The sequence below is a fragment of the Pongo abelii genome, chromosome 3 (genome assembly GCF_028885655.2).
Source record: "Pongo abelii isolate AG06213 chromosome 3, NHGRI_mPonAbe1-v2.0_pri, whole genome shotgun sequence".
Classification (NCBI taxonomy): Eukaryota; Metazoa; Chordata; class Mammalia; order Primates; family Hominidae; genus Pongo; species Pongo abelii.
In genome coordinates, this window is record NC_071988.2 from 161,510,801 (window position 1) to 161,582,889 (window position 72,089).

Sequence of the window (72,089 nt, forward strand, 5' to 3'; positions counted from 1 at the left end):
TCATGAGCACTGCTAATGTGTATGTTTCTGTCCTTTCTCCACAACCCATAGTATTTGATGAGCATAATGCTAAATGCTTTACATCATCTCATCTAATCCTGATTACAAGCTTGATAATTACATATATTATTCCCATTTTACCAATAGGGAAACCTGGAGCTCAGAAAACTTAAGCAATTTGCCCAAGGTCAGCTGCTGGAAGATGCAGAGCTAGAGGCTGAATCCAAATTGTTTGGTTTTGAAGCCACATGATTTTAACTCTAAGAGAGCCCTGTTCACATCTTAGACATCACAGATGATTTTCCTGCAGATGGTGCTAAAGGGTCTTATTCAAACAGAATCAGTATATTATGACAATTTTTCAACAGATGAAGGTAAAGCATAAGGGCCACCTCTTCTAATTTGTCCAAAAGTCCCATGTAGACTGGCAGCAGCCCTGATGTAATATGATTCTCTCAGAGGAGATAACTAATGCTGCTAAAAGAAAAACTTCGGCTGGGTGCGGTGGCTCATGCCTGTAATCCCAGCACTTTGGGAGGCCCAGTCAGGTGGACCATCTGAGGTAAGGAATTTGTGACAAGCCTGGCCAACATGGCGAATCCCTGTCTCTACTAAAAATACAAAAAATTAGCCGGGTGTGATGGTGGGTGCCTGTAATCCCAGCTACTCGGGAGGCTGAGGCAGGAGAATTTCTTGAACCCAGGAGGCAGAGGCTGCAGTGAGCTGAAATCACACTATTGCACTCCAGCCTGGGTGACAAAGCAAAACTCTGTCTCAAAAAACAAAAAAAACAAAAAAAAAAAAGAGAAAAAATTCAGTCGAATTAAATTTAAAGGGGTTTAATTAAGCAATGAATGATTTGCTAATTGGGCAGCCCCCAGAATCACAGCAGATTCAGAGACTCCATCGCAGCCACATGGTGGAAGAAGATTTATAGACAGCAAAAGGAAAGTGAGGTATAGGAAACGGAAGTGAGGTACAGAAAGAGCTGAACTGGTTACAGCTCTGTTTGCCTTATTTGAACATGGTTTGAACAGTTGGCTACATTTGATTGGCCAAAACTCAGTGAGTGGCACAGGTGTAGGCTACGGTTGGTTTACACCTCCAATTGTTATAGTTCACGATGTACAGAAAAACCTTTAGGCTGAACTTACATATCTAAGAAGGAAGCTTTAGGCTAAACTTGATTTAACCATACATCATGAGGAATGTGCATTTTTAAAAAATGAAATGTTAAATTTAAGATAATTCAGCATTCATGAGAAGGCAAAGCCCAATCCCAGAGGGGAAGAGGAGGCAGGTACAAGGCCATAGGGGGCAGTTCAGAGAGGCCGACATATTGATCTTGGAGGTCTTAGGGTGAACCTTTTCTTTTTATTTTTCTTTTCTTTTCTTTTTTTTTTTTTGAGATGGAGTCTGGCTCTGTTGCCCAGGCTGGAGTGCAGTGATGTGATCTCAGCTCACTGCAATCTCTGCCTCCCAGGTTCAAGCAATTCTCTTGCCTCAGCCTCTCAAGTAGCTGGGATTACAGGTGCACGCCACTATGCTTGGCTAATTTTTATAGTTTTAGTAGAGACAGGGTTTCACCATGTTGGCCAAGCTGGTCTCAAACTCCTGACCTCAAGTGATCTGCCCCCTTTGGCCTCCCAAAGTGCCGGGATTACAGGTGTGAGCCACTGTGCCAGGCCTTAGGGTGGACCATTTGAGACAACCACAACTTCTTACTCTTTCCTTACTGCTCTGTTGATACTTATTTCCCAGATCTAGTGGGGGAAATTATAGGGAACTAGGTGTCCATAAGAGTTCCACAGCATTGCTGCTTGAAGGAAATAATTTGTTGTTCTATTGTTGATATGGAAGTTGGTGATTAGTAACGTCTTTTTTTTTTTTTTTTAAGGCAGAAGGGGGAAATCTTCATTTTTAAGAAATTAGCTTTATTATGTTTCATGAGCTAAAAATGACCCTTTGGATCCAGAGTGCATAGATCCATATGGGGCTGTAGAGATCCCCTACCTTCCTAACAGCATTTTGTTACAAAATATCATTTAATTCTTTTCCATACGGCTCAAATGTCCTACTTCCACAGGCTATTTTCAGTTTTAGTGAGCAAAATACTCTTCTGAGATCTGCCAGCACTCACATTAACTCATTCTCTTCTTTTCTCCATGCTCAGCAAATGATGGATTCTCTGGAGTCCAACTGGAGCCCAGCCTTCTAGATTCTGTCTTGACTTGGCTTTCATTTGGTTTAAACAGATTATCACTTAAGGAGAGCCAGCAGCCTTCAACGTGCCCTGGAGGACCTGTGAGAGTAAATCCATGTATGCACACTTTCCACACCCTGACGTGTACTGCATGTATCCACCACTGGGCAGTGTGCCTTACAAGTGAGAATGATGCTCACGTGGGCTTGTGAAGTCAGGGGCAAAACATTGTGATCAGACTCTAAACCCATACTTTTAAATGCCCATTCATGCAGATGTTGAGAGAGCCACACAGAAACAACACACACATCCATAGGGAAACAGACACATTACCCAGAGAAAGCAGATGGATGCATGTGGGTCTTCCTGTAAGAGGCACATGAAAGCCCTCATGGATCTTGAGTTAAAAGAATGCCAGGCCGGGCGCAGTGGCTCACACCTGTAATCCCAGCTTTGGGAGGCCAAAGCGGGCAAATCACGAGGTCAGGAGTTCGAGACCAGCCTGGCCAACAGGGTGAAATCCCGTCTCTACTAAAAACACAAAAAATTAGCCAGGCGTGGTGGCACGTGCCTGTAATCCCAGCTACTCAGGAGGCTGAGGCAGGAGAATCGCTTGAACCCAGGAGGCGGAGGTTGCAGTGAGCCGAGATCGCAGCATTGCACTCCAGCCTTGGTGACAGAGCAAGACTCCATCTCAAGGAAGAAGAAAAAAAAGAAAAAAAAGAGAATGCCAGGAACTAGGAGAAAGGTAAAATAGGCACAAGCTCAAGAAGGAGAAAACTGCCTTGCCCTGATGAGAATAAGTAATGGACAGTCAAAAGCAAAATAATAGGGCCCTGGCATTTCATATAAATGCAGTTCCTCACTCGTAATCTAGGGCAAGGTGATTCCCCAGCACAACCCAAAGACGGGAGAGCTGTGATGATGACTCAGGAATGCCCTGAAATGCCCGGAGTGGGAAAGTGGTTTCATGTCAGTTGTATAAATGACTTGTATGAATATCTCTTTAATCTGTTTATTTACCATTTTAATAATTCCAACTTCTTCTAAATTAGTGTTCTGATAATTAATTGGGCTCCCTGAGAGGTCTCTAAGTACTGTTCAACTCTTCAGAATTTCAGTAATACCAAAGATAGTTCCCCTTGGCATTTTTGGGGGGATATTCTCTAGGGAAATATTAAATCAGATACATCTTCCACTACAAAATAATAAATGTTTCCTATTGTATAAATTAGTCCTCTGAGAGTTTGGTTAATATAAATTTATCCAGTAGAATTTGAACTAAGAAATTTTTTTTTCTCTTTAACATCAGCCAAAATAACACTTCCTCAGGAATTCATCCCCGACCTCTCAGAAGTAATCTCATAGCTTTCATGCATTTATTTATTTATTCATTAAACAAATACTTATTTAGCACTTAATATGTGTGAGGCCCCATTCTAGGTACATCGATGAACAAAATAAAGAAAACCACTGTGGTGCTTATATTCTCGTGAAGATAGCACCGTGACCCTCCTTTCGTGGAGCATTGCATACTGTGTAGTTACCCATTTGTGTGATCATCTGGTTGTCAGTTTTTTCCTCTTATGTAAGATCCATGAGGACTGTGTCAGATTTGCTAACCACTGTAGAGCCAAGTGTAGCACTCACACAGTGGCAACTTGCAAAAGACACTGAAATATTCAACGAATGAATAAATTAGTAAATTCCTCAGCTTCATAATCGAACTCTGGACCTCAAGCAACTGTTCCTAAGCCCTCAGAACCTATAACATGTGTGCATGCTTGGAAATTACTAATGGGCGTTTTTCTCTTGGTACAAGATCTCTGTCCCATTCAGTCTTTTACACAGCCATAGCAGAGTAAAGTAGTATGGTAAGGAGAAGGAAGGCCCTGAGTTAGTTTCCTGAGCTGTCCTAAGTTCCCACATTGTGCGGAAGCTGAATCAAGAGCTGGTGGCCTTACCATGGGGCCCTGTGTGAGCCCTGGATGAGTGGCCCCACAGTAGGGCTTAGAGTAGACCAGCTAGCCAGATGGACAAAGTGGTGAGAAGCCCAAGCTTCTGAAGCAAAAACTGAAATGAGGCAGGATTGGTAAGAGAGGAATTCCCCATTCCCACCCTGCCATGTTTCTGCATTGCTTGCCTTGGAGTTGCTGAACTAGCAGTTGCCAGTGTCAGCACTGGAAACCAGTAGCACCAGAGGGAAGGGGAACATTGTCTAGAGACCAGCAGATTGCATCCAGAGACAAGAACCAAGCCAGGGTCACACCCTTCACCCAGCACCATGAGAACAGTCAAGCACAGACACATGCACCAATCAACACATCAGAAGGATGCCAAGCAAGTCTCTAAACTGGCTGGTTACCCTGCCGTGGTACAGGTGAAAATGGTCATCAATAAGAGAATGAATGATCACAAAGAAAGTACTCTGGACCACAGCTACATTGGGACCCAGGGGAAAAGTGCCCTATTTTGCTACTTGGATCACACCAAGCTGGAAAACCCTACGTCTTCCCTCCTGGGGAGCCAAACACAGATCTCACCCATTTCCTTGTCTTGCTAGACTCTTCATTCCTCTTCTGTTGGAGAACTGGCTAGACTCCCCATTCCAGACAAGCCAGGGACACAGGGGCCCATTTTCCCATACACCAGGAGCCATTTTAGAAGAGACACAGGGATGGGAAAGGCTACCTGAAAGAGTGAGTTTGTTTTTTGGTTTTTATATTCATATCACTGAGATATTTACATACAATAAAATCTCAGATTTTAAGTGTATAGTTTGAATTTTGGCAAACATACTTGTGTAACCGCCACCCCAATCAAGATGTAGAACATTTCCACCACTACAACAGTTGTCATTCTGAAGGAGTGTGCATTTTTATCCAAGAAAGATTGAGCCCTAAAATGACCCACATAAATGATTAGATTGAAACAGAGTTAAACATGGTAGGACTCAAGTAAATTTTCTTCTGACATATCCAGTGTCAGAGCTCAGGAAGAAGATCAGACTAATTATAGACAAAACAAAGTGGCTACATTTTGTCTGTACGTCCCAATTCAAGCTTGAGCTTCTCCCCACTTTCTCCATCTGGCTAGCTGGTCTACTCCAAGCTCTACTGTGGGGCCACTCAGCCAGGGCTCACTGAGGGCCCCGAAAGGCCACTAGCTCTTGACGGCTGTGAGCTAACTTTGTGTCCTTGCTGTATTTGAGAAGTTGAAGGCTTTGGTGAGGGAAATTAAGAGAACTGGGACAAAGAGACTGGAAGTAGGGAGAAGAGAACATTTAGGTAAAGAGGTGGGTAACGAAAAGGTCGATGATCAGAGAAGTACTGTCTGACTCCAAAGCCAGTGCTTTACCATGATGCGTACAGCCTCTCACAGGCTAAAGGGGTACAGACACTCTCTACCTTCTCCCAGTCATAGGCAACAACAGAGAGCCACAAGGCCTTTCTACTGGGCATTCGTGTAGCATGTGAGCACATGCTTATGCACTCCTGTGGAGCACACAGCTCTAACATTCTCCTCAATGCAACTCAAGGTGGTGACTTGGGTGGACTTGTGGCAGAGAGCCAGACAATAAGCCCTGATTGTGCAATCTTTGTGATCCACACTAAACTGAGCTCAGTAGAAAATGTTCATACATTTGCACTCATAGATTTGCCAAATGACTGCAATGCCTAAGATGTGGGGCTAGGAGTTGTGTATGTGTGTGTTTGTGGGGAGGGGGACAGGTGGTGGGACCGAAAGTGGAAGAGCCAGCTGATGCCCTTAGGGAGATTATGCTTTAGTAAGGAAGGTTAGACTTATATGTAAATAACTATAAGACCAAGTTCAAGGTTATAAGTGCTACAGCAGAGTCAAAGATAGAATGCTGGGGGTGGGGAACCCAGAAAGAGAAACTGGTTTGTACTCATCCTTGCCCCGCAGGCAGGTTTACAGAAATAACTTCATGCAGTTCTCCAAACAACCTTGAGATAGATATTTATAATAAAGGACACTGAAGTTTAGGGATAGCAAGTGACACCCTGTTCCATATCACATAAGCAGGAAGTGACAGAGCCAGGATTCCAATCCAGTATTTCTAACTCAAAAGCCAGTGTTTTAGGCTGGGTGTGGTGGCTCACGCCTGTAATCCCAGCACTTCGGGAGGTCAAGGTGGGTGGATCACCTGAGGTCAGGAGTTCGAGACCAGCCTGGCCAACATGGCAAAACTTCACCTCTACTAAAAAAAAAAAAAAAAAAAAAAAAAAAAAATTAGCCAGGCATGGTGGTGCACGCCTGTAATTCCAGCTACTCAGGAGGCTGAGGTAGGAGAATCGCTTAAACCAGGGAGGTGGAGGTTGCAGTGAACCGAGGTCACGCCATTGCACTTCAGCCTGGGCGACAGAGGATATGATCCAAACATGGCTTAAACAATATTTCCCATCCACTTGCTTTTGCTTTTCTGGTGTCTTGCCTCACTGCTTGGAAAGAGGAATCTGTGTCTCTTCCCCTTGATGCTGGGTGAGCCTCTGTGAAACATCTCAACTAAGAGTTGGCAGAGTGATGCTGCCTGGCTTCTGAGGTGTGGACATAGCAGGTCATAACACAACCTTGCACCTGGCTGTCTCTCGGGATGCTTACTTTTAGAGCCCAGTCACCATGCGGTTAGGAAGCCCAGACCTCCTGGGGAGGCATGAGGCACTTTGGGGACCACATGAAGGCACTGCGTTGGGGGCCCACAAGACCACTCCAGGTTTGATGATTCACTAGGAGGACTCACAGGACTCTGTGTGGTTGTGGTTTATTTATTACAGTGCAATTATATAAGGCAAAATCAGCAAAGGGAAAAGGCACACAGGGCAAAGTCAGGAAGAAACAAGGCACAAGCTTTCAACAGTCCTTTCCCAGGCAGTCCCACAGGACACACTTAATCTCTCCAGCAACCAGTTGTAACCATGTATTAGTCCATTTTCATGCTGCTGATAAAGACATACCTGAGACTGGGTAATTTACAAAGAAAAAGGGGTGAACCCACAGTTTCACGTAGCTGGGGAGGCCTCACAATCATGACGAAGGCAAAAGACACATCTTATGTGGTGGCAGACAAGAGAGATTGAGAACCAAGTGAAAGGGGTTTCCCCTTATAAAGCCACCAGATCTCATGAGACTTATTCACTACTATGAGAATAGTATGGGGGAAACTGACCCCATGATTTTCACCAGGTCCCTTTCATAACATGTGGGAATTATGGGAGCTACAATTCAAGATGAGATTTGGGTGGGGACAGAGCCAAACCATATCAAATCACATGTGTGAACTGTTGTCTATCAGGAAAGGGTTTAGTGGCACAGTGCCCGAGGTTCTTATCATGGGCTAGTCATGTAGGCACTCCTTGCCTACACATTTTTGGTAGAAGTAGTTTAAACACAGGGTGGTGATAGGGTGGTGGGAACCCTCCCCAAATTCCAATTCCCAAATGCCAGCTAAAGACCGATTTTGCAAATAGGCCTTTCTAAGGATAGCAGTCAGACTTGCTATTTCATTCTTCTCTGCACAGGGCCCAGAGTCTCTGGCCTCCATCCTGACTGAGATCCCAGTTGGCAGCAGGTAACAATGTGCTATCTGTGAGGTGGAGCCACCTCTGAGTCAGACTCCCCATCCTTGGTCAAGCCTTGCCTCCTGATGCCACATGGAGCAGGGACAAGCTTTGCTCACTGAGCCCTGCCCAAATTATAGAATTGTGAGCAGAGTAAGTGATAGTGATGATTTTAGCCTAAGTTTGGGGTTGTTTGCTATGCAGCAATAGATAGGGGGTTGTTTTCCGGATTCTAATCCTCTATGGATACTCTTCTAAAATTGATCATGATGGGAAGCTGGGATCAAGACGGTGCCTTTTATAAAGCCTATTATTTCATTTTTCAAAGTAAAGGTGTGTCCCTGCCTCTCCTGACTCCTGCCAGGCTTCCTCGTCCTAGATCAGAGGTCAGAAAAGTTTACTTGGAAAGGACCAGATAGTACATATTTTAGAATTTCTGGGCTACCTGCTCTCTCCTGTGTGTGTTGGGGAGGCGGGTGAGCATGTATGTTTTACAATCTTTTCAAAAATATGAAAACCTAGGCCAGGCGCAGTGGCTCACGCCTGTAATCCCAGCACTTTGGGAGGCCGAAGCGGGCGGATCACGAGGTCAGGAGATCGAGACCATCCTGGCTAACACGGTGAAACCCCGTCTCTACTAAAAATACAAAAAAATTAGCCGGGCATGGTGGCGGGTGCCTGTAGTCCCAGCTACTCGGGAGGCTGAGGCAGGAGAATGGCGTGAATCCGGGAGGCAGAGCTTGTAGTGAGCTGAGATGACACCACTGCACTCCAGCCTGGGCGACAGAGTGAGACTCCATCTCAAAAAAAAAAAAAAAAAAAGAAGATATAATTTTGAGATCATCCCTGAGTTTAGAGTATATGCCAAAGCAGGTCTTACCATGGTGGTGAATTGAGACCTAAGTATACACACAGGAGGGCCAGTCTAAGAACTCTTTACATGTGGTCAAGAAGTTGGTACTTTACCTCTCCCAACTCTGTTCTTTATTTAATCTTTAAGTAGGTTTCCTTGAGCAAATACAAAATAATGATAATAAAAAAGCAGAATTTATTTGATCAATAAGAAGTAGTACTTCATTTAAAAAAAAAAAACAAAACCCAAAAATATGAAAACCATTCTTAACCTGAGGGCTGTGCGAAAGCAGGCTAGGCAGGATTTGATCAGCACAAACTGGCCTTAGTTTGCCAACCCCTGTCCTATATAGTTAAAAAGGCAGACAACAACAACAATAATAAAAACCCCAAACCAGTAAACAGATAAAGCAAAACCTCCAGTGCAGCAACCAAAGGAGAATTTGAAATAATGATGTTAATAGTGAAATAGAGGATGACTCAAATGTTTGGGTAACAGACCTTTTTGCAAGCCAGGTGGTTTCTAATTCTCTGCTTTCAACTGTATTAAAGGAGAATCTCATCAAGTTTTTAGCTGGTAGCATCAACATTTAAAAAATAATTTTGGATGTCAGATCACTGTGATTGTTGATCGAGAACTTGGAAGGCATTCAGAAAATTAAGTAAAATTGCAATTATAAAATTCTTTTCTACTTATGTCAACAATATTCTTTGCTTGTGTCTATAAAAAATAAAAGTAGGAATGGAATTCATATAGAAACCTGTCTCATTCTAGTAATTAGTAATATTAACCAAAAAGCAAACAAACAAAAAAACACACCAAGAAGTATTTGGAAGAAAAACTAGTCCTATCTTATTAAGATATATTTTCAATAAAATTTTACTTTTTAAAATAATGATTTCACAAAATTTATATATACTTCTGTTAGTTTTTTCCGAATGATCTACTACTACTAATTGTCATGATAACTTAATCCAGAGTAAAATTTTTAAACACTCAGAGCCTAATACTCACAGGAGATTTAAATAAATTTCCATTTCAATTTCTATACATATTTGCAGCAGAGATAGGTGAGAGAGCAATCGATAAAATTGTGAGTAAAATATCTTATATTAGCATAAAATTTTGCTGGAGAAATCGAATAGAAATAAAAGTTCAAAAAGAAAAAAGAATATAAAATTTCCTATTGTCAAGAAGAGCTTATTTTAATTAATTAATTAATTTATTTATTTTGAGACAGTGTCTCACTGTTATCGCCCAGGCTGGAGTGCAGTGGCGCAATCACGGCTCACTGCAACTTTTGCCTCCCAGGTTCAAGTGATTCTCCTGCCTCTGCCTCCTGAGTAGCTGGGATTACAGGCGTGCCCCACCATGCTGGGCTAGTTTTTGTATTTTTAGTAGAGATGGGGTTTCACCATGTTGGCCAGGCTGGTCTCAAACTCCTGACCTCAGGTGATCTACCTGCTTCGGCCTCCCAAAGTACTGGGATTACAGGCGTAAGCCACCGCACCCGGCCAATTTTTATATTATTAAAAATAAACCATGGTGGCTCTCAAATTCCTATGGTTTTTAGATTCCACTGGATACATTCAAAGGAGTGATATGACATTTTAAAAATGACGATATTTACAATATACCAGACAAGCAGTTCTCAAAGTGTGGTCCCTGAGCCAGCAGCCTTGACATCACTTGGGAACTTTATAGAAATCCAGATTCTCAGGCCCTACCCAGACCCACTGAATCAGCAACTCTGAGAACTGGTGGGCTTTAACAAGCTCTCCAGGTGATTCTGATACATGTTCGAGTTTGAAAACTACTGCAGCAAAAATTACATATTTTGCAGCTATTTAAACTGATAATGAAAATATTTTTATGTTAATTTAAAATGTGTAAGGAGACATATTTTGGTCTCCTTACACATTTCTGATCTTACAAGAAAATTATTTGAGGAATATACAAGCAAAAATGTTTGAGCACCACTACACCATATCCTGCACCTTTTTACATCTTTAGACTAAAGAGAGGTTTTTTTCCCTTGGAGGAAAAAGTGGATGGGGACACACATTAAAGATGGTGTCACATGGAAACTGGATAAGACTTGGTATACAAATGAGAGAGAAGAGCACTGCAGGCAGAGAGAACAGTGTGAAAAAGGCTCAGAGGTGGGAAAGCGCAGGTGTGAGTGAGGGAATAGTTGGGCTGGGCTGGAGCAGGAGTGTGGGTAGAGAATAGCTGGTACTAAATTTGCAAAGACAAGATTGCAGCGATGATGCCAGAACTGTATTTGTAGCAGGAGAGAGATGTGGTCAGTGTTGTGCTTTGTTGGAGCTAGGCTGGAATGTCTCAGGTGGGAGAGACTGGAGGCAGTGAAACTAGATGCTAGAACCATGCCCTGGAGCCCATCTTCACTCTTGGAGGGTCACCACCATCTCTGTTAGCTGGAGTGGTCCTTGCCCACCATCACTGAAAAATGCAGGTAATGCCACCCATCCCAGGGAGACTGGCATACCCTAGGGACAGAGTCGTGTTGCTGTTCTGAGGCAGCTATGGCCCATCTGTCATTTTGGGCTTTCGCCTGTTGCCACGTCTTAAAGCCTTGCCATTCTCTAAATAGTGATCATGCTCACCTCCTGAGATCAATGAGATGACTGCAAAGTGCTAGGAGTTGCCCAGGCAGAAGGAATTCACAAACTCTTGGAGCACATTACTGTTATCTTTGTTTCTGTTTAACCAAGGACACACCAGGGAGAAAAGGCATGACATCACCAAAGCAATCTCCCATTGGCTGTCCATTTCCCAAGGGGCGGGTTTTCTTTCCAGTTTTTTACTTCTCCTAAGTATTACATGCAGCACAGAGGCAAGTCCTGTCACTTCAGGGTTTCCAGATTCAGTGCCTCTGATGTCATTAGGTTATGGCAAGAGAGTGAGATAACACAACGGTGGTAAATTTTGGTTGACAGAATTGATGTACCTTAGAGTAAGATGCTCTGAGCTTCATGTTTACTCCTTTCAGGCTGATTTCAATACTGCATTACTACAGTAATTCATAATGCAGAATACATGAGGGACAAGGATAATAAAATTATGACACTAGCTTTTCTACTTAGTATCCTATAAAATGCGATGCAAATGAATTGGTTCTGTCTGTGCATTTTATCAAAAGCTTCAACATACAGTTCCTGCAAGGATTCCATGTGCTTGTGAGTCTTGGTTGCCATCCTAGTTTTTAACATTTGCCTCATTTCTTGAAGGTTAATAACTGAACTGATTTATTTAAAAGTCTTATACAATTATGTTGAAGAAAAGGAGGAAATCGTCACAATTGCTTTTCTCTAGACTTGAATTTGATGTTCCTTTTGGATGAGAAGCAGAGCTAAAAACGAGTACCTCATTTTTTTGGCAGTTAAAAAGCAACATAATTCAAAAGTGGAGTTTCATTTAATCCATCAAACAATCCCAACCATTTGATGGAAAAAATGTAAATAATAAAATTTCAAAGGGATTTTATTTTAAAATAGCCACTGGGCATGTACAGTAATAAAATTTTTAATGGCCATTTTATTTATCATTTTTGAGTTCATTTTTAGTGAAATTACTTGGTGGTGAACAGAAGCAGAGTGATAGCCTGAGAGACAAAACTCATTGGTTTCTGAAATAATAAAAAGCATCATCCTCTGGCGATACAGAACCTTTCTCTCAGCAGCCTCGCCCAATCTCCTGCACATTCCCTCAGGGTGGGTGGTAGGAGCATTACCTCGCCTGCTGCCTCAGCCTGGTCTTCTAGATATGGGGTGAGGAAGCCTTGGGAGGCACCAACACTTTTCTGAGGACACACAGCCACTGAATCAAGTAAAACCAGAGCCTCCAGACTTTTGGGAAGAGCTCTGCCCCATACATGGCTCTCCCTAGAGAGTTGTACGCCAAACAACTTCACGTGTTTCAGTCATTGGAGATATGGAGGCTTCAGGGAAATGAGATCTCCTAAGGCCTCCTAGCATCACAACTTGCAAGGATCTGCCCCAGGATGTGTGTTTTTCTCACTCACGCTAGTCTTCATGGAACACAGACCAGACTGCAATAATGTCCATAGGAACTCCTCAATAAAATTGTGTTTTATGTATAGGCTCAGTGACATGTGCTTGCAATCCTTTGGGAGGCCAAGGCGGGAGGATCACTTGAGCCCAGGAGTTCGAGACCAGCCTGGGCAACATAGTGAGACTCTATCTCAAAAAAAAATTTTTTTTTGTAATAAAATAGTGTTTTGTGAAGGGCTTTTCTTTTTCCAGCCAGAGTTTGAATTGATATTTACATCTGAATGTGAAGAGCTAATATGGTATTGTGTTAAAAGCCCAGGCTTTGGAGTTCTACTGGGTTGGGCTTCTCAAGTCAACACTTATCAGCTGTGCGGTCTTAACGATGAAAATTCTCTGAACCTCAATTTACTTTCCTGCAAAATTGGGATAATAAATCTACTTCATAATCTTGGTGTGTGGATTAAATGAGAGAGAGGTGTGTGTGTGTGTGTGTGTGTGTGTGTGTGTTTGTGTGTGTGATGTTTAGCACAGTGCCTGGCACATAGTAAATATTCAAAGATATTAAATTGCTTCTTATTAACACTACTATTGTAAATTTGACCAATTATTGAAAAGCTCTGGATTGCTGAATCCTTTCCTCTCTGCAAAATAACCCAAATAGCGTGTATCTGAGGGAGTTGTGGGGGTGAAGAAAGAAATACTTCTGGTCTCCACTTAAGGAGTCCCTCTCTTTACTTGGGTTCTTGGAGACTAGGTGAAGGCTGGAATAATCCCACTAGTGTCCCCAGCTCTGCTCTAAGCAAGCCATGGGTTTTCCCTCAGGTGGAGAGTGTGGAGGCCTGCAGAGGAACAGGAACAGAGGATCTCTTCCAAAAGGTTTTGACTGCTGCTCCTATTTCCCTACAATTTCTGTCTTTTGCTAGAATTGAAAATAGTCTACTGGGCTATCATAGACAGAACATTTTCAATCCTTAATACAATTTTTTCTTGCACAGTAGGATGGCTAGAATGAACAATAATGTATTGTATATTTCCAAATAGCTACGAGAGAGGTTTTTGAATGTTCTCATAACAGAGAAATGATAAATGTTTAAAGTTATGGATATGCTAATTACCCTGATTTGGCCACTACGTAATTTATACATGTATTGAAACATCATGTTGTACCCCACAAATATGTACAATGATTACATATCAATGAAAAATTTTAAAAAAGATAAAAGACTTTCTAAAAAAAGTATCCCAGCTGGAGACAGTGGAGACTCAGAGATTCTGGGAAGTAAAGTTAGGTGGTAGCCTCCTCCCATCAATCTATTCACAACTACTGATATATCTGAGAGGTAAGAAGCCTTCTGAGGAAGAGAGGAACCTGCTGTCAGTGAGGCAGACTCAAGTAGAACGGCTGCAAGAGGGCTGTTTCCAGAACTGCTTCCCACCCAGGCAGCATGACTTCATGCCTGGGGGAGAAAAAAAAGGGCTTTGTGCCTAAATTGAAAGAGCTTGTGACTAAGGCTTGTGACATTTGAGGCTCAAGAGACCTTTCGTTGTCAACCCTCCAACTGGAGTAGCCAGGGAGTGTTCTTACTTCGCAAAGGAGATGAGGCTTGTCTCCTAGGTGGAGTTTCAGAGTAGTCCCAGCTCCACAGGCGTCAGATGTGAGACACAGCCCTGTGGGCACCCAGGTGGACAAGTGGCTCTAGGTGGGCAGAGGCCACTAGAGGCCATCAGCTTGGACAGGCTTCTCTGGGGTGGGGGCTGAGTCCCTTCTTGGCCAAGCATGCAAGTTTAGGGACACTATAAATACAGTACACACCCTGAGGATTCCCAAATACACTTAAGGGAGGGGGATTTTGAAGTTAAGCTGGTGGAGGCTGTGAGTCATAGAGATTTGGACATTAATATTGATGCAATCACATTTGTGGTCACAGATGAGTGAAGCCTGAGATATTTTGGCTGTAGAGACACAAAAACAATTTCCACAAAACATATTTATTCTTCAGGATTTAGCACTCAGTTCTCTAATTTAACCATTCATTATCATTCACTAAAAACCTCCCAAACAGCTCAAGATTTAAGTTGTCTCTTCTGAATGTCCATTTGTTGGAAAACCCACCCAGTCATCTCATGCTGCTTCTCCCTCACTCGGTGACAAAGCACTCTGTTTGGATGTTTAAGCTAGATTGATTGATTTGTCAGATGTTTGTTTTTTTTGTAACAGGCTTTCAGGCAAGCCAGTGGAATTTGGGGAGTTTTTCACTTGTCAAATTGTTGTCTTGGTTCCTGAAGTGATTATACTATGCTCTGGTAATCATTTAAAACCTTTTAAAACAGTTTCCCTGATTGATTTTCCTCACACATCCACCACTGCTGTTAAGGACAAGACTTTTACTGAAGGAACAAAAAATTAGGAAAATGGCGTGACTCCAGGCAACAGTAGCTCAGGACTCAGGCTCAACAGTCTCTCCTGACCCTGTGTGGGGCTGAGACGTGTGCCTTTCTTTCCCTTCTGAGTTGTAGACATAGAACATGGAACCAAGGGAAAAGCTATGCTGATAAAAACGGTAACAACACGCTTTGAAAATATGCTTCATTATAACATAAGGGTATTAGTGATGATTTTAAGCAGATGTCACTGCCTTTCCTACATCATAAGAGGGGAGTGACATGAAAAGTGCACAATCTTGTTACAGGAAACTGCATAGGAAATTTCAACTTTTACTTGAACGCCCAGACTGTGAGTTGATCACTCCTTCCTCCTTAAAGCAGTTCCCTCACTTGCCTTCTAGGACCTCACACTCTCCTGTTTTGCCTCCTCTCTCCCCGGCTGCTCCTTCTCAGTCTCTTGGCTGGGTCCTCTGAATCCTGGTGTGCCCCAGGGCTCAGTCCCTGATGGTTTTCTCCTCTGTCCACACTCCTCCCCTGGTTGAGATCATGGGTCCGTGGCTTTAGATGCTGTCCACATCAGGGAACCTTCATATTTCCATCTCCAATCCATACCTCTGTCCCAAGCTTCAGGCTTATTCACCCAGCTGCCCACTCATCAGCTCCACTGGATGTCAGACAGGCATCTCAACCCTGACATGTCCAGCACTGAGCTCCTGGACTCCTCTTCCAAACTGGCATTCTTCTCCATCTCAGTTAATGGCAAGTTCATCTTTACAGTTGCTCAGATTAAAATAAGTTAGAGTCATTGTAGTGAGTTGAATCGTGGCTCACAAAAAGGTATGTCCACATCCTCCCCAGGCCCTGAGAATGTGACCTGATTTGGAAAAAGGATCCTTTTTTTTTTTTGAGATGGAGTCTCACTGTCACCCAGGCTGGAGTGCAATGGCGCGATCTCAGCTCACTGCAACCTCTGCCTCCCAGGTTCAAGCAATTCTCCTGCCTCAGCCTCCCATGTAGCTGGGATTACAGGCAACCGCCACCACATCTGGCTAATTTTTGTAGTTTTAGTAGAGACTGGGTTTCTCCATGTTGGCCATGGCTGGTCTTGAACTCCTGATCTCAGGTGACCCACTTGCCTTGGCCTCCCAAAGTGCTGGGATTTCAGGCGTGAGCCACCGCTCCCAGCCTTTATTTTTAAATAATCCCAAATTTCAAGAGGGCTAATTGCACTTCTAGTGCCTGCAGTAAACAAAGTTAAACAAAACTGGTTTATCTTTTAAAACAAACAGAAGCATTTTTGTGTTTGCCAGAAAAAGGGTCTTTGCAGATTTAATGAAGTTAAGGATTTCATGGTGGAATCATCCTGGATTATCTGGGTGGGTCCTAAATCCAATGACAGTTGTCCTTACAAGGGACAGGTGACACAGAAAAGAGGAGAAGGCAGAGACTAGAGTCATGTAACCCCAAGCTAAGGAACGCCTGGATCCACCAGAAGCTGGAAGAGACAAGGAATAGAATATCCTTTATAGCAGGGGTCTGCAACCTCTGGGCTGCGATGGTACTGGTCCATGGCCTGTTGGGAACTGGGCTGCACAGCAGGAGGTAAGTGGTCCCATGAGCATTGCCACCTGAGCTCCACCTCCTATCAGATCAGTGCCATTAGATTCTCATGGGAACGCAAACCCTATTGTGAACAACACACGTGAGGGATCTAGGTTGCGTGCTCTTATGAGAATCTAACTAATGCTTGATGATCTGAGGTGGAGCAGTTTCATCCCGAAACCATCCACACACACACCCACCACCCTGCTGCCTCTCTCCCCTAGCACTCCTGCCCCGTCCGTGGAAACATTGTCTTTCACAAAACCGGCCCCTGGAAGGATGAGAACTGCTGCTCTAGAGCCCCTGGAAGCAAGAACCCCTTAATCTCAGACTTCCTGGCCTTAGAACTGTGAGAGAATAAATTTCTGTTGTTTTAAGCCGCCAAGTTTGTGGTGATGTGTTACAGCAGCCCCAGGAAACCGATACGGTCATCTTTAACGTTTCTCTTCTTTCTCTTTCTGTAGAGCCTTACCTCCAGTCTCTCAGTAAACCCTGTTGGCCCTATCTTCAAAATATACCCAGAATCTGCCCACATCTTACCACCTCCACAGCTACCTGCTTGGGCTGAGCTCTCAGCATCTCTTGCCTGGAGTATTGCAGTCTTACTAGTCTTCCTGATCCTGCCCTTGACACACCCGCCTCCAACCCCCAGTGATCCTTTTAACATGGAAGTTGGATCATATCATTCCTCTAGTTACTATCTCAGAGTAGGAGTCAAAGTCTTACAAATAATGGGGCCAGGCACGGTGGCTCACGCCTGTAATCCCAGCACTTTCGAAGGCTGAGGCGGGCGGATCACTTGAGGTTAGGAGTTTGAGACCAGCCTGGCCAACATGGTGAAATGCTCTCTACTACTACTACTACTACTACTACTAAAACCTCGCTGGGCATGGTGGTGGGCGCCTGCAGTCCCAGTTACTCGGGAGGTATAGCAGAAGAATCACTGGAACCCGGGACGCAGAAGTTGCAGTGAGCCAAGACTGTGCCACTGCACTCCAGCCTAGGTGACACCGCGAGACTCCGTCTCAACCTTCATGATCTGGGCTGCCTCTGTGATGTTTCTAAACTCTTCTTAGACTGTCTCCCTGCTGCTGCTTACATTTCCAGCCACAATGGCCCCTTTGCTTTTCCTTAAACACACCATTCATGTTTCGGCCTCAGGGCCTTTGCACTGACTTTTTATTTTGTCTGAAACACTCTTCCTGCAGATACCTAAATAGCTAACTCCCTAATCTCATTCAAGTCTTACTCAAATACCTTCCTCTCAGTGAGGTCTCCCCTGACCACCTTATTTAAAAATACAACCCTGAAACACTCTTCTTCTTCCTCCTTCTTTGCTTTATTTTTCTCCATAGCTCTTATTGCCATATAAATACCATATATCTTACTTGCTTATTTATTTATTGTTTTTCTCCACCTGCTAGAAGGTGAGATCCCTGTGGCTAGGGAACTGGGGAGATCTTTTTCTGTTCACTGCTGTAACTCCAGCCTCTAGAACAATGCTTGGCATGTAGTAAGTACTCAACTCAGTAAATATTTGTTTAATGAATAATTGAAGGTCAGACAGCCTCAATGCATGGTCTACAGAAATAAATGCAATAACATGATGCATCCTGTCTGCTGTCTATGCTCCCTCTCATCTTCTGGAGACAAAGAAGAGGGAGAGATATGTGTGCCATCAAAAGCTGCACTTTAAAAAATTAATTAACAATTGTGGAAAAGTATACATAACATTAAATTTACCATCCTAACTCTTTTTTTTTTTTTTGGAGACAGAGTCTAGCTCTGTTGCCCAGGCTGGAGTACAGTGGCGTGATCTCGGCTCACTGTAACCTCTGCCTCCTGGGTTCAAGCAATTCTCGTGCTTCAGCCTCCCGTGTAGCTGGGATTACAGGCATGCGCCACCACGCGTGGCTGATTTTTTTGTATTTTTAGTAGAGATGGGTTTCACCATGTTGGCCAGGTTGGTCTTGAACTCCTGACATCAAGTGATCTGCCCACCTTGGCCTCCCAAAGTGTTGGGATTATAGGTGTGAGCCACCACGCCTGGCCCATACTAACCATTTTTCAGTCTGCAACTCAGTAGTAAGTACATTCACATTGTTGTGCAACTAATCTCCAGAACTTTTTCATCTAGCAAAACTGAAATATACCCATTACACACTAACTCCTCACTCCCTCTTTCCCCTAGCCCTTGGCAACCACCCTCCCTTCTACTTCCAGTTTCTATAAATGTGACTACTGTAAGTACCTCATATAAATGGAATCATACAATATTTGTCATTTTGTGACTGGCTTATTTCACTTAGCATCATGCCTTCAATGTTCATCCACGTAGCATGTATCAGAATTTCCTTCCTTTTTAAGTTGAAAGCCGTACTTTTGAGTAACACCTATTATTCTACCTGGGCTTCCCTGGAGTGATCCACTTCCCTCATTACTTTCATGGCTGGTCCAGCACAGCACAGGTAACTAAACTTCACTTCAGGGGAAAGCAATGAGGTTGAAAACTTCGTGTCACGGGGTGTCCTGTGGTGTCAGTAGGCTTTGCTGGCCTTAATGAACTCGGGCCCCTGCTTGGGGGTGCAGAGGGGACCTTGCAGACTTCTAGGTTAGAGAAAGCTTTTTCCCTGCCACACAGCCTTTCCAGTACCCACACAGTCTTTGGCATGATCTTTTGAAGGAGATTTGCTCCTGTTTTAGTGGGTGCAAGTCAACTCATCATTCCATGAGATGATCTGGATAAGCCTTGAGAATTCACTCCGATGTCAAGCAGTCCGTCAGACCAGAATTAAAGTCCTTTCATAATGAATCTGTCTCCAGGAGAAGTGATTGTTCTGGCTTAGGCAGAAGGAGAGAAATGGGGCAAAGAAGAGTAATTCTCATTGCTGATAGTCAGGTCTAGGGAAGGCTGTTTAGTAACTGAGGGAGAAGGATTTTATATATATACATAAACATTTTTTTGAGACACAGCCTCGCTCTGTCTCCCAGGCTGGAATGCAGTGGCACAATCTCAGCTCACGGCTACCTCTGCCTCCCAGGCTCAAGCGATTCTCATGCTTCAGCCTCCCGAGTAGTAGCTGGGATCACAGGCGTGTGCCACTATGCCCGGCTAATTTTTGTATTTTTAGTAGAGACGGAGTTTCACCATGTTGGCCAGGCTGGTCTGGAACTCCTGACCTCAGATGATCCACCCTCCTCAGCCTCTCAAAGTGCTAGGATTACAGGCATAAGCCACCATGACAGCCCATATACATATTTTTATATAATTTACATAAACATATATACACATATAAAAATTATATATTATATATAAATGTGATATATTGTATATAATTTATATATGTATAAATTTATAATAAAATATATGAATATATACATTTTAAGTATATATAAATACATATATTTATAAATATATACATATGTAAGTATATATGAATACATATATGCTTATGAATATATACATATAATAAATATATAAAATAAATATGTACATATAATTATTATATGTATATATTTATCTATTGTGATATATTTATATATCTTATCATATTACATGTATGTATATGTTTATATATTTATTATATATGTACATATTATTATATATATAATTTTATATGTACTGTATTTATATTTCTATATGCCAGACACTATTCGAGGGTCTTTACAACACTGAGTCACTCAATTCTCAAAACAACTTTAAAAGATAGCTACTGTCTTTACCACCATTTTACAAATAAGGAACATGAGGTGCAAGGGCTTAAGTGACTTTCCTAAGGGCACGGAACTAGCAAATAGCAATGTTTGCTTTCAAACCCAGGCAGTTTAATCTAGAAGCTATACTCAACTATTATACTCTATTCCCTCCCAAGTCTTTAAAATAATCACCTCACGTTCCCGCCCCATTCCAATATCTTTATTTCCTTAACCCATTTCTCTCTAGAAAAAATTTTAAAAGCAACCTGTAATATCTCACCAGCTGAAGATTCACCATGCACGCAGTTGTATTTTCCAGAAGCAGTTGCATCATGAGGCCTGCATAACCCTGCCTCTTTGTAAGAAGCAGACTGGGGACATCAGTGTCTTGTGGGTAGGTACAGATGTATAAATAGGAAAGTGAAACTCAGAATATACAAACAAAATGAGAGGGTGGTTGTTTACATTATATAAGGGATTCTTCAGTTTAGTAAGGAAACCAATGTTGAATTCCTGGAAATAGCAGCTTATTTATTTGACTAAGTGGTTGGGGTCAGAAAACCCTCAAACTGAAATATTTACAAACCCATTTGTCCCTTTGAAGCTCAATGAGAAATTATGATAAATTATTGCTAAGAGGATTATGTCATCCGTGAGGAAAGAAAATTGTGTTTACTGCCTCGTCTCAAATCATCTTGAAATGACACATTGAGAAACACGTCTTTGGTGTGAAGCCGAGCACACTTGTGCGTGCAGTTGCCGTGTGGAACAGTCTGGATCACAACTCACAGAATTAAAATCAGAAGACTGTGGAGCTGTCAGCATTTGCACGAGCTCTGGAGATAAAGCAAGTCTGTTTACGGACAGGCAGCCAGACCCATAACTTCTCATTTACAAACAGCACACACACAATCTTCTAACAACTTGCTTTTCAATCACAATAAAGGTTTAAAGGCATTGGAAAGCACTGTAAGCCTCCAGTGATTATAAGCAGCCACTTAATAATACAATGTTGGTTTTCCAAATGGTAATTAAATTTCACATTAAAAGCATACTTTTGAGGAGAAAAGTATGGTAGCAAACGTAACCTGAAACGTTGTGTTTCATCAGAAAATCTTCATATTCAAAAGGAAACACTTGAATGGGCATCTGTAAGGTCTTTGGAGGTTATGTGCTTTATGAAACTTTCACAGACTGGTTAATCATACAATTCTAGCAGATTTCTTGTAACTGCACAGACAAAATTCAATTTCTCCATAATGAGAAAATTCTATACAACAACAGGTAACTAGATTTTTGTCAATCTTGACAGATGTAGAACAAGAGACCAAGAGACAAGTAATTTCTGTCACCAGAGGGCACCAAAGCTCAAGTTGCTAGGAAAACTGAAAACCACAGGGTCACAGTATCAGGGACTAGAAAACTCCCTGAAAGGTCTGCAGACAAGACCTCACCTAATTATTTCAAAGGACTGCGAAGTCTCCTACAGGAAATAACTTCCCTAGCTTGTTTTCATAGGCTAGTTGGTTATTTACTCTCCCAGCAAAGAGCTTCTCAATATCAGCTCATGAATTCATCCATCTCACATACATTTATTGAGCACCTACTATGTACCAAGCCCCGGGGAAGAAGTGGTGTGTAAGAAAGGCAAAGTCCCTGTCCTCATGACTTTAAAGTCTAGAGGTCGAGATTGACTTTAAACGTCGAGTGTGCTGGGGATTATGGAAAGTACAGTACTGGGGCCCTGGGAGCAGCTGGCAGGGGACCTAATCTTATCCATGAGTTCATGGAAGTGTGTTGGCTTCCTGTGGCTTCTGTAACAAATTATCACAAACTGGAGGGCTAAAAACAACAAAAAGTTACTCTCTCACAGTTCTGGAGGCCAGAAGTCTGAAGTAAGGTGTTGCACTCCCCTGGAAGGCCCTAGGAGAGAATCGAGTCCTTCCTTTTCCCTTACTGGGCAGCTCCAAGCATTCTCACCTTGCGGCTGCATCATGCCAATCTCTGCCTCTGTGGTCACATCACTGCCTCCTTTTCTCTGTGTGTCTTCTCCTCCGTGTGTCTACATGATAAGGATACATGGGATTGTATCTAGGACTTGTTGTGGACTGAATCGTGCCCCCCTCAAATCAAATATGTTGAAGCCCTAACCCCTAGTGTGACTGTAGTTGGAGACAGGGCCTTCAAGGAGGTAAATGTGGTCAAAAGGGTGAGGCCTTAATCCAATAGGACTGGTGCCCTTATAAGAAGAGGAAGACACCAGAGACCTCCCTCTCCCCCTGCACAAGCACTGAGGAAAGACCATGTGAGGACACAGAGAAAAGGCAAGCCAGGAAGCAGGGCCTCACCTGAAACCAGTCCCGGCAACTCCCTGATGTTGGACCTCCAGACTCCAGAAACAAGAGGAAAAACTTTTCTGTTGTTTAAGCCACACTCTCTGTGGTATTTTGTACAGCAGCTCGAGCAGACTGAGACAGGGCCCACCCAGACACTCTAGGAAAAGCTTTTCCTCTCAAGATCTTTAGTTTAATCATGTCTTTTACCATATCAGATGATAGTCACAGGTTCCAGGGATTAGGATGTGGAATAGCATTTTTTTGTTTTGTTTTGTTTTTTGAGATAGAGTCTCACTCTGTCACCCAGGCTGGAGTGCAGTGGCTCAATCTCAGCTCACTGCAACCTCCGCCTCCCAGGTTCAAGCAATTCCCCTGCCTCAGCCTCCTAAGTAGCTGGGACTACAGTCACACGCCACCATGCCTGGCTAATTTTTTTTTGTATTTTAGTAGAGACGGGGTTTCACCATGTTGACCAGGATGGTCATGATCTCCTGACCTCGTGATCCGCCCGCCCTGGCCTCCCAAAGTGCTGGGATTACAGGCATGAGCCCCCATGCCTGGCCGCTTTCTTTTCTTTCTTCTTTCTTTATTTATTTTTGGCTTTTAAAATTTATTTTCTTCTTTTTTCCTTTTTTTCTATTTTCCTTTCTTCTTCTTCTTTTTTTTTTTTTTTTCACTGCAACTGTAACAGATAAAACTTCTTTCTTTTTTTTCACCCTTGAATTCAACAAATAAGTATTGAGCATCACCCAGACAGGCGCATTCTCTGCCCACATGGAGCTTACAATTCCAGTGAAAGAATAAAACCAAGTAGGCAGTTAGCTCAGATATTTATGTATTTTGTTTTTGTTTTTGTTTTGAGATACAGTCTCATTCTGTTGCCCAGGCTGGAGTGCAGTGGTGCAATCTTGGCTCATTGCAAACTCCGCCTCCCAGGTTCAAGCGATTCTCCTGCCTCAGCCTCCTGGGTAGCTGGGATTACAGGCGTGCACTGCCACACCTGGCTAATTTTTGTATTTTTAGCAGATACGGAGTTTCGCCATGTTGGCAAGGCTGGTCTCAAACTCCTGACCTCAAGTGGTCTACCTGCCTTGGCCTCCTAAAGTGCTGGGATTAGAGGCATGAGCCACCATACCCAGCCTTTATTTTATTTTATTTTTTAGATATTTAGATGTAGATGCCAGTTTAATTCCCTCTTTTTTTATAATAATTGACACATCAAAATATCTCGAGGTCGGGCGTGGTGGCTCACACCTGTAATCCCAGCATATTGGGGGGCCAAAGCGGGCAGATCACTTGAGGTCAGGAGTTCGAGACCAGCCTGGCCAACATGGTGAAACCCCATCTCTACTAAAAATACAAAAATCAGTCAGGTGTGGTGGTGCATGCCTGTAATCCCAGCTACTTGGGAGGCTGAGGCAGGAGAATCACTTGAACCCAGGAGGCAGAGGTTGCAGAGAGCTGAGATGGCACCACTGCACTCCAGCCTGGGTGACAGAGTGAGACTCCATCTCAAAAAAAAAAAAAAAAAAAAAAAATATATATATATATATATGAAGCAGTTCAATACATATTTTATGTTAAGACACCAGGCATCTAAAGTGAAAACAAATACAAAACCCAATATTTCTCATGTATTATTATGCTTTTTCACTGGAAGAGTTTTGCACAATAATCAAGACCAGAGAAGAAATACATATTTGGCTTTAAAGTAACTTCTCTTCTAGTTCCCTAGGTCAGTTAGTTCCCTTGGTCAGTTACCTATGATTGTTTATCTTTTTTTTTTTTTTTTTTTTTGGTAGAGATGGGGGTCTCACTATGTTGCCCAGGCTGGTCTTGAACTCCTGGCCTCAAGTGATCCTCCCACCTCAGTCTCCCAAAACACTGGGATTACAGGTGTGAACCACCATGCTTAGCCCTGATTGTTTATCTTGTCCTTCAGTTTTATAGATATCCTTTGGATTGAGTCCACATACATACATAAATCAGACATACTGGAGGCAGCAGGGAGGGACATCTCTGTTTTCACCTAATGTCCAAATAATTGAGACCAAGCTGTATATTATTGGTTACAGTTTTCAGTAACTTGATAATTTAAGTTTGGTTCCTCTGCTTAATAAAAATTCCAAGGAGCCTACAGATGGTAGGCTATAAATAGTAGGTAGCAGATATTATACTGGTGCAAATTTCACTGAGAAATTTTTACAACTATAGAAAAAGAGGAATTGGATATGAGTCCAAAAAACTCGCTCTCCTCCTTCAATTGTTGTCCAAATGCCAGGCTCTCAATGAAGCCTGTCTACGTAGACCCAGTCGCCGTACCCCTGCTCTCTTCCTTTTTTTTCCCATTGTACTTAACACCTTCTAACATACTTTATGATTAATTTAATATGTTTATATGTTATTATGCTTACTATATTAATATGATTAGTATGTTGATTGTCGGTTGTTTATTATCTTGGCCCCCCACTTCATCCCCACTGGAAAGTAAATCTCCAATAGAACAGGAGGTTTATCTGTTTTGCTTATTGATGTATACCAAGCCCAATAAATGAACATCCTGATTGATTGATTGATTGGATAAATAAAGGAAGACTGCATCTATTGACTATCTAGTATAATCCACAGTGCAAAGGAAGGGCTTTGGAATCAAACTGCCTGTGTTCAACTCCCAGTAATTCTATTTATTATAATGCCCCAACGCCCCAGTTTCCTTAACAATAAAATAAGCACAATAATGATACCTAGCTCTCAAAGATGTTGTAAGAGTTAATTAGAATAATTTTCCTGATGCAGCACATAACTAAATTCTCAACAAATGTTAGCTGTAATTAAGTGTGTGCCTGGTCTCTTCACACACCCTATTTAATGCAGGATCCCAACACTGTGCCAGTGGAGTGCCCTGAAGAATTTTATAAGGACTCTTGGATGATCTGAACAGAACCCCCAATTTGGGGATCCTTGGTAAAAGCAGAATAATTAAAGAATGATCTTAGAATCACATGGACTTTTATGGGAAAGTAGGAGGTACTGACTTTTCTTTCCTCCAAATAGCAAAGAATGAACTCACCAATCATTTCTCCTACATACTAACTTCCCCAAATAGGGGCTCCAAAGTGAAATTCCTGTAAAGATCAGCAAGAATAAGGTTGTGAATACAAGGATAGGTTCTCTTATAGTAAAAATAAGTTGGTGAAGAGCACATTCCAGAAATATTGTCCTTTCAACTGTAGACAATTAATGAGAAAATCACATGTAACCGGCCATTTTCCATTGACAATGGGCCAATACTAAGAGAACCAAATGCTAATACTGTCCCAGCTATGAACATGCTCAGTGTAGGGGCTGAGTGAAATGGAAAGATGGTAATTATTTGCCAATTTTTTTTTTTTTTTTTGAGATGGGGGTCTCACTCTGTCGCCCAGGCCAGAGTACAGTGATGGGATCTTGACTCACTGACTGCAGCCTCCACCTCCTGGGCTCAAGTCACCCTTCACCTCAGCCTCCCAAGTAGCTGGGACTACAGGCACATGCCACCATGCCTAGCTAATTTTTACAATTTTTTTGGAGAGACAAAGTCTCTCTGTGTTGTCCAGGCTGATCTCAAACTCCTGGACTCAAGTGATCCTCCCAACTTGGCCTCCCGAAGTGCTGGGATTACAGGCATGAGCCACCGCACCTAGCCTATTTGCCATTTTATGACAGGTGGGGATACTTACCACCATACTAACAAGGAAGACACTTTGCCAACATTTTAAAGTGTCAGAAATAAGACTTTGTATTTTGTTTTCTGTTGCCTATATTTAAAATAGCCCTTTAAACAGCCAAACTTCAGGGTTTCCAGATAAATAACCTGCTCCAATATTTTAAATTTGTTTATAAAACATGAATATGAGTCATTATTCCAATGTTTCACTCCAGTCCCTATATCTCCTTACCAAGAATTGGCACTCTGAGCACGTGGAGAGGCAGACCACCTGTGTTCCCCTGGGAATGCGGATTACTGTGGCTTCATTGTAGCTCACTGGAGGAGAAAGGGTAGACACACTTTGACCAAGAATATCTTGTGTTTATTTCTTTTTTCATTTTCTTTTTTTTTCCCACTCAACTCCCTCTTCAGAGAAGACCAGGAATTTCATTTCTAGAATTTACTCTGGGCATGTAATCTAAGATAGGTTCAATGAATTGCCCACAAGAATATTTACTAGAACATTATGTATTTTAATTTAAAAAATGGAGACAGCTGGGTGCAGTGGCTAACGTTTGTAATCCCAGCATCTTGGGAGGCCAAGGTGGGCAGATAACTTGAGTCCAGGAGTTTGAAACCAGCCTAGGCAACATGGCAAAACTGTACCTCTACAAAAAATAAAAAATTATCTGGGCCCAGTGGCACCCACCTGTAGTCCCAGATACTCAGGAGGCTGAGGCAGGAGGATCGTTTGAGCCTGGGAGATCAAAGCTGCAATAAGCTGAGATCATGCCACTGCACTCCAGCCTGGGCCACAGAGTGAGACCCTGACTGAAAAAAAAAAAAAAGAGAGAGACAAACTGATGTTGCGCAATTGGAGATTACATAGATCAGGAGTCAGAAAACTACAGCTCATGGACCAAATCCAGCCTGCCTACCGGTTTTGTAAATAAACTTTTATTGGAACACAGGCCCGTCCATTCACTTATGTATTGCCTATAGCTGCTTTTGGTACAATAGCTGAATTAAGCAGTTGTAATAGAAATCACATCTATTTGTTTCCTATTGCTGCCATAACAAATTACAACAAACTTAGTGGCCTAAATAATACAAATTTATTCTCCTAAAGTTCTGGAGGTCAGATATCCAAAAATCAAGGTGTTGACAGGGCTACATTCATCCTGGAGGCTCTAGAGGAAAATCCGTTTTGTCTTATCTATTATAGCAACTAGAGATCACCTGCATTCCTTGGATCTGGGCCCCATCTTCTATCTTCAAAGGAAGTAGCACAGAATCTTACAATTTGTCTCTCTAATCCCTCTGTGTCCCTCTTATAAGGACCCTCGCGATTACACTGTGCCCACCCCGATAATCCAGGATAAATTCTCATCTCAAGATCCCTAATTTACTCACAACTACAAATTCTCTTTTGCCATATGAAATAATACATTCTCAGGTTCCAGTGATTAGAATGGGAACATTTTTTGGAGGGCCCATTTTTCAGCCTGCCATACCCTATAACCCACAAAGCCTAAAACATTTACTATCTGGCTCTTTACAAAAATGTTTGCTGATCCCTGCCTTAGACCTTGGGACTGACACATCAGAGCAGTAACACATGGCCTGTAGAAAGAACTGCTCTGCCACGTAAACCCACAAGAGCTCCCCTCTAAGCCAGTCCTCACTGGAAACACTTACCTGTAATTAACTATGAAAAACCTCAAAAACATATTTAGCATTAGAAGAAAATCTAAATTTTCAAGACATAATCAGGATTGTTTTTGGCTAAACGGTGCCGTTTTTTCTTGACTTAGACATCTATTTTTTTTTTCTTCTCAATAATATTGGCAGGCATAGCTAATAGCTTAATCAGTATCCATTTTCCCCTTCTTTCTTACCAATGCAACCTCAATTTTTAACCAGGTAGCAATATGCCCAGTTTATATTCATCTCTCCAGACTTGCTTACAACTAGAGATGGCTCTGTGACTCATTTGATCAATGAGTTAAAAGCAGAAATCTGCTGAACGGAGCCTCTGGGAATACTATTGTTTTTATAGCTTAAAAAGAAATGGTGCTGACTCACTCAGTTAATCCCTGCTGCCATTTACCACATCGGACTACCCTGTCCTGCTGCCTGCACTACCCCCTTCTTGCCACTTCTATTCAATGTTGTACTGTAGGTTCCAGCCAGGAGAGTTCAGCAAGAAAAATGAAAAAAAAAAAAAAAAAAAAAAAAAAAGGCATCCATTTAGAAAGGAAGAAATAGTTGGCCAGGCGCAGTGGCTCATGCCTATAATCCCAGCACTTTGGGAGGCCGAGGCGGGCAGATCACCTGAGGTCAGGAGTTCCAGACCAGCCTGGCCAACATGGTGAAACCCCGTCTCTACTAAAAATACAAAAATTAGCCGGGTATGGTCCCAGCTACTCAGGAGGCTGAGGCAGGAGAATCACTTGAACCCACTAGGTGGAGGTAGCAGTGAGCTGAGATAGCGCGATTGCACTCCAACCTGGACGACAAGAGCAAAACTCTGTCTCAAAAAAAAAAAAAAAAAAAAAAAAAAAGACAAAAAAGGAAAGGAAGAAATAGTTATCTCTATTTGCAGATGACATACTCTTGTCTACAGAAAATCCTAAATAATCTGCAAAAAAATTGATTGCAGCTAATAAATGAATTTGGCAAGGTTGCAGGATACAATATGAATATAAAAAGATCAATTATATTTCTATACACTAACAATAAATAACTCCCAAATGAAAACAAATCCATTAACAATAGCATCAAAAAGAATGCTTCTGCTTTACTTGTTTCCAAAATTCTCACCACTCCTTTACTCTCTGTCTCTCTCTGCCTATCCAACCCCTACCCCCTAGTCTCCCAGCCTTCTACTTTCTCCGCTTTACACACACACACACACACACTGAATTTGTATCACAGCAGCGAACAGTTTATTGAAAGCATGGATTTGGATTTGGACTGATCTAACTTTGAATCCAAGTTTCGCTTTTTGTTTGCTTGTGTCCATGAGGCATGTACCTAAGCTCTCTAAGCTGTTTCCTTGTCCATAGGAAGGGGATAATAAAAACACCTACCTCTTGGGGGTTTTGTGATGTTTAAATTAGATGTATATCAGATGTTTAGCCCAGAACCTGGCACACTGCGTGTTCTCACCTAATGGTGTATAGTAGCTGTGACTGCCGCAACTTGCTAACCACCAGAGATGTTTGTAAAAACAAAACAAAAAACTCATCCTGGACTGGTTTCATTCTGCTGAAGATCAGAGAAGAAGAGACCTTGGCTTACCCATGGGATGGCAAGAATTATATCTGTAAATAATAATAATAATAAATAATAATTCCTTGTTCCAGTAGAAATTTTCCTAGACATAATACTCCAGTGTTAAAGTACTGACCTGTCTTTAGATGCTCTTAGTAAATACATGGTTCTATCAAATCTGTTGTTCCTTTTTTTTTTTTTTTTTTTAGACGGAGTCCTGCTCTTGTTGCCCAGGCTGGAGTGCAGTGGCGCGATCTCAGCTCACTGCAACCTCTGCCTCCCGGGTTCAAATGATTCTCCTGCCTCAGCCTCCCAAGTAGCTGGGATTACAGGTACATGCCACTGTGCCCGGCTAATTTTTGTATTTTTCATAGAGATGGGGTTTCACCATGTTAGCCAGGATGGCCTCAATCTCCTGACCTCATGATCCACCTGCCTTGGCCTCCCAAAGTGCTGGGATTATAGGCATGAGCCACCATGCCTGGCCCAAATTTGTTGTTTCTTAATAAGGAGACTTTTTGGCTTACATATAAAATTATTAAGGGATAGAGCAATAGATACTCTGTGAAAGAGATAATAGGAGCAGGATATGGCTTGGAAGAAGAAGGCAGGATATGTGAAATTAATAATGGTCTTCAATAAGGATTTAACAACCTATTATGAAGAGTACAGTGGTCAGTTCTGCTCCATTTCCACTAAAACACAGATGAAGTATGAGGCTTAACTGTGGCATTTAAAGTAGAGATTTAGTCAAGTCTGGATTATACACGCTTAGAAAAGGGAGTCAAGGAACGGATAATGAGGACCATTTTATAATCTAAAACTGTGTTTGGCCTTAAAGTGAAGTCAATGACATTTATTCAGGGAATGTCTTTATGAAAACAACCATATTGATTGTCTTGAAGATTTTTTTTTCTTGTTGCAGTTGCATTCATTAATTGCGCAATTGATTAGATCACTCAGTAGATCATTCTTGGTAATTTTTCATGCTAAGGCATCTGGTTAATTAGGTTTTATCACGATTAAAAAAAAAGAAGAAAGAAAGAAAGAAACAGCCCATTCTTAGACTGGTTTGCAGACCACGGTCAGCCAAGTGGCACATTCCTGTATTCATCCCAGCCTCCTGGGACCAGGACTTCTCCACTCGCCTATAAACTGCTCCATCCAGGCTCCTGTCTTTCAGTGAGGATTTGGGCTCTGGCTTTGAACTCTGTCCTCCTCAACTACCATCAGCATCTTAGGTGACCCGAAGCCTACCTCAAGGACCCCTCACACCTGAGTTCCTCACTTCTTTGCCTTTCTTCTCCCCTTCAGCCGCCAATGAGTTAAAAGTACAAATCTGCTGAATGGAGCCTCTGGGAATACTATTGTTTTTATAGCTTAAAAAGAAATAGTGCTGACTCACTCAGTTAATCCCTGCTGCCGTTTACCACATCACACTACCCTGTCCTGCTGCCCGCACTACCCCCTTCTTACCACTTCTATTCAATGTGGTACTGTAGGTTCCAGCTAGGGGAGTTCAGCAAGAAAAATGAAAAAAAAAAAAGGGGCATCCAATGGACACACCTTGACCTTGTCGTCCCAGATCCGCTCCTCTGAAATCAGAAAACTGAAACTTCTTACCCTTCCAACCAGGCGACTCAGTTACTTCCCAGACACCATCTCCTTGACCCCTGCAGCCCCACCTTGTTTCTTGAGTCAACTCTCCTGATCTCCTGCTTCAAATCTCCACCCTTCAATTCTGTCACCCCCACCTCACCCTCTCGGCAGATCACCCCACCCCATCAGAAGAAAACAGATGCTCCCAGAAGAGAAGACGTGGAACACGTGCCATCACATCTCTACACTGCTTCCGCCTTTTTCCTTCCCTTCGTTATGACAGAGAAAATCGCTCATCTGTCCTAGCTCCTGGATGCTGGACCGCTCCTCAGTTCCCTGCTCAGGGGGAGACTAGCTCCTCGTGTTATGTTCAGTCTCTACCTTTCTCTACAGAAAGGCAGGAACCAGGGAGCATTTAAACATATTTGTTTTTTCCTAATCTTGAAAGTAAAATCAAAGCCCCTTGTCAAATCCCCCTCCAAATCCTAAACTGTCTTTTTCCTCTCTGTGGAGAGTCGTCTCTTCTCTCCCTCCGCAGCCCTCCCAAGTCCCACAGCAGCTGGGTCTTCATCTCTCCACTGCACCCAGAGCCACGCGCTGACCCAGATAAAGCTCAATGCAGTGAACACTCTTGGGTTTTTATCTGTTTTACCTCCAGGCAACATTTGTTGCTACAGACTACTCCCCGCTCTCTTCCTTTCTGTAATCCAAGTGCTCTCTAGGTCTCATATTCAGTCTCCCTCCTAGACACCTCCACCCTGGAATAATGTGTTTTGTGTTTTTTCTTAGGGCTGTGTCCTGCATTCTTTTCTCTTCTCGCTCTTCCAGCTCTCACTGGCTGCACTTGTTTCCTCTCGAGGCTTCATTTACAATCTGATGTGTGACAACCTTCTGTCCTTTTTCCCTAGGGTAGACTTTTCTCCAGAGCTCCATGTAGCTAACTAACCACTGGACACCGCTTTTTGGAGCCAGCTCCTTCAAACTGCTCAACTCATCCTGTCCCCAACAAAATCATCCTTAGCCCTTCCTTTCTCCCAACTCACCCTACAGGTTCCCTTGCTCCTAGTAATAACACCACTGTTTACCCTGTTGCTCAAGCCACGAAGTTAGGAGTTACTCCTAAAGCCTCCAGCTCTTGACTCCTCAGATCCAATCAATCAAGTCTTCATTTCTCCACTCTAGATATCTAGCTAGCTATTTCTAATCCCCACCAGCCCTTGCTTTAGTATGGCAAAACCCTCCTAACTGGTCTCCCTGGTTCCTGCCTGGCTCTTGCACACAGCTTTGAATCTATAAAATGTTAATCCAATTGTGTCCTGCATTCCCTCCCCTTCATGTGAAACCCTCTAAGACTTCTCATGGCCCTTAAGGGAGACTCCCAGGGCTCTGTACAATTTGGCCCCCTTACCCAAGCACCGGCCACAGTCCTCCTCACTCTCTGCTGCACTCCACACCTCACTCCAGGGCCTCATTGCGCTTCCCGCTCTCTCTGGACAGTCCTCCAGTACTCCTCTCCGTCTCCCAGCTAGGCTAACCCTTACTCAGGCTTCAAGTCTCAGCTTAAATGTCACTTCCACATGAAGCCCTCTGTATTGGGTGGAATGATGCCCTCTTACTCCTCCCCTCCACAAAAGCTATTCCACATCCGGGCCGGGTGGCTCACACCTGTAATCCTAGCACTTTGGGAGGCCGAAGCGGGTGGATCGCTTGATGTCAAGAGTTTGAGACCAGCCTGGACAACATGGTGAAACCCCATCTCTACTAAAATACAAAAATTAGCCAGCCATGGTGGTGGGCGCCTGTAGTCCCAGCTACTCAGGAGGCTGAGGCAGGAGAATTGCTTGAACCTGGGAGGCGGAGGTTGCAGTGAGCCGAGATCACGCTACTGCACTCCAGTTTGGTGACAGAGCAAGACTCCATCTCAAAAAAAATAAAAAAGTGAATTTCTTTTATTTAGCTGAATTAAGTTAGATATATTGAGTGACATTTGAATAGAGGACAGTAATGTGAGATTTTGCTGCAAGGACAGAACTTTGGTGCTGTATGTATACTAATTGTTTTTTGACTATGACAATTGTGAAAGAGGTGTTTGTGCTTGCAGAGAGTGACATGAATTCACTATTTTGCTAGTATGCTAATGCCTATCTTTGGGAGGTAAAAATCAGGCAATAGTAATAATTCTTATGAAGGTTTTTTTTTCTGTACATCATGTCAATCAATGTCTGACCCATATATCCATTTGGGCTGAGAAAAAAATTCTTTTATTAGGGATTTTCAAATTACAGAAATTAATTTAATTATTTGTAACAAGGTTGAAAAAAAGGTACAGAATAGGAAAGAATAGAAAATGCCTGTGCATTGCATATTGTGAAGGTGAGTATTGTATTATGTATTTTGTGTACTGGATTATTAGGAAAATGCATTTCTTACTGTAAAAATGTTTTAAAGATTGAAATTCAAGCTTTAAATCAATTGAATTAGGGTTAATGTGATCCCCAGATCATGAGTAAGCCATTGACATCCTTCTGAAGCTCAAATTATATTGAGTTTAGTAGAGAAGCATTGAGTGAGTATCTGTCCTGGTTCAAATCTAACCTCCACCACTTCTTAATAGTATGATTCTGAGCCTTTCTTTCCTTACCTATAAGATGGTAGAATCCACTTCATAAAGTTGTTTTGAGTATCAAAAAAGAGTTAATGTATGTAAAGTGCTTAGAAGAGTGCCTGGGACGTAGTAAGGGCTGCATGAGTGTTGGTGGTTATTACTGTTGTTGTTATGTGATGATGAGCACTGTGAGAGATTTCACGTGCAATGTCTCATTTAACCCAAGACTATGTATGAGTTTTAGTGCACACCATGTTCTACACATTATCTGAAGTAGAGCCTGGCTAGTTGAGTTTTAAGCAGAAATACCCAAGACCTTAAAAAGCAGCCATCTTCTAGTCCAGCAGTGATGCACACCTGTAATCCCAGCTACTTGGAAGACTGGGGTGGAAGGAACACTGGAGCCCAGGAGTTTAAGGCTGTAGTCGGTGATGATTTCTCTTGTGAAAAGCCTCATACTCCATCCTGAGCAACATAATGAGACACACCATCTCTAATAAAAACAACCAACAAAAACCTCAACCTCTCCTAGCTGTTCTTCACACTAGATCATGTTTAGTAACTCGATAATTTATAAAGGACAGAAATTTATTTCTTACAGTTCTGGGGCTGGGAAGTCCAAGATCAAGGTGCCAGCAGGTCTGGTGTCCGGTGAGGGCTTGCTCTCTGCTTCCAAGATTACACTTTGTTGCCGCATCCTCATATGGTGGAAGGTGGAAGGGCAAAAGGCCTAGCTAGTTCCCTCAAGCCTTCTTAGAAGGGTACTAATCTCATTCACGAGGATGAGGCCTTCATGACTTAATCACCTGCTAAAGGCCCCACCTCTTTTATTGTTGTTGTTGAGATGGAGTCTCGCTCTGTTGTTCAGGCTGGAGTGCAGTGGCAGGATCTCGGTTCACTACAACCTTCACCTCCTGGGTTGAAGCAATTCTCCTGCCTTAGCCTCCTGAGTAGCTGGGACTACAGGCATGTGCCACCATGCCTGGCTAATTTTTGCATTTTTAGTAGAGATGGGGTTTCATCATGTTGGCCAGGCTGGTCTTGAACTCCTGACCTCAAATGTTCCACCTGCCTTGGCCTCCCAATGTGCTGGGATTATAGGCATGAGCCATCACGCTGGCCAAAGGCCTCCACCTCTTAACACTATCACCTTAAGGTTTAAGCTCTAACAATTTTAAAGAGACACATACATTCAAACCATAGAAATTACATACACTGGATCTAATTCATCATCACATTATTCTTTTAGATGGGTGGTATATGATCTGGGGAAGTAGCTACCAAATGGCTGCTCACATTAAAAACATCTAAGCTTGGCTGGGCGTGGTGGCTCATGCCTACAATTCTAGTACTTTGGGAGGCTGAGGCAGGTGGATCACCTGAGGTCAGGAGTTCGAGACAAGCTTGGCCAACGTGATGAAACCCCGTCTCTACTGAAAATACAAAAAATTAGCCAGGTGTGGTGGCAGGCGCCTGTAATCCCAGCTACTTGGGAGTCTGAAGCAGGAGAATCACTTGAACTCAGGAGGCAAAAGTTGCAGTGAGCCGAGATCGCACCATCGCATTCCAGCCTGGGCAACAAGAGCGAAACATTATCTCAAAAATAAATAAATAAATAAAATCTAAGGTTGTATAAATGGAAAAGGATGAGTGTTGTCTATTTCATGCTAAAAGCACAGAGGAGGTCTAGCTTTTCTAGTTAATCTGATGGAGATAGGTAGCCCAGAACCATACAATTTGGCCATCTCGTGGATAACATTTACCATTTCATTCATTTCACTTAGGGTTGTATAGTCTTCCAATGTCTGCAATTCCCTTAATGGCCATTAGAGTCACGGACAAGAAAAAGCTCTTCAGAAAACAGTGTGAATAATGGGAGCAAGAGAAGTTCCTGGTTATAGCCCACTCATATATTTTTGAAATATAGGTCAGATCTAGAGGAAATGAAAGAAACTTCCTGTTGAATTTTCATTTATAGTATGTGTCTGGAAATCTCTAAATGTAATTTCTTGGTGTAAAATAAACTGCAGAAATCTGGGATGTGTCAGTCTGCTTTATGTTTATTGAAGCCATTCTATTTGAAGCTGAAATGTTGTAAAATTATATAGTGGAGTGAACAGCTACAATTAGTTTAACAGACACGACCGTATTCCTCAATTGAAAGGCTGTCAAGACCTCAACAATCAGACACAAAAAAGATCCAGGAATCCCATAAATCCTGTCTCCTAGGAAGGATAACACTTCCCTTTGATTGCTACACATCCCTTTGCATATGTTATTACCTTCTACCCTGTTTTTTGTGATTAACAAAAAGCACTGTCCAAAGAGAAACAGTCACAAATAATGTTTTAAAAGATTTTAACAGGTTAGGACAACCTGGAAGTTTCACTGACCCCAACCAAGCACTAAAAATAAAAACTGGTTTGGGCAAAACTTTGAAAACCTCACCACTAGTGTAGCAAACATCACCGTTTACCTTATCTTCAGTCGACTTTGATTTTGGATTTTTCTTCTAAACTGAGATGAGGACGCTATTGTTAAAGTAATCCCACTTGATAGATGCTACTTGATGTCACTTGTAGCAGACACTGTCGACTGCCTCTGCAACCAATGGTGGGAGCCCCGATTTTGTGATTGTGTTTATGTTCCTTCACATGTCCATATGCACTTTGAAGGTGACCCTGATTCCCATCCAGGGGTAAATCATGATTTTGCTGAGCCACTCATGGCAATTCCATTTTCCTTTTTAGTGATTGGTTTAAGGAGGGGCTCTGATCTAATAAGCCATGTGTGAAGGTCCCCTGGGAGACTTCTGGAGAAGTCTTCTCTTCTTTTGGGGTATATTGTTATATCTGCATACAATGCCTGGAGGAGTGTAGCCATCTTGTGACTCTGGCACAAAGCTGATACATTGAGGAATGCAGAGCAGAGAGATGGAATGAATCTGGGTCCTTCATGATGTCATTAAAGCATCAAACCTTGCAGCAACCTACATTGAGACTTTGTAAAAATGTGAGATAATTAATTTTTCTTAATGTGTAAGTTAGGACTTTCTGTTACTTGCTTCCCTAGACACCCTAACTAATACTGCCGGAAGAAAAATATCTATATTAAGGCTCTTGGGGTTAGAGACTTCTCCTTCACAGGCTGAGCTAAGACTCGGCCACTAGAAGACTAAAAAGGCAGCATACTTTTGAGCAAAGAGCCCTGGACTTAGGGTCAGAAAAACTAGCTCGGAATCACACCTGCCATTTATTATTTGTGTGATCTCAGGCAGATAATTTAATCTGTCTGAATCAGCCGGGTGTGGTGGCTCACACCTATAATCCCAGCACTTTGGGAGGCCAAGGTGGGTGGATCACCTGAGGTCAGGAGTTCGAGACCAGCCTGACCAATCTGGTGAAACCACGTCTCTACTAAAAGTACAAATAATAATAATAATAATGATAATAATAATTTAGTCGAGTGTGGTGGTGCACAGCTGTAATCCCAGCTACTTGGGAGGTTGACCCAGGAGAATAGCTTGAACCAGAGAGGCAGAGGTTGCGGTGAGCCAAGATCACACCATCGCACTCCATGCTGGGCAACAAGAGCGAAACTCAGCCTCAAAAAAAGAAAAAAAAATCTGTCTGAACCTCAGATTAACAATGTTAACTCACAGTCTGGCAGTGAAGGTTCAGTGAAGTAGTGTGTATGAAAGGCCACCAGGTGGAGTCTCCTTGAGGGCAAAGTTTGTGTTGTGCTCATCTTTGTATCCTTAACAGACACTAGCTAGCATATAACCACAAATACTTTTACAGCACCTACTCTGTGTCAGTATTTTCCACATTGTAAGCATTTATCATGTTTTGTTTTGTTTTGTTTTTGAGACGGAGTCTTGCTCTGTTGCCCAGGCTGGGCATGATCTTGGCTCACTGCAACCTCTGCCTCCTGGGTTCAAGCGATTCTTGTGCCTCAGCCTCCTGAGTAGCTGGGATTACAGGCATGCACCACCACACTTGGCTAATTTTTGTATTTTTAGTAGAGGCAGGGTTTCACCATGTTGGCCAGGATGGTCTCAAACTCCTGACCTCAAGTGATCTGCCCACCTCAGCCTCCCAAAGTGCTGGGATTACAGGCGTGAGGCACCGCACTTGGCCTATTATGTATTTTAAAGTTTTTTTTTTTTATGTATTAACTCATTTAAATCTCAGAACAACACTGTATTAATTATTTCCCCTCTTTACAGATGAAGAAAGGCTCAGAGAGATTAAGTAATTTTCCATGGTCACCCAGACAGGAAATAGTAGAGCCAAAATTTGAATTCGGGATCTTTCAGAGTCTAGGGTCTCATTTACACTATATGCTACATAGTGGGGGCTCAGTATTTGTTAAATGGATGAATGGTGCCCACTAGCAGTTCAATTAATGTTTATTGGGAAAATGGGACATAGTAGTTGAATAAAAATTTTTTTTTCTTAAGAAGAAATATATCATTTTTTTTTTCTGTTTGGAAATAAAGAGGTTTTTCCAAGTTCAACAGGTTTCCATGTTGGGGGCAATTTTCATGGTAAAGAGAGTGGCCGCCAAGGCAGCCACCTGAGGGATTAGGCCTGAATACAGTTACTGTTCTCTCTCAGGTCCAGAGAGTCTCTGAATGAATGTGTCTAGTTTCTCTATTTCATCCTCTCCAAAATGGCCTCTAAGAGCACATGCTGGGACTCTCCTAGCTACTAGAACATAACAGCCACACACCCTGACTAGTCCTCAGCTAAAGATTGATTGGGAAGACGAGTTTGTCTCCTGCTTTGCATGTCCTGTTTGCTGTTTGCTGTGGTGTTGTCGTCAGCATCAGCACTGCTCTGCTCAGCACACTACCACCCCCATCCACCTTGTTAAAAGCTGTGGGCAGCAAACAGTCCTAAGGAAGGAATTCTAACAAGAAAATCAAACACACAAATAATGAAAATAATAAATCCCACCCTAAGACAGATCATTGACTCATAGCTCAGTGGATGTGCTCTCTCTCCTAGGACAATTAATAGCAGGGCCTTCCTCAACTTCAAGAGATCAAGCTGACTGCCCAATGGGAAAGAGTTGGTTTGGGAAGGAAGTCTTCTTCAGAATGACAAGGGACATCTTAGAAAGAGGCCACCTCCTCTTTTTGCAAGCCACACATTTAGTTTTTTTCAGTGATCCTATCACCTCTGGAGTATGTGGCCTTCTTCCTTTCCTCTCCAAGCCTCCTTTCCCTTCCTCCATACTTCACTCCCCCCAGCCTCCATCTCCCTGGGGAAGTCACAATTTCCATGATTTGTCTAGAGTTATTATAGCATGCAAAAAGCCAACCCTAGAATTGGTCTGTGCAGAAATATTGCTTTCAAATCACTCCACATTCCACAACTCATATACCTCATAAATACAAACGAAGCAGGAAGTTTTGTGGTAATTTTGTAGAACAAAAGAACTAGTAAACATTAAACTCTAAACCAGCACTGTTCAATAGAAATACAATGCAAGCCACAAAGCAAGTCACTAATTAATATGTAATTAAAAATTTTCTGGTAACCACATTAAAAAGTAGAAAGAAACAAGTGGAATTAACTCTAGTAATATATTTTATTTAATCTGATATATTTAAAAGATCATTTCAACATAGAGTCAACATAAAAATTATTAATGAAATATTTTATATATATATTTTAATAGTACACCTTTGAAATCCAGTTTTACACTTAAATCTCAAATCAGACTAGCCACATTTCAAGTACTCAGTTAACCACATATGACTAGTGGCTACCATATTGGACAGCACAGCTCTATACTACTCATACCTTTTCACATATTGTTCTTAATTTTTCTGAACAGTCTAATGCATTTTTGCATGAATCTAACCAGTGTGTTTAATCTCTATTGGATTATTTTCCCGTGAGTTATTATATTAAAATATATACCAGTTACATTTATATATTACATGCTTGTGTATATTTAAATATATATTAAAATACCTGTGTGATTTGTATGGTCCATTTACATAGGCTGCCATTTATGAAATTCATCTAATTATCTTCTGTTGCATTGCTATAATGATTGTCCATTTACCTATTGGGCAACTGGGTAATTTTATTTCTTTTTTTGGTGGTGGGGACACAGTCTTGCTATGTTGCCCAGGCTGGAGTGCAACGGTGCAATCTCAGCTCACTGAAACCTCCGCCTCCTGGGTTCAAGTAATTCTCCTGCCTCAGCCTCCTGAGTAGCTGGGATTACAGGTGTGCACCGCCACACCTGGCTAATTTTTGTATTTTTAGTAGAGACAGAGTTTCACCATCTTGGCCAGGCTGGTCTTGAACGCCTGACCTCATGATCCACCCACCTCAGCCTCCCAAAGTGCTGGGATTACAGGCATGAGCCCCCGCTCCTGGCCAAGCATCTGGGTAGTTTTCCATCATTCTGTGTTATAAGTATTATTGCTGTGAATGCCTTTTTCTTTAGAGTGGAGTTAATTTTTTTCTCTTTCTATCTTTCTCTCCTTTCCTTCTTTCCTATTCTACTGTTTCTTTTAGGATTACAGAAAGCGAGGTTGAGAAATCTTCCTTCCTCAGTTGGTCCAGGAAGGGAGTTTGTGTCCATATCTTTTCCACTATATAAGCCCTACCTAAAAACATCTACATTTTCTGTGACAAATTGAAGTTGGTTAACACGGCAGGACCCAAAGTAGTTAATCCATGAACATGTAGAGAAAGAACAAAGGATGTCAATGGGGAAGCTTGAAAGTGTTAAGCAAACACCTTCTTTCATAAAGGCTTTTGCAGGAGAAAAGAAAATCCTCCTTCATTTTGAAGTCTAAAGAAGAGGATGTAGTAGCAAAATAGAAAACACATGCATGAATATGGATATAGTTTTCCACACAGCCCCAGTGACTCAAAGATGACAATGAAAAGATGATTATGGCTCCTATTACAAAGGTGATGAGCTGGATGTAATTAGGGATTAAATCTGAAATTCCCAGTACATACCCAGTGACTCAGGAACTTGACAAGCTGCCATCGCTCTGAGATCCCTGGAGGAGCAGTGTGGCCAGCTTACTGGGGGAGAGGCATCTGGGGGATCTGCCCATAGCAAGCCACTCATCGGAGTGCTAATGAGCAGAGGGTCCTCTATGAGCGGACTGGAGTGGTGGTGTCCGCTCACTTTCCCTTTATTGTGTGCACATCAGCTGGCATCCTGGCAGGGTGGTGACTTGTCAGGAAGGAGACAAGTTGCTAGGTAACAAGGGAGGATGAGGGAAGCCCCCTCCGCCTTCCTCAGAGACAGAATGCGAAGGGGCTCCAAGAAGGATTTGGATGTTAAAAAACAAAAACAAGTGCTACCCTAAGGAATAAAAGGGGACTTTTTTTTTTTTTTTTTTTTTTTGGAACAGGCTGGTTGGAAGAGTGAAGAGAATTGCTGTGAGTTAGAGGTGGAAAGGGAGGAAAGCAAAGGAAGGCGTATGGCCAGAGAGCAAAAGAGGGAAAAGTATGAAAAAGAGAGGAAGAAGATTGTGGGAAAGAAAATTTCTTCACCAGCTATGGAAATAGCCCCACTGCAGGATAGTGTACTAGAGTCTCCATTAACTAAAGGAAATTCAGGGAGTTAATATCGTCTGTGCAAAAAACATGCTAACGTTGTTCTAAAGGTGTGGTTTCTAGACCGGCCACAATTCATCTGGAAACTTGTTGAAAATGTCATTCTCAAGCCCCATCCCAGGCCTCCTGCTTCAGAAACATGTTTGTTTGTTTGTTTGTTTTTTGATACGGAGTCTTGCTCTGTGGCCCAGGCTGGTAACCACATCGCAGTGGTGCGATCTTGGCTCACTGCAACCTCTGCCTCCTGGATTCAAGTGATTCTTCTGCCTTAGCCTCCAGAGTAGCTGGGATTACAGGTGTGTGCCACCATGCCCGGCTAATTTTCGTATTTTTAATTGAGATGGGGTTGCACCATGTTGGCCAGACTGGTTTCAAACTCCTGACCTAAGTGATCCGCCTGCCTCGGCCTTCCAAAGTGCTAGGATTACAGATGTGAGCCACCACGTCCATCCTCAGAAATGTGTTTTAACTAGCCCTCCAGGTTATTTAAAAACATGCTTTTTGAAATTTGAGGACCAATGCTACAAAGAAATGAGACAGATTTTGGAGGTGTAAGGAGGGGGACATCAAAGCAAAATTTTCTAATTAGTATTAGAAAAAAATTACTTGCCTGGAAAAGTTAAACAGGCAAGGAAGTTTATCCGAAGTTATTGCAACAGGGGAGAGGGACTAGAACTCAGTGTGAACTCAGTGCTGCGGATGCAGAGGGTACAAAGTTTTTAAAGGCTTTTAAAGGCTAGTGAAACATGCCAGAGGATGTTGTGAAGAGGTCGTAGGCCGTTTGTGTTTGCTAATAAACTTCTTCTGTCTTTTGACAGGGGGATGGTTTTATGACTTGGAGGAAGGTGTCCTGCTGAAGTTAGACTCCCACAAAAACTCTCCACAAAGACTGGGAGACAGGGGTGCCATCTCCTTTGATGATTACATTTCAAAGGGAGGGCTCCCAGGTCCTTGAGAAAGACATTCCTGGATTGTAAAACTGGCAGGAGGCTTTTGAAGAGATTTACATACATCTCAAAGGGGCAGAGAAAAAATGTACAATGACAAGAAATGCTCTAAGAGAAAAGGGAGGTTAGGAAGAATCCTGCCTAAAGTTCAGTCAAGCTGAGGGAGCATGAAGGCCCTCTTGGTCAGGGGGACAAGGGGACCCTTGGCATAGTCAAGCAAATGTTGTCTTCTCTTTGCAAGAATCCTCCCGCTTCTTGTAATCTTAATCCAGCACCTCACTGCATCTGACAGAACTATACTGGAGGTGACAAGGAAGAATGACACCTTATTCCAGAAGGAGATTTCTTCAGGGTGACAGAGAGAAGGGGGAAGGAGGGAGTGGCAGGAGTGGAGAAAACCAGTGAGTGTAGAACCTTCTCCCTCTCAGCTGCTGCTGGTTTCATTTCCCAAATGGGAAAAAAGAGCAGGATATGCAGACAAGGAGGGCAGCTTGGGTTTGACTTGCTCGAGTCTCTTGAAAGTTTTTCTGAAAAGCTGATAACATTTTCTTGGGACACAGACAACTACAGTTAAGACAACAAGCCCATCACTGCCCTGGCCAGCTTAAGCCCAATCTGTTGTGTTGCATGAACAGTTGTAACCCCCGCATGGCCCTGCTCCTGAGGGATTTGGCCAAGATGAATTACCCTCAAAGAGTAGGACTTTAGCCTTACTTGAAGCCTTCATTTTTCCAACTGCAGAGCTGTTGGGGGCATGGCCACCATTGCATTTGATATAAGAATTCCTGCCAGAAGAATTCCTGCTCTTTCCATACCTGTTGTCTGTCATGGTTGTGCCACTTCCACATAGTTGGTGACTGAGTTTTCAGCACTGATCAGGGTTGAGTATTCCAAAGGACAAACAGGCATTTGCTTAGTGATCTTTTGGATCACCTGCCCCCCACTTTTGGGGGGCAGGAGGAGACTTTTTCTTGGAATGGTAAGGAGGTACCTGTTCCAGAAAACCTAGCCAAGAGGGTTGGCATCGGGCCATTGGCTAATGTGCTGTGAGGCTGTGCAGCTCCTGTGGCCCAGTCCTGGTACCACACACACCTCCAGCACCTCTGCTCAGCTGACCTGCCTCCCGTCCAGCACAGGGGTGAGGCTGCCATGGCTACAGGGCTCTGATGCCTAAAATTGGCTTGTCTGAGTGCCAATATCTGCTGCAGCCCATCAGGTAGGTATATGAGATGCTACTGAGTCCACCCAATGGTGATATTTAATAAACAAAAAAGCTATGGAAATGGCCATCATTATCACTTTATTTTGTAATCATTTGCTTATGTGTTTCCCCAGATTATGGGTTTTTCATGGGAGAGCTGAGTCTACTCAATGAATGTCTGTGTGGTATATGAAAAAATGGTCAACATCACTAATCTTCAAGGAAATGCAAATCAAAACCAAAATGAGATATTACCCACTCCAGTTAAAGTGGCTATTATCAAAAAGACAAAATATAACAGAGCTGGTGAGGATGTGGCGAAAGGGGAACACTCCTTGTACACTGTTGGTGAGAATGTGAATTAGTACAACCACTATAGAGAACAGTATGGAGATTCCTCAAAACACTGAAAATAGAACTACCAGATGATCCAGCAATCCCACTGCTGGGTATATACCCGAAAGAAAGGAAATCAGTATATTGAAGAGATAACTGCACTCCCCTGTTTATTGTACCACTATTCACAATAGACAGGATATGAAATCAACCTAAGTGTACATCAATGGATAAATGGATAAAGAAAACGTGATGTAGATACACAATCGAATATTATTCAGCCATAAAAATAATGAGATCCTGCCATTTGCAGCACCATGGATGAGCTTGGAGCACATTATAAGTAAAATAAGCCAGGCACAGAAAGATAAATATTGCATGTTCTTAGTCACATATGGGAGCTTAAAAAGTTGAACTTAAGGAGGTAGAGAGAAGAATTATAATTACTAGAGTCTGAGAAGGGTACGGGGGAGAGGGGAATTAAGAGAGTTTGGTAGCTTGGTTAATGCGTACAGTTAGGCCAGGTGCAGGGGCTTATGCCTGTAATCCTATCACTTTGGGAGGCTGAGGCTGGAGGAGTGCTTAAGCTCAGGAGTTTGAGACCAGCCTGGGCAACGCAGTGAGACTCTGTCTCTATTAAAAAACAAAGGCCCCAAAATACGGTTAGATAGGATAAGTTCTAGTTAGCTGGGCGCCATGGCTCACGCCTGTAATTCCAGCACTTTGGGAGGCTGAGGTGGGCAGATCACCTGAGGTCAGGAGTTCGAGACCAGCCTGGCCAACATGGTGAAACCCCATGTCTACTAAAAATCCAAAAATTTAGCCAGGCGTGGTGGTGCACACCTGTAATCCCAGCTACTTGGGAGGCTGAGGCAGGAGAATGGCTGGAACCTGAGAGGTGCAGGTTGCAGTGAGCCAAGATCGCGCCACTGCACTCCAGCCTGGGTGACAGAGCAAGATTCTGTCTCAAAAAAAAAAAAAAAAAAAAAAGAGTAAGCTCTAGCGTTTGATAGCAAAGTAGGGTGACTGTGGTTACCAATAATTTATTGTATATTTCAAAATAATGAGAAGACAGAATTTGAAATGTTCTCCATACAAAGAAATGCTAAGTGTTTGAGGTGATGGATATTCCAGTTACCCTGATGTAATCATTACACATTGTAAGTATGTATCAAAATATGACATGTACTCCATAAATATGTACAATTTTGTGTCAATAAAAAACTTCTACAAATGTTTAAAAAAATGCTTGTGTCAATATATGAGAGAAAGAATTAATGAAATGCCCCAGAATGCTTTTTTTTTTTAGGAGTACACCTAAAAATATTACTAAGCTTGACACAAAAAGCTGTGCCTCCCTCACTGCACTTAGGAGTTTGAGAATCACTGCTGGAAGAACTATCATAAAGTTGACAATCTTAGTAATATGTAAGGGTATTAATTTAGTAATAAGTTAAATTAACCAGAGAACATAATCTAGTACATGGTAACACTTTTTGGTTGAACTTCTAACTGACGAATACAGGACAAATGCCCATTTGTGACAAATATTTACAAAATGGCCACACCAACATTATAGGGTGTGAATTAGAGTTAAAAGATTAATTCAATTGCACCATAAATAATTCACCAAAGGGGTTACTTAAAGAGGGCTTACTGTGGGCTTGGCAGGCACCTGGACAGACACAGAAATGCTAAGACCACGTTGGCCTCCCATAGGCTTCTGCAAGCAGGATGGCTTCGTGATGTCCAAGAGCCCAAGAAGCCTGAAATTGGCCACACAAAAATAACATTTCAAGGGCATACAGTTTTAAAAGGTCCATTTAAAAGACACTATTTTTTAAATTAAAATGAAACAAAGACAACATTAAATTATTCCCATTTTAAACTGTTTGCCTTGTAGAATAAAATGATTTTCCTTATGATATAAACTCTGAACACATCAAAGCCAAAGAATAATCTGAAGAAACTGGGTTCAGCCATAAGAAGAAAGGGCTGGAAACAAACCAAGCTACATCCCTCTTAAGTGTCTTTATTCCAGCTAATTCTGAGGAGCAATCGGGATGCTCTTGAAAGCATTTGCATTGCAAAGTAGGCTGGAAATTGGCCTTGTTTAAACAAGCACTCCCTGTAAGTGCTGCCCGCCCTTACCCCCGCTTGGCAGCAGCAACCTGTCCATATGAGAAGCAGCCACGTGAGCCATTGCTGCTGAAAAGAAGCCTTTGAGCTGGTCAACTGTTTAATTAATGCCTTGCTCCCCTAAGGTTAGAAAGAAAAGGAGGGGGAAGAATTTGTGGGTGATACACCACTTTGGGTCCATAATATACTTTCAAAGACGAACGCAAGGTGTACTCACTGGGTACTGTTCAAATCTCTTGTGGAATCTTCGCTAATCCCTGGCGTTCGGCGGATCACAGCGAGGCCTCTGGCTGCAGAGCCGATCTCAATGGGTCGATAACAACAGGAAAGACTCTAAAACTTCTTTTGATCCTAGCATAAATCAGAAGAAAAAAAAATCCACAAGTCCCACCACGGAACATTAGCTGTCTAAGCAGGGATATTTTAAAACTAAGCAACCTCTGAGGCTGACCAGCAGCCAAGAAGCCCAGGGAGTGGAGGAGAGCAAATAGGGATGGGGAGGGAGGGTGAGGCCGTTGGGAGCTGGTGTCCTGTGCTGTGACAGATTGACATGTGTCACATGCTCCCCTTCTCCCTTTCTCTCTCAAGTTATGCCATTAGAGCCAGACCTACCCAAAATTGTGAAGAAAAGTACAAAGTACAAGTTCCCTCCTTTATTATTACAGTTGACCCTTGAACTGTACAGTTCAACACGGGCTTGAACTTCAAGGGTCCACTTATACTTGGATTTTTTTTTTTCAACCAAAACAAATCGATAATACAGTATTCCCAGGATGCAAAACCTGAGGACCAGCTTTTCACGTGGGTTCTGTAGGACTTGAGTATGGTCTTGAGTATGTTCGGATTTTGATATCTGTGGGGGTCCTGGAACCAATACCCTGTATATAACTGGATGTATATAACAAGCATGACTGTAGGTTTGTTTGTTTGTTTTTCTTAACCATCCTATGTTAGTCTACTCAGGCTGCCATAACAAAATACCACAGACTGGGTGGCTTAAATAGCAGAACTTTATTTTCTCACAGTTCTGGAGGCTGGAAATCCAGGGTCAAGGTGCCAGCAGGCCTCTCTTCCTGACTTGTGGATAGCTGCCTTCTTGCCGTGTCCTCACATGACCTTTCCTTTTGGTGTCTCTTCCTCTTCTTATAAAGACACCAGTCCTATTGGAGGAGGGCCCTCCTCTTCTGGCCTTATTTAATCTCAAGTGATCCTCGAAGTTTCTTTAAGGAAATCACTTCTTAAAAGGCCCTAACTCCAAACACAGTCACAGTGGGGATTAGGGCTTCAACATAGGGTTTTTGGGAAGGATACAGTCTAGTCTGTAGCATACCTCCCTGCTTTTCTTTCCACATTTGCAGGCCTGTCCCTTTTACTTGTCTCTCCAGTTACACTAAGCTTAACTCAGGAAATGGTCTGACATGGCCCAATGCACTTGGGGAATGGAGAGCTGGATGCTGGAAGGGACCCTTTATTAGGGTCTTCTCTAGGAGACAGGATGAGTGTGAAAAAACCAGACTTCAGAGGAGAGTGTGGATCATGCCATGGAGTGGTATGGCTGAAACTAAGTGGTTACTATGCTGTCTTTCTCCTTTTCACACTCAATTTCTAGGAAAACAAAAGCCATGTTGATTGCTCCATTTTCTCACTCCCATTCATTCTCCAACCTAGCCTGGCTTCCATGATGATTCTGAAACATTTTTCATTGGAATGGCTAAAACCTGCCTACTTAAGTATCTCTTTGTGTTACACCCTATGCACACTTCTTTCATTTATTTAAATGTGCATTCAACTGAGCATTGCATTTAGCCACAGCCCAGTTTCTTCAAGTTTGACATGTCTAGGACTTGCAGACCAATGATCTTCAGTTTTTGGATCATCTTTTAACTAGACTAGGTTGTGGGGTTGTGTGTAATATTTCTCTCCTTTTATACTTGAATTACAAAAGTGCTTTTCAGATTTCCGACACTATCACCTACATGATGTCATTTTGTCTTGGGTAACAGCAACATTATGAAGTTCTTTATCAAAATAATTCTATGATTATTGCAATTATGCATTTTTGAGGAGCAGAATTCATCTTAAAGACTGATGACTCTTTTCTTTGGGAAATACCTTGAAAAGACTTTTAAAAATAAGACTGAGACCCCACAGGGGCAGGGATTGTGAAAAGAGGACTGCATGCTGCATGTATATTCACTATACATGAATTTAAGAGTATTTCCCTATAGGCTTGCAAGAGGGGGCCAGAGGATCATATATATTATAGGAACACCGGGTTTGATTTCCCATTGTGCAGTAATAGACCAATACACAAAAACAGAAGGAGTTGCAACAGAGAAAGGGTTTAATAATGGTAGGGCAGCTAAATGAGGAGACAAGACGAAACCTCAAATCCACCTCCCTGAGAGGTTTGGGGATGAGGTTTTTAAGGGCTCTGTATGGGCAAAGGGCTAAAGTGTGGGGATTGTTGATTGGTCTAGAAGTGAGGAGTGAAGTCATGGGACAGGGAGATGAAGAAACCACATTCCTGTGCTGAGTGAGTTTCTTGGTGGGGGTCTTTAAACTGATTGGTGGCAGCCATTCTGCAGGAATGCAGGTTCTGAAAAACACCTTAAGCAGTTCTTGGGTTAAAAGGTCAAATGTCACAGATTCCACCAATAGGAACAATAGAGGAGCTGGTGGTCAGCCTGCTCTGTGACTCTCGGTTAGTTAGCTGGTGCAGGGAAGTGTGTCAAAGTGCACCTGTGCACCCTGGTCAATGCCTAACTAAAATTCTGCCTAAAGCATGGCTTGTCATTCTTGTTAACCTGTGAGGGTAGTTTCAGATGCCCTGGACAGGAGGAAAGGTAAAGAATCTCTAGAGAGGGAAGTGACCTGAACAAAACTGGCAGAGGTGGAGATTTAAGGGGGAAAATGGTCCTTGAGAAATTCCTCTCAAGGTCTTTAGGACATTATGCATAATGTTTAGTTTTAAATTATTTCTGGCTTCATGCTCTGCTGTGGTCTCCTCTTTTACCTGTAAACATTTGATGAATGTCTATTATACACAACAGCTTTGTGCTACTGGAGCTTGTGGAATACAAGGAACAGCCACGGCCATGTATGGAGGGTAATGGTTGAGAGAGAACAGCAGATAGAGAAGAGAACAAGCTGGGCCCCATTCTCTAGGGTTTAAGTGAGAGATGAGAGACCCAAGTTTTTTAGAGGTGTTAGGGTTGTACTGGTTCAATATCTCCATAAAGAATCCACTCAACACTTTGGCCTCTCAGCTTCTTCATCTCATTTCCCTGAACCTAGCCTTCAACCCTTCTAGCCACTCACTCCCATGGTCATACTATATATCTTATCATTACTAATTGTTGCATTCTTCCAAAATTTTGCTTTCAAGCATCCTAAAATGCCTGATTACCCTTATGGATTTTCCCTGCTCACTTGCTGCAGCACCCCTGCTCTAACAATGATCACCCACACATGGATTTTTAAGCCTCTGATGTACTCATCTTCACATTGCCATTCAGCTTTCATAACTTCACTTCTCTCCTAACTTGGCCAAAAGCCATCCTTCACCTTCAACTTCCCCCATTCCTTCAAATTTTCCTAGCCAAACTCTAGCCCTAGTTCACCCGAATCTGCCTACTCTGTGTCTGCCCCTGAAGAAGAACTGAATGCCACTGGGAAAAGTCACATGCCATCTTAATGGGTCTCACTTTAAATTTATGAACTCAAATTTCAAGTGGGCTGTGTCAGCCTGGGTCCAGCCAGGCAAAAAGAAACTACTTTAAGTGTTTCAAACAGTGGGAATGTAATGCAGGGAACTGGTTATGTAAGCGATGGATTGTTGCAGGAAGTCAGGGACCGTGAACGGAGGGACCGGCTGGAGCCACGGCAGAAGAACATAAATTGTGAAGATTTCATTTTAATATGGACATATATCAGTTCCCAAAATTAATATTTTTATAATTTCTTACCCCTGTCTTTATTGCAATCTCTGAACATAAATTGTGAAGATTTCATGGACATTTATCAGTTCCCAAATAATACTCTTATAATTTCTTACACCTGTCTTACTTTAATCTCTTAATCCTGTTATCTTTGTTAGCTGAGGATGTACATCACCTCAGGACCACTATAATTGTATCTAACTGTACAAATTGATTGTAAAACATGTGTGTTTGAACAATATGAAATCAGTGCACCTTGAAAAAGAACAGAATAACAGCGATATTAGGGAACAAGGGAAGACAACCATAAGGTCTGAGGGCCTGTGGGATCAGGCAAAAAGAGCCATATTTTTCTTCTTGCAGAGAGCATATAAACAGACATGCAAGTAGGAGAGATATTGCTAAGTTCTTTTCCTAGCAAGGAATATTAATATTAAGACCCTGGGAAAGGAATTGCATTCCTGGGGGGAGGTCTATAAATGGCCTCTCTGGGAGTGTCTGTCTTATGCAGTTGTGATAAGGACTGAAATTCGCCCTGGTCTCCTGCAGTACCCTCAGGCTTATTAGGGTGGGGAAAAGATTCCACCCTGGTAAATTTGAGTTCAGACCAGTTCTCTGCTCTCTAACCTTGTTTTCTGTTGTTTAAGATGTTTATCAAGACAATATGTGCACAACTGAACATAGACCCTTATCAGGAGTTTTTGATTTTGCCCTTTGCCTTGTGATCTTTGTTTTGCCCTTTGCCTTGTGATCTTTATTGGCCTCAGAAGCATGTGATCTTGTTCTCCTTTTTGCCCTTTGAAGCATGTGATCTTGTGACCTATTCTCTGTTCTTACACCCCCTCCCCTTTTGAAATCCTCAATAAAAACCTGCTGGTTTTGTGGCTCAGGTGGACATCATGGTCCTACCGATATGTGATGTCGCCCCTGGAGGCCCAGCTGTAAAATTCCTCTCTTTGTACTCTTTCTCTTTATTTCTCAGCCAGCCAACACTTATGGGAAATAGAAAGAACCTACGCTGAAATATTGGGAGCTGGTTCCCTCTATATCTGGTGCGCCAACATGGTTTTCTTTTTCCTAAGTGCATGTGGGAGCCTGATTCCTTTTGGTAGGTACAGTGAAACGTTCATCAGTCCAGTCCACAGAAGTGCTTGTTCGACTCCCTGACGATTGGTGAGTTGTCTGTGTATTGTCTGGGGTAACTATGGGTCACGTGGAGTCTAAATGTTGTGCTTATCTCTGCTATATTAAACTCTTGTTAAAACAGGGGAGAGTTTGAGTGCCCATGGAAAATATGGTCACTCTATTCAGGGCGGTGGAAGAACACTGTCCTTGGTTTCCTGAAAAGGGAACATTAGACTTGAAACTATGGGATTGTGTTGGTGCAAAATTCCGGGAACTGGTCCCGATAGGGAATTATGTTCCCGTCACTGTTTGGGGTGATTGGGCCTTGGTACGTGCCATCCTAATGACATACCAATCCTGTGACCCCCTGCAGTTACCACAGTTTTCGGAATCTGGTGACCCTCTACCTCTTTCTCAGCTTTCCTCTCCCACTCGGCCTTTCTTAACTGCTCAGCCTCTCCCTTCGCCTACTCCTCCCCCACCTGATGATGTTGAGAATTTAATATCTAACTCCGGTGACTTTGGCTTAATGTCACCCCTGATGATCTTATTTCTTTTCATGAAGAGCTGATACTTGTAGCTCCCGAGGCCCCGACTTGGACAGCCCAGGACCATAACTATGCTAATTCTTCCCTCTTCAAACCTTTGCAGCCTTTGGCTCCAGAGCCATCTAATGGCTTCTGGACCAAACTACAATTTACCTGTAATTCTGCAGGCCCTCCCCCATCCACCACAGCCCCTCACCCTCCTGTCATTTCGGTCCCTCAACCGGTCACTTTGCCATCCACTCAACCTGCTTCTCTGTACCCTTCTTCATGCATAGATGCCCCTGCCACTCTTGTTGCACAGGATTGTGCCAATAATCAACAGTATGCTTTTACCGCTTCTGCTCCCCCAGTGCCCCTTTCTCACACTCTTGTACCAGTCCGACCTCCTCAGCCTCAGTTTCCTTTATCTACACATATTTTTCCTGTCACTTCTATGCTGACTCCGTCTCACGTGCCTGCTCTTGAAACTTCCATGCAATGCTTATTATGCCAAACAAAGAAACTAGTAGATTAGACGCGTGGGCTTATCCGGTTGCGCTGGAACCTCCAAATGCTCAAGGGGTACAAGTGTGTCGATCTGTGCCACTCAATCTTACCTTTTTAAAAGAATTCAAGGATGCTTGTACTCAGTATGGTCCTACTTCTCCATATGTTAAAATGGTATTACAGACTCTTTGTACTGAGGTCATTTTGCTTCCTTTAGACTGGGATCTTTTGGCAAAAGCTATTCTAACTCCATCTCAGCATTTACAATTCTGTACCTGGTGGTCAGAGGAGGCCCCTCTGCAGGTTCAGCTAAATCAGGCTGATGGCATTCTAATTACTCAGGCTTAGCTCACAGGCCCTGATAATTACTCTGATACTATTGCCCAACTAGGCTTTGATGCTCTCACCACGGAACAAGTAACAAACTGTGTAATGTGTATGAGAGCTTGAGATAAATTATGTGCCCCAGGCCAAGCTCCTGTTTCTTTTACTACTGTTAAACAGGGTCACAATGAATTATATCCTGATTTTTTGGTCAAATTACAAGATGCTGTTCAAAAATCTGTCTCTGATGAGCGCGCTGAAGGTATTCTCCTTCATATGTTAGCTTTTGAGAATGCGAATCATGAGTGTAAAATGGCCATGTGTTCCGTCAAATGACAAAATTTACCTCAATTACATTTAGCATTGTTTACTTTAAACTTTCTAAATGTTCCTAAAGACAATTCTCTGACTGCAGCTGAATGCCATTATATAGGCAAAAAATTCTCCCTAAATGAAGGCAAGCCAGTGTTATGGAAAAACTCCCAATATCTGGAAACCTGGAACAATTATAATGTGGGAAAGAGGGTATGCTTCTGTTTCACCAGGAGATCATCAATCCCCTGTATGGGTGCCCACTAGAAGACTTACACTTCGTGTGAATACTGACAAAGAAAACCACAGGGAAAAGACGTCCACATCAGAGACCACCCTGATACGTTGCGAGATCTCTGCCGACTCCTCAGAAACTGGCACACCAAATCAAAATGGGTCTGGTTCAATCTTCCCTAATGGCAACGGAGACTCCTCTAACTAATCCCACTTCTCCTAATTACCTTTCTTTTTCTCCTTACAAACCTAAAAATCTCACCCTTTCTATTAGCCTGAAAATAACATCTCTCTGTTCTTCTCTTCCTCCTTCAGCACTGAATCTCACTTACAATAGATTTTATTTAATAATTCTCCTCCTTATACTTTCTGTCTCACCAGTTTTCCTCACACTGATTTACCTGCTACACAAAATTATTCTTGTTGGGCTTATGTGCCTTTTCCTCCACTTATTCGACCTCTGACCTGGATGGATGCTCCTGCAGAAATCTATACTGACAATAGTGTGTGGATGCCTGGAGCTACAGATGACCATTGCTCCACTCAACCAGGAGAAGAAGGCACTGCACTTAATGTTACTATGAGTTATAAATACCCTCCTCTGTGCCTCAGATTGCACCTGGTTGTATCCATCTAGAAACTCAAGTCTGGGCTGCTTATCTTCCAGAGAGATTAGCTACAAGACAATGGGGACCTTTGGTCTCTGGCCTCTCCTTTTCTCCTTTAAAACAAATGAAAGGGGGAGTAATAGGAGATACCCCATACTTTCACTATAAACCTGTAGAAAAACCATGTCCTAAAAATTTTGAGGGCCCATCTAAAACTTCAATTTGGGAAGACTGTGTTAACTCACATGTGGTAGTATTAAAAAATGATTCATATGGTTTAGTAATAGACTGGGCACCAAAGGGCTATTTAAAAAACAATTGCTCCTCCGGCAGAAGGGAATGCCTGGAGGCTACTTATTTTATTTCTTATTGGGAGGACAAGGATCATCAACCTACTTTGCATGGGAGGTTCAGCTAGTTCTTTCCCTTAAAATGGGAAGATAAGGGAATTACCCCCGCCCCCCAAGGCCTCATATGATATTCCCCATTCCGAGCCTAGAACACCCAGAACTTTGGAAATTGGCTATGGCCATGTCTGGACTGTGAGTATGGGAAGGGGAAACTTTTCTGTCTGTTGTCCCCCCTACCACCGCTTGCATCTGTGATTCCGAACCCCATGATAAATCCCCTTCGAACCCTTTTCCTCTTTTTGATGACAATCGTCTTTTATGGGACTCCAATTGGCATTACGATAATTCTTCTCAACCCAGGTATGCCCCTCTACCTCTTTGGCATCCCTGGGCACCTCAGATTGTTTCTTTACAGTGGAGAACATCGGGCATGGCCACCACCACTTTTCTCCCTCAGTATCAATGTAGATTCAAATATTCTGCTTTGTTTACCTCCAACCTGACTACTCCTATACAAAGTTGTGTTAAGCCTCCTTACATGCTGTTAGTGGGAAATATCAAAATTTGGACGAAAAATCAAACTGTCCAATGCATTAATTGTCATTTATATACTTTTGTTAACTCCCGTTTTGACTCCAGGAAAAGTGTGATATTGGTTCAAACTCGAGAAGGAATCTGGATACTGGTAACCATACCCAGACCTTGGGAATCCTCCCCCTCAGTACATTTAATTAATGAAGTGTTACTACGAGTTCTCAAAAGATCTAAGAGATTTGTTTTCACTTTATTCACTGTGATCATAGGCCTAATTACAGTCACTGCACTGGCCACCACTGCCAGAATGGCATTATATCAATCTATTCAAACGGCTCATTTTGTTAATGATTGGCAAGCCAATTCTACCCAAATGTGGAATTCTCAACAAGGCATTGATCAAAAATTAGCTAATCAAATTAATGATTTAAGACAGTCTGGCTGGGTGTGGTGGCTCACGCCTGTAATCCCAGCACTTTGGGAGGCCAAGGCGGGTGGATCACAAGGTCAGGAGATTGAGACCATCCTGGCTAACACAGTGAAACCCCGTCTCTACTAAAAATACAAAAAAATTAGCTGGTTGTGGTGCTGGGTGCCTGTAGTCCCAGCTACTCGGGAGGCTGAGGCAGGAGAATGGCAGGAACCCAGGAGGTGGAGCTTGCAGTGAGCCGAGACTGTGCCACTGCACTCCAGCCTGGGTGACAGTGCGAGACTCTGTCTCAAAAAAAAAGAGAAAGACAGTCTGTTATTTGGCTTGGAGATTGGCTAATGAGTCTCGAACACTGCATGCAAATGCAGTGCGATTGGAATACTTTTGATTTCTGTATCACACCATATTCCTACAATGAGACTGATCATTCATGGGAAATGGTCAAAGGACAACTTCTGGGCAGGGAAGATAACTTATCCTTGGACATAACCAAATTAAAGAAGCAAATTTTTGAAGCCTCTCAAGCTCATTTATCCATTGTGCCTGAAGCTGAGGCATTAGATCAGGTGGCAGAAAGTCTTTCTAGACTAAACCCCATGACTTGAATTAAGTCTACTGGTGGCTTCACTGTAGTAAATTTTGGAATTATGTTTCTCTGTTTAATCTGCTTGTTTTTAATGTGCCGGACCAATCAAAGAATCCTGCGTCAAAACCAAGAAACGAACAAGCCTTCATCGCCATGGCACATTTATATAAAAAGAAAGGGAGCGATGTTGCGGGAAGTCAGGGACTGCAAATGGAGGGACCGGCTGGAGCCGTGGCAAAGGAATATAAATTGTGAAGATTTCATTTTAATATGGACATATATCAGCTCCCAAAATTAATACATTTATAATTTCTTATGCCTGTCTTTCCTGCAATCTCTGAACATAAATTGTGAAGACTTCATGGACATTTATCAGTTCCCAAATAATACTCTTATAATTTCTTACACCTGTCTTACTTTAATCACTTAATCCTGTTATCTTTGTTAGCTGAGGATGTACGTCACCTCAGGACCACTATAATTGTATCTAACTGTACAAATTGATTGTAAAACATGTGCGTTTGAACAATGTGGAATCAGGCACCTTGAAAAAGAACAGAATAACAGTGATTTTAGGGAACAAGAGAAATCAACCATAAGGTCTGAGGGCCTGCAGGATCGGGCAAATAGAGCCATATTTTTCTTCTTGCAGAGAGCCTATAAATGGACATGCAAGTAGGAGAGAGATCGCTAAATTCTTTTCCTAGCAAGGAATATTAATATTAAGACCCTGGGAAAGGAATTGCATTCCTGGGGGGAGGTCTATAAATGGCCTCTCTGGGAGTGTCTGTCTTATGAGGTTGCAGTAAGGACTGAAATACACCCTAGTCTCCTGCAGTACCCTCAGGATTATTAGGGTGGGGAAAAGATTCCACCCTGGTAAATTTGAGTTCAGACCAGTTCTCTGCTCTCGAACCCTGTTTTCTGTTGTTTAAGATGTTTATCAAGACAATACGTGCACAGCTGAACATAGACCCTTATCAGGAGTTTTTGATTTTGCCCTTTGCCTTGTGATCTTTGCTTTGCCCTTTGCCTTGTGATTTTTATTGGCCTCAAAAGCATGTGATCTTGTTCTCCTTTTTGCCCTTTGAAGCATGTGATCTTGTGACCTACTCCCTGTTCTTGCACCCTGTCCCTTTTTGAAATCCTCAATAAAAACCTGCTGGTTTTGTGGTCAGGTGGGCATCACGGTCCTATTGATATGTGATGTCGCCCCTGGAGGCCCAGCTGTAAAATTCCTCTCTTTGTACTCTTTCTCTTTATTTCTCAGCCAGCCAACACTTATGGAAAATAGAAAGAACCTACGTAGAAATATTGAGGGCTGGTTCCCCCGATAATGGATGGACTGAGAAGTCAAACAAGGGCTGGTGAGATAGCCCAAAGATGCAACAGCATGAAGCTGCTACCACCCTTAAGTTGGAGAGACAAAGGAGGAGACCACATCACCAGCCCAGGAACAAAGTCACTGGGTGACAGGTGAAAGCACGGTGAGCATGTTGGGAAGAGCTGGAGACAGGCAAGAGTCGCAGATAGAGCCAGAGAATGTGAGGGAGAAATTCCTTGAGTTTTTCTCCCCACTACCCTCCTAGCTCCCAATAGGGTTTCCTGGTGCATAAACCTAGCTAGAAGCCAGATGAACAAGAAGCCTGGGAAACTCAGCCCATGTGGGTCAGGCTCCAACACTATGGAGCACAGCAGGGTAAGAATAAGAAAGAGATATAAGATAAAAGAGGCCAACCACTGGAACAGTCTTTCCCTTTTGTTACTTGGCATCCATTCTTACCCTTCCACTTTGTGTCAGCCAGAGTTCAGTGTGAGAAACAGACACACACACACACATGCACATACTTAGACACACATAAGGATGCCTGTGTAGACATATATATTTATATAAAGGGATTTATTATAGGAAATTGACCTTGTGCAATTGTGGGACTGATTATGCAGTCTCCATGTGGCTGTTGCTTCAGTTGCTGGCTGAAGGCTATAGGGCAGGCAATTGGGCAGTTGGGAAAGGAAGACAGGTGTAAGGGGGGAGTCAAGGACACATGAACCTCCACGGATGCGCCACACTCCACAAGGACGGACTGAAACTCCTATCAGTCTCTCATCCCCTCCAACCTCCTACATCGATGATGTGAGTGATCTCCAGTGGAATCTGGTGCCCTTCATCATGGAATCCAACATGCACCTGGCCCAGCGTCAAAGCAGCTGAGGCAAGAGGTCAGCTGCAGCTGCCTGCTGCCCGCTGCCAACAAGCTGACCAGCACACAAGGGATGATGTGCCTGAGCTGCAACATCATCTTGTGTTTTGCACTGACCTTCCAAGTATCAGAAGTCGATCATTGCTCTGCACTTCTGCCCTCCAAATCTTACTCATAATGTCTCTTTTGTGGCCCAGACTAACCCAGAGCTACTCAGGAAGGGAGTAGAACGTGGACAACCCAGTTCCAGCTTAGTTAAGTTAACATGCTACAAACCCACCAGAGTTCATACCAGCATGGAATCTGTACACATCTTTAAATGATACTTAGATTTACTTCCAAATAAAGAGCCCTTTCATCTATCATAATGCAACTGTCATTATATAACTAAACCTATACTAACTCTTTCTCCAAAAGAGGATCCAAAGTCCCTTTATCCCTCTTTGGGCTATGATTATTTGTCTTCTAACAGAGTCACATTGTCTCCATGAGATGTAAAGATGCATTTAGATGCAGGGGGATGGAAGAAAGGAAAAGAAAAAATAGTTTATATGTATATACATTTGTATCAAAATAAGAAATAAATACTCATAATTATTACAATTTTCCTCTGAAAGTGGTCACATGGTTATACCTGGTATTTATTATTATTATTAATATTACTTGAGACAGGGTCTCACCGTGTTGCACAGGCTGCAGTGCAGTGGTGCAATTATGGCTCACTGCTACCTCTGCCATCTGGGCTCAAGCCATCCTCTTCTCAGCCTCCTGAACAGCTAGGATATATGTGCACTAATTTTTTTTTTTGGAAACAAAAATATTTGTGTAGAAGGCACAAAAGCTACAATCACAGACCCCCCTGTGCAAAGGCACAATCCGCCCCATTTATCTCTAGTGTACACCAACCCAGCCTCCCTTTCCATTCAACCTGTGAAAGGAGATAGTGCTTGGGCCATTTGGTAGAAGAAGGGGATGGGAGATGATCAAAACCCCAAGTAAGGTTCATATCCATATGGTGTCTAAGCAGCAAATGACTAATGGCGGAAGAAGGAGACTAGACAGAGGATTAGAGGCAGCCATGGGGCCGGTGCAGCTGTGGAGAGCTCTGAGCAAAGAAACAAGGTTGGCAGGTAAGGAGGCCTAGGACAGAGGCCAGAAGGCCAAGCCTGGAGCTGCATGTACACTAATTTTGTATTTTTTTGTTTTTTTGGTAGAGATGAGATTTCATCATGTTGCACAGGTGGGTCTCGAACTCCCAGGCTCAAGTGATCTGCCTGTCTCAGCCTCTCAAAGTGCTGGGATTATAGGCGTAAGCCACTGCACCCAGCTTATAGCTGGTATTTATAACTACATTCTCCCATTATTTATTCCATAGTTCCTTTGCACTTAGCAAATTTGGCTGGACATGATCCCTTGCCTGGTGGATGACCTAAGCCATGATGGCTGAAAGGTCTGGCCATTAGCAGTCCTGATAATGTAGTTTTCTGTTGACTTTAATCCAGGGCATGAGTACTGAGACATTCCAGGGAAGCTCCTGCATTCCAGACATATTCCTCATACTCCCAATGTATGGTTGCAACCCCATTCCCCTTGATAATCAGGGCCAATATCTTAGCCAGTAAAGAACCCCCTTCTTTTTATATTGATGCATTGGCATGAGGAACACAAAGCAGCCAGTTTAATGGAAACATTGCTGTGTCCCTGATAGAAGCAGTCCTTCCTGGCCAGGCGCAGTGGCTCACACCTGTAATCCCAGCACTTTGGGAGGCTGAGGCAGGTGGATCACGAGGTCAGGAGATCGAGACCATCCTGGCTAACATGGTGAAACCCCCTCTCTACTAAAAATACAAAAGTTAGCCAGGCGTGGTGGCAGGCGCCTGTAGTCCCAGCTACTCGGGAGGCTGAGGCAGGAGAATGACATGAACCCGGGAGGCGGAGCTTGCAGTGAGCTGAGATCGCACCACGGCACTCCAGCCTGGGCAACAGAGAGAGACTACGTCTCTAAAAAAAAAAAAAGAAGCAGTCCTTCCTTGGGAACTCACATACCTTGGCTAACCGAGCCTAAAGTTGCATAATAGATGGGAAGCAAAATGTTCCCTAGAGAATCACTAGGTGTAATAGCAAAACGATTCAAGCCTGTGAATCCTAATTATAGGAGAAAAAGAACCACACCGTTGCTGATTTAGAATATCATGCAATCTAGAGGACATTTCCCCGGTTCCACAAAGGGTTGCCACTGAGCTGGTACCATAAGTGGGTCACCAAAAGGCCATCCCCCTGCACAACAGTGTGCATATAGTTAACAATACTGTATACTTAAAGTTTTGTTACATGAGTAGATTTCATGTTAGGTTTTTTTTTAACCACAATAATAAAAAATAAAAAAAAAATTTTATTTTTTGAGATAATGGGAAACACGTCCAGTCACCTGGTAGCAGGTGACTGATTACAAAAGATCACTTTCATAATGGAAGTGGCAGCACTTTGCTCTCACTGCGATCGACACTTATTCTGGATACTCATTTGCCTTCCAGGCCTGCAGTGTGTCTGCCTAAACCATGACCTATGGACTTATGGAATGCCTCATTCATTGCTGCAGTATTGCACATACCACTGCTTCAGACTTATGTAGCCATTCATATTTCAGATAGTGCCCAGCCTATCTGGCAGAACCATCTGTAAATCAGACCTGAATTTTGTCTTCTGTAGTCAAGCGGTTATAGGGTGCTCCTGATGAGGTCCTAGGTGCAGCGTGAGAGGACAGTAACTAAGGCAAACAGGGATTTGAGGTATGCTGGGAGTACAGGAGGATGGGAACTTGGTTTTCTCTTACAATCTGAAATACTTAGCTTAGCCACACATGGCTCAGGGCTGGAATTCTTGCTGATAGTTGTTTTTGGGGAGATGCTCCCCTTGTCTCTGAGCGTATGAATTCGTCATCTTTCTTGCAAACTCATTTCTTCTGTATTTCCCATTTTAATGAAAGGCACCACACTGTACCACTTATCCAAGCCAAATCCTACCCTCTGTTTCAGCCCATATATTTGAACAGCCCTAAGTACATTTTTTTCCTAGAATGTACTCCAATGCCCTTTCCCTCCTCTCTGCTCCCATTGCTGCCACTCTAGCTCATGCTTGCTTTACCTCTCTGCTGGATTATGGCAACAAACTTCTAACTGGCTTCCCTGCTCGCAGTCCCGCCACCTTCCTCAAACTCCTCCAAGCCCAAGGCCCTGCTGATCTTGCCCATACTGCATTCATCACACTTCCTTCCCTGGGCAATGCCATTCCCTCATTCTCCCACACCCACCCTTGGCTCCAGCCACAGCGAATTAGCTGCTATTCCTCAAATGCAAGGAGCCATTTTATACCCCTGTGCTTTTGTCTGTGCTATTCTTGCTAGCACCAATGTCCTCCTCGTCTTCTACAGGTTTCAAAACTCAGTTTGTGTCGCCTGCTTTGCGTTGCCCTCCTTGAGCTCTCCCCTCTGGTATAGCTGCCTCTCCGTCTTCCTCCTCAGCACCCTGTGCAACCAGCTTGCATGACACTGAGCGGGGGCACCTCTGCTCACAGATGTTGTTGTCTGTCTTTGTCACCAAAGTGTAAGTTGCTGGACTCATTTGTCTTGTATTCCCAGTTCCCTGGACAGTGCTTGGCATGTTGTGGTGCTCAATAAAAGTGGGTTGAATGCCTATTTGAGTAAATTTCTCAATGGTGATATTCAGTGAATGCTTTGTTTGTTCTCATCTGTGGCACTTGACTCTGCTGACCATTTCCTCCTTGAAACTCTCCTCCTTCGGTTCCTTGGTGTCACACTCCTCTGGTTTTTCTCCTACTGCTCGGGCCGGCCCCTCTCTGTCTTCTTCATTGAAATCTTCTTCTGGTCAATCTTTACTTATTAAAAATTTTTTTGATAAATGTATGGGGTACAGGTGTAATTTTGTTACATGCACAGATTGCATAGTGGTGAAGTCGGAGCTTTTAGGGTATCTGTCACCCAAATAATGTACATTGTACCCAGTAAGTAATTTTTCATCCACCACCCCCTTCCCATCCCCCACCCATCCAAGTCTCCATTGTCTATCATTTCAGTCTCTATGTCTGTGTGTACACATTATTTAGCTCCCCCTTACAAGTGAGAACATGCAGTATTTGTCTTTGTGTGTCTGACTTATGTCACTTAATGTAATGGCATCCAGTTCCATCCATGTGGCTGCAAAAGACATGATTTCATTCTTTTTATGGCTGAGTGGCATCCTAAAGTGTATGTATACCACATTTTCTTTATCCAATCATCTGTTGATGGACACTTAATTTGATTCCGTATCTTTGCTATCATGAATAGTGCTGGGATAAATATATGGGTACAGGTGTCTTTTTGACATAATAATTTCTTTTCCTTTGGGTACATAGCCAGTAGTGGAATTGCTGGATAGAATGGTAGTTCTATTTTTAGTTCTTTGAGAAATCTCCATTCAATCTTTTTTGTTTGTTTGCTTGTTTTTGAGACAGGGTCTCGCTCTGTCGCCCAGGCTGGAGTGCAATGGCGCAATCTTGGCTCACTGCAACCTCTGCCTCCTGGGTTCAAGTGATTCTCATGCCTCAGCCTCCTGAGTACCTGGGATTACAGGCACGCACCACCATGCCCAGCTAATTTTTGTATTTTTAGGGGTTTCACCATGTTGGCCAGGCTGGTTTTGAACTTATGACCTCAGATGAGGTCTCGCTTGCCTTGGCCTCCCAAAGTGCTAGGATTATAGGCGTGAGCCACTGTGCCTGGTCTTCCATTCAGTCTTCACATACGATACATTGCATACAATTCACTCATTTAAAGTATACAATTCCATTGTTTTTGGTATACTGCATTATTAAGTTATTACATATTTATTATATTATTAATTTTTGAAAATTATGGTAAAATGTGTATAACATAAAACTTATCATTAAGCATTTTTAAATGTGCAATTCAGTAGCATTAAGTACATTCACATGTTGTGCAGTCATCATCATTATTTCCAAAACTTTTTCATCACCCCAAACAGAAACTCTATAACCATTAAGCAATAGCTCCCCATTATCCACTCTCTCCAGCTCCTGGTAACCTGTAATCTTCTTTCTGTCCCCATGAATTTGCCTATTCTAGGTACTTCCTATAAGTGGAATCATACAATATTTGTGCTTTCATGACTGGGTTATTTCACTTAACATAATGTTTTCCGGTTCATCTGTGTTGTAGCATGTGTCAGAATTTCATTCCTTTTTATGGCTGAATGATATTTCACCGTACGCATATAACACATTTTGTTTTTCCATTCATCTTTTTTTTTTTTGGAGATGCAGTCTCGTTGTCACCCAGGCTGGAGTGCAGTGGCACGATCTCGGCTCACTGCAACCACAGCCTCCTAGGTTCAAGCGATTCTTGTGCCTCAGCCTCCTGAGTAGCTGGGACTACAGGTGAGTGCCACTACACCCAGCTAATTTTTGTTTTTGTTTTTTGTAGAGATGGGGTTTTGTCATGTTGGCCAGGCTGGTCTTGAGCTCCTGACCTCAGGTGATCCGCTCGCCTCGGCCTCCCAAAGAGCTGAGATTACAGGCATGAGCCACCGCGCCTGGCCTGTTTTACCATTCGTTTCTTGATGGAGACAGATTGTTTCCACCTTTAGGCTTTTGTGAATCATGCAGTTATGAATGTTGGCATACAAGTATCTGAGTTCCTGCTTTCAATCCCTTTGTGTACCCACCTAGGAGTGGCATCACTGACTCATATCATAATTCTGTGCTTAGCTTTTTCAGGAACAACCAAACTGTTCTTCATAGCAGCTGCACCATTTGTTTATTCCTATCAGCAATGTATGATGGTTCCAATTTCTCCATATCCTCACCAACACCTATTTTCCATTTTTAATACTATAGCTATCCCAGCAAGTATAAAATGGCATCTCATTGTGGCTTTGATTTGTATTTCCCTAATGACTAGTCATGTTGAGCATCTTTTCATGTTGCCATGTCTGAATGTTCGTGTCCCCCACCCCCCAAATTTTTATGTTGAAACCTAATTGCCAATGTGACAGTATTAAGAAGTTGGGCCTTTAGGAAGCAATTAGTCTTCTACGAACCAGAAGACAGCCTTCACCACACATCAAATCTGCCAGCACCTTGATCTGGGACTTCCCAGCCTCCAGAACTTGAGAAGCAAATTTTCATTTTTAAGACACTGCTTAGCCTATGATATTTTGTTGTAGGAGCCTGAATAGACCAAGATGGCCAGTTGCGTATCTTTGGAGAAATGTCTATTTACATTCTTTGCCCATTTTTGAATTGAGATGTTCACTTTTATATTGTTGAGTTGTAAGTGTTCATTATATAATCTGGGTTTTTTTTTTTTTTTTTTTTTTTAGGCAGGGTGAAGCCGGAGTGCAGTGGTGCTGTCATGGCTCACCGCAGCCTCATGCGATCCTCCTACCTTAGCATCCCAAGTAGCTGGGACTACAAGCGTGCACTACCACGCTCAGCTATGTTTTGTAATTTTTGTAGAAATGGGATTTTACCATGTTGCCCAGGCTGGTCTTGAACTTCTGGGTCCAAGTGATCCTCCCGCCTTGGCCTCCCAAAGTGCTGGGGTTACAGGCGTGAACCACCACCGCACCCGGCCATATTCTGGATATTATTCTCTTATCAGACACCCAATTTGCAAATATTTCCTCCCATCCTATGGGCTGAGCCATTATGTTTTGTTGCCTCTCATAGTTCCAACCTCTGCTCTCTCTTCCCACTCACACTTCCTGGGATATTTCATCGTCATAGGTGGTTTAAATGCTTATATGTTGACGATGCCTGCATCTCTTCTGCCAATTCTGATGTTTCCTCAAGCTCTAGACCACCCATGTATTCAGAGTCCTATTGACATTCCCACTTGACTGGCAAACATGGCATACTGAAGACAATTCTCACCTTCTCATTCCAAATCGACTCCCTTCTAACATTCTCCACCTCTGGCACCGCCATCCCAGCCACTCTAGAAAAAAGTATGAAATCATATCTAAATCCCTCTCTCTCCCACACACACTAAACCCCTCCCAGATATTTGGTAAATGCATCCTCTCCTTTTCATGCTCATTGCCACTGGCCTTATGTGATCTCACTAGGACGACTGCAGTAGCCACCATCCTTCCTCCCCCAGGCTGTTCTCATATGTCCATCTGACGAGGCCACAAGCCTGCTTCAAATCATATAAAGACTTTCAGAAGAATGTTCAAACTCTTTGCATGAGCTTACCTGAGGCTCTTTTAGATGTTCTGTCTCCTACCCCTCTCAGCTCACCCTACATTCCTCCTTCTCACACACTTCTGCTTCCACCTTACCAAAATGCTTGCAGTTCCAGAGACACACTGTCTCACATCACTCTGCTTTTGTTCCATGCCTTGTGCACTTTCTGGGTGGAGCTTTCTCTGTTCCACCCTTTCTTGTGTGGTGAACTCTTACTCATCCTTCAAATACCCTTGTCCATGGGTCACCTCCACTGTAAAGCCCACTCTGACCTTCCCATGAAGAATTAACTCTTTCCTCTTTTGGCTTGTTTTGTACCCTACACAAACTTTTATTATTGCACATGCCTTACTGTATTAAATTTAATTAGATGGCCAGGTGCAGTGGCTCACACCTGTAATCCCAGCACTTTGGGAGGCTGAGATGGACAGATCACCGGAGGTCAGGAGTTCGAGACCAGCCTGGTCAACATGGGGAAACCTTGTCTCTATCAAAAATACAAAAATTAGCCAGGCATGGTGGCACACACCTGTAATCCCAGGTACTCGGGAGGCTGAGGCAGGAAAATTGCTTGAATCTGGGAGGCGGAGGTTGCAGTGAGCTAAGATCACACCATTGTACTCCAGCCTGGGCAACAGAGCAAGACTTGGTCTCAAATAAATACATAAATACATAAATTTAATTAGATCCCTGTCTCCTCCAGCAGACTATTACCTTTGTATTTCCAGCACCTAGCATGGGGCCTGATGTGATGTAGTGCTTCGTTACTGGCAATACTTTGGAGATATTGTGAGTTTGGTTCCAGATTATCTCAATAAAGCAAATATCATAAAAAGTGAGTGGGTTGAATCACAAAAATTTGTTGGTTTTCCAGTACATATAAAAGTAACTATACTGTAGTCTATTGTGTGCAATAGCATTGCATTGGAGAAACAATGTACATACCTTAATTAAAAAATATCTTATTGCTGAAAAATGCTGACACAGAGACCCGAAGTGAGCACTCACTGTTGGATAAATGACACAGATAGACTTGCTCAACACAGGGTTGCCACAAACCAATACAATATTTGCAAAGTGCAATGAGGCTAAGCACAATAAAACGAGGTCTTCCTGAGTATAAATTTTGAACTGTTTAATCAAAACCTCATGGAGTAGGCCGAGTGTGGTGGCTCATGCCTGTAATCTCAGCACTTTGGGAGGCCGAAACAAGCAGATCGCCTGAGGTCAGAAGTTTGAGACGAGCTTGGCCAACATGGTGAAACCCCGTCTCTACTAAAAATACAAAAATTAGCCGGGCATGGTGGCATGCGCCTGTAATCCCAGCTACTCGGGGGGCTGAGGCAGGAGAATCACTTGAACCCAGGAGGCAAAGGTTTCAGTGAGTTGAGATTACGCCACTGCACTCCAGCCTGGGTAACATAGCAAGACTCCATCTCAAAAAAAAAAACCAAAAACAAACAAACAACAACACAACAACCCAAAAAAAAACCCTCATGGAGTAGAACTTCTAAACAGGTCAGACAAATTCCCACCACTAAGGAGAGCATTCAGGGAAGTGGCCCTGCTACTTGTTTCTCCCTGTCCCCAGAGGAGCGCAACTCTTTTTTTTTTTTTTTGAGATGGAGTCTCGCTCTGCCAGGCTGGAGTGCAGTGGCGCCATCTCAGCTCACTGCAACCTCCTCCGCCTCCCTCATTCAAGAGATTCTCCTGCCTCAGCCTCCTGAGTAGCTGGGACTACAGGTGCATGCCACCACACCAGGCTAATTTTTTGTATTTTTAGTAGAGACGGGGTTTCACCATGTTAGCCAGGATGGTCTCGATCTCCTGACCTCATGATCCACCTGCCTCGGCCTCCCAAAGTGCTGGGATTACAGGTGTGAGCCACCACGCCCAGCCAAAGGAGCATAACTCTTAACTGTAGGAGGCTGGACTCACAACTATTGCCTGCACTCAGTTGTGGCTGCATTTCGGCTTCATGTAACTTTAACTTTATTCAAGTACAAAAATTGTATGTCTTAAATAAGGCAAGCTGCCCCCTTGAGAGGGCCAAATGGGGAGTGGGTTGAGAATTACTTAGGTCAGCAGACAGTGCTAGTTTGCCATCTGAGGGGATAGCAGAGTGGTTTTTGGGAATAGCAGGTGTTGGAGGTCCACAGGTATCAAAGTGACCTTATGATCACCACCCAGCTTTGAGAAAACCCTGATCCCAGACCCCAGGCCTTATTGGCCTCGTCAGGCAGAAGCTACTTTATTTATTTCACTTCATGCTCACTCTCTCTCTCTCTCTCTCTCTATATATATATATATGTGTGTGTGTGTGTGTGTGTATATATATATATATATATATATATAAAATTTTCCCTCTGGGAGGGGACAAATTCTTTGGGATTTCTTTTCTTTTAGAGACAGGATCTGGCTCTGTTACCCTTGCAAAGTGCAGTAGTGCAATCACAGCTCACTGCAGCCTCCAACTTCTGGGCTCAAGTGATCCTCCTGCCTCATCCTCCTGCCTCATCCTCCCAAGTAGCTGGGACTGCAGTTGTCTGCCACCACATCTGGATAGTTACAAAAATTTTATTTTATTATTTTGTAGAACGTGGACTGTCTACGTTGACCAGGCTGGTCACAAACTCCTGGCCTCAAGTGATCCTCATTCTTTGGGGTTTCTTAATTTTATACGACTTTCTTCTAAACAAGGCACCATGTAGCCTAGCCTGGGACACTTCTGGGTTGAGCAGACCCTCTGCTCTAAACTTTCAACCTGAGGACAACTCTGCTACCTCTATAGTCACCCAGGTTATATCAGGTAGATCTAGGAAGCCTTCTCAGCACCATCTTCCAGGTTAGAAAAATCTCAGAGAATGAGGGAGTTCTATGAACTCCAGGAATGGTCTGCTTTGGAGGATATTCAAAGGAGAGTGAACAGAGAAAGGACTGCTTTTCACAAAGAAGTGAACACTGGTGATGTTCTGGTCATCAATAGAGACCTCCAAACCAGATTTATCCAGGTAACCATGTGAGGCTCCTCGGAGGGAGGATTCATCTTAAAATTACTTGGATCATTTCAGTCATATTTACCCTTAGTGTCACACAATTGATGAGCTTCATTTGTTAGTGAGCATATTGTAACCTAGGACTTCTCCTGTGACCTCTAGGGGTCAAACATCTTTATTAAGCATAAAGTTGCACCCACTACTCAGAATTAAAATAAAATAAAATAAGTGATTCGGTCCTATTATGGACTGAGTTGTATCCTCCCACTTCCAAAGTCATATGTTGAAGCCCTAGCTCCCAGTACCTCAGAATATGACTGTATTTGGAGACAGGCCACATGACAGGCCGGGTGATAGGCTGGGAGCAGTGACTCATGCCTGAAATCCCAGCACTTTGGGAGGCTGAGGTGGGAGGATTGCTCTAGGCCAAGAGTTCGAGGTCAGCCTGGGCAACACAGGGAGACTCCCGTCTCTAGAAAAAATTAAAAAATTAGTTGGGTGTGGTGGCACACACCTGTAGTCCCAGCAACTCCAGAGGCTGAGGTGAGAGGATCACTTGAGCCCGGGAGGTTGAGTCTGCAGTGAGCCATGTTCACACCACTGCACTCCAGCGTGGGCAACAGAGTGATGCCCTGTCTTTAAAGTAAAAAAAAAGGGGGAGGCGGGGTGGTGGTGATGAAGTTAAAATAAGGCTGTTAGGATGGGCTCTAATGCAATCTGACTGGTGTCCGAAAAGGAGATTAGGACACACGGAGAGAAAGACCCTGTGAGGACAAAGAAAAGACCCTGTGAGGACACAGTGAGAAGGCAGCTATCTGCAAGCCCAGGAGAGCGGTATCGGAAGAAACAAAACCTGCCCACACCTTGATCTTGGACTTACAGCTTCCAGAACTGTGAGAAAATAGATCTCTGAGAAAATAGAAGGCTTCAGTTTCCTAAATAGAACTCTTTTTTGACGTTCTCCCTGCAGCTGGTCTCCCTCAAGCCGGTTTAAGCCACTTAGTGTGTGGTACTTCATTATGGCAGACACATCAGGCTAAGACAGGGCCCTTAGATTAGCACATGTGTGTTGTGTGCATGTTCGTGTGTATGTGTATGTTATGATATGTGCATGTTATGGTGTTATGAGATGTGTGTGTGTTATGATATGTGTGTGTTGTGCACGTCTGTGTTATGGTGTGTGTGTGTTGTGTAAGCAGACAGGAAGGGATATGTCTGGCAAATGCCCCTCCAGTTGCTACAGGGAACTGCAGGCCTTGATTCTCCCCACCACTCAGCTTGCCTGCTCCGCTCTGTCTTCAGGACACACTATTCTCTGATGTGGGTGGAACTGGTGCCCTTGTGTCAGAGATGGAGAGAAAATAGAATCAGAGATGTGGGTTAGCAGTAGGATGGGGAAGGAAGAAAGAAGCGAATTCATTTATAGTCTGCCGAGAGCCATCCAAGGATCCCGGTGGGAGACGGGGCAGGCAGAAGGCTTCATTTTCCTAAATAGAACTCTGTTTTGACATTCTGCCTGCAGCTGGCCTCCCCCACGCCTGTCTGTCTCGCCAAGTGAACTGATAAAAAGCAACAGGGTTTTAGCCTTCCACTGCGCCATCTGGTGGCGTTCAGGGAGAGGTACAGTGGTTCTTGTGCATACACAGCTACGTCTATCCCAAACGCCTTCCTTTCTTTAAGAGGAAGTCATTTCTCCCCAATGACTCTTGGGGAGAAAGCAATAGTGCAAAGAGCACTGGACTGGAGTCCAAAGTGGACTCTATCTCTGCATCTTATTAGCTGTACGATCTTGGGCAAGTTAAGTAATAACCTCTTTGCGACTCAGTTTCTTTATGTAAGAAATATGGATCACTAATACCAACAGGATTTTGTGAGAATTCATTGAGAAAAAAGCACCCAGAACAGTACAGTATCGGGGATGTGGTACCTTTGTTAATGATTCACCCCTCTTTCCCTTCTTTCTCTCTTCTTGCATTTCTTTCTCTTCCCATGATTTTATGACTGATCAAAAGTTTTTAGTGCTATAGGCACTGCCTTTTATGAAATTAGCTGGGGCTGTTGAGAAAACCTGAGAGTTGGGAGGGCAGCAGGGTGCAGGTCATGGGATCCTCAGCTGGGACTGGGAGACCACCAGGCCCTGCCCCTCATTTGGTCATTTGCAGGAATCAGAGCTAGTGTCACAGGCCTGCCCCTGACTTCTTGCTGCAGAAGGGATCTCACCTAGCTATGATCAGAAACAGGAGGTGGTGAGCTCCCCATCACTTCAGGCATCCAGGCCTAGATGATTTACATTATCAATTTTAAGACAGGCTTCAGGTCTGGGAATATTATGAGTTTATGAACTAAAGCAACATTTACAAGAATGTAAGTCAAAGGCACCAATTATCTAAATAACACAGGATAGACTAACATGATGCACATGTAGAACATTTACAATTTTGGTTAAAGATGAGAGAGAGAAGAATGAGGAGAGTTACACATTGAGAAAGGGTTCTAACATATTAGAAAATAAAAAAGTATTTTCCCCTCCCAGTTTTTTGTTTTGTTTTGTTTTGTTTTGTTTTTTAAGACAGAATCTTGGTCTGTTGCTCATGCTGGAGTGCAGTGGTACACTGTCAGCTCACTGCAACCTCCGCCTCCTGGGTTCAAGCGATTCTCCTGCCTCAGCCACCTGAGTAGCTGAGACTACAGGTGCCCGCCACCACACCCAGCTAATTTTTTAAATTTTTAGTACAGACGGGGTTTCACCATATTGGCCAGGCTGGTCTTGAGCTCCTGACCTTGTGATCTACACGCCTTGGTCTCCCAAAGTGCTGGGATTACAGGCGTGAGCCACTGCGCCCAGCCTTCCCTTCCCAGTTTTTTAAAAAAATATATCTGATGGGCCAAGAGAGATCTTGCCACTGCACTCCAGTCTGGGCAATGGAGCAAGACCCTGTTTCAAATAATAAATAAATAAATAAATAAATAAATCTGATGATATCTCTCCTGCCAGCATTGTAGGGCATGTGTGTTTGTATATGGCAGCTCTTGTGGAAGCCACGTTTTTCCTGGGGTCACTTCTGTCTTCTTTAACACCGTTCTGGAAATACATAATTCAGCTGGTCAAGAGTCCCAGCCTGAGACCTGCAAAATAGTTCTCACACAGGAAACAAGGGACAGACCCTTAAGCCTTCTTGGGGCCCTGTGGTCTCAAGATCAATGACCTTGATCATCTTTGGTGACCTGGGCTCCCACTTCTTGTCATTTCTAATGGACTCACAGGCATTTCAAACCTAGCCCCTTCCTTTGGTCTAAATTCTGTGGCAGTAAATTGCCCCATCATTAATGTATCTAGTTGTTCAGAAACCAGAAATGTGGAAATCCTTAACTCCTCTTTTCTCTCCCTCTTTCCTTTATCAGACACGTCCAGTGCAGTGCCCAATTTTCTGGAGCTCATCCTCTCTCCTGAATTCTCAGCCACGCACTCTACCTTGGTTCTGCTGTGGCCAGCTGACTTCCTGTGGGGCCTCTGCCATCCTGCCACCTAAGGGCCACCAGCCATACTCCTGGTGTCCCTGGCTCCTGTCTGAAGTGCCACACTTGCAGGGCATGGGGTGGTATCACTGGAGCCAAATGATGCACCCTGGGAAGCTGAGTTGTTACCTTGCAATGAGGTTGTTCTGGTGACTACTCAGGTGTGACAAAGTACCCCAAAGTTTAGGGGTTTATAACAACCATTTAATTAGGCTTTAATGAATTATGTGGGTCAGTAGGGCACAGTAGGACTGGCATGTCTCTGCTCTTCAATGTCTGAGGCCTCAGCTGAGGAGACAATGGCTGGGAGTGCCCCCACAGCTGTGGGCTAGAATCATATGAACGTATATCCACGCAGGTGTGGCTGTGTGCTGGGGCCGTAGCTGGAGCTGTCACCCAGAGCCCTTACACGTGGGCTCATATGGTGCCCTTCGGGTAGCTGATTTCTCTCATGTCAGCCAAGGGCTCCAAGCATGAGGGCCCCGGTGAACAAAGCAGAAGCTGCACAGCATCACTCCTGCTGCGTGTCCCCACCTCACGACGGGA

The 72,089-nt window shown here is 43.1% G+C and overlaps 1 long non-coding RNA gene across 1 annotated transcript; it reads right to left on the minus strand.

Moving 5' to 3' along the window:
• Positions 1 to 14,642: 14,642 nt before the first annotated feature.
• LOC129058824 (uncharacterized) lies at positions 14,643 to 22,905 on the minus strand. The gene is made up of 4 exons (XR_008524235.1): positions 22,701 to 22,905; positions 22,333 to 22,414; positions 20,633 to 20,707; positions 14,643 to 19,578 (listed from the first exon to the last, which is right to left on the minus strand). It is a non-coding gene; the product is annotated as an uncharacterized LOC129058824 (long non-coding RNA).
• Positions 22,906 to 72,089: the final 49,184 nt, after the last annotated feature.